Here is a 72089-nt window from a genome sequence, read left to right as displayed (position 1 = left end):
TACTACAGATATTTGTTATACTCTTCTATTTTTATGAGATTGCAGAACATAAACATTTTGTTAAATAAATGAAGAAATATATCACAATTAAAACCAGCACATATACAATTATGATTTTTTTTAAAAAAAACAGCAGTAACACACCACAACAAATTTAGAATCAACTGATACTAACTTTCAGAAAAAGTTTGCTAAAAAATGAGTTTTCAGAAGGTGCTGAAATATTATCAGTATCAATACCTTTCATAACTCAGAGGTAGTTAGTCCCATAGAGAGGGTGCCACAAAAGACAGGCCCTCTCTTGCTGACCTCATTGTCTAATCCAGGTGATATGGAAGAGGGTGCTCCCTTAGAGAATCTGGTCCCAAAATAGGACTTTGTAAATCAGTTCAAGAGACTTGCACCTACCTAGGTAGTATATCCCTAGGCAATGCGACTCCTCACACACATTGTCATCACATGTAAGGTGCTTTAATTACATTCTAGCTACAGCTTTTTGCATTCAATGTATATTCCGAAGCAGCCTCAAATGTCACCCCAGATAGAGTGCACAGGCTTCTACTTTGAACTGGTTAAGTATTTGTTGCTCTGTTTATCTCTTCTGTGGATTTGAAATGCTACAGAATAGTAATAAAGAAATCTATGTGTAAAAGGCAGCTCCCTGCATTCTGTTATGTGCAAGAAACAGACCTAAGGGACTGATCTATGTCTGGATTTGTTTATCTTTTTTTAAAAAAAAGGAATCCAGAGAAGGCAGTAAACAGAAAACTCGATGGTATCCCAGTACACAGCTTTTTCCAATTCCTCATAGTATGGTTCATCGTTGCTTTGTGTTTACAGTCATGCTAGTGTTTAAACCACACAACAGTCTTCCAGGCCAAACCAATTTGGAACGCATTAAAACTTTGATTATGTTTTCTGAGGCATGGAATTAAATATTAATTGGTAAGAGTCAAACTACAAAACTTCTTCCCACCATGACCATTGTCAACACTGCTTGTTAGATTTCCTTCTGCTTCCTATTTTTAGTGTAGTCTATCATGCAAATAATCTGGCCTTACAATTTGTAGCTATTGTGTCTCGTCTCGTCTTGTCAACTGATGCAAGAGTGTGGTGTCAACATGACAAACTACGGTAGATTGCAACAATTATGAAGTCAAACCTTATCAATCTTTTAGGCTGAATATTCCCAGCTTGCATCTCAACTAATATCACTTCTTTTGTTTGTGGTGGGCCATGATTTCAATTTCTTGCCCAGCAGGCTGTCATTAGCCCACATTGATGTCCAAAGTACCCTGAGATGAATGATACTACTCTCAGGTAGTTTAACCATCTTGAATCATGCTGACAGGAGTTGGAGTTGAACAACATATTGAATGCCATGGAGTCCCCATTGCTCTAGAAAGCTATTACACACACACAAACACACATAAACAGAGCCTGCTGGATCAAGCCAGCAGCCCATCTAGTTCAGCATCCTAGTCTCACAATGGCCAACTAGATGCCTGGACCCGAGCCCAGCACTCTCCCATCCTGTGCCTTTGAGAAACTGGTGTTCAGAAGCATACTGCCTTTGACAGTGGAGGTAGAATACAGCTACTGTGGTTAGCAGCCACTCATAGTCTTATCCTACATCAATTTGTCTAATCCTCTTGTGGGAGCAAATTCCATGCACTGTGGTAAGAAGTACTATCTTTTGACTGTCTTGAATCTTCCAACATTCAGCATCATTGGATGCCCAAGAACCCTAGTGTTATAAAAGAGGGAGTGAAACTTTTCTCTATACAGTGGTACCTTGGGTTACATATGCTTCAGGTTACAGACGCTTCAGGTTGCAGACTCCGCTAACCCAGAAATATTACCTCGGGTTAAGAACTTTGCTTCAGGATGAGAACAGAAATCGTGCTCCGGCGACGTGGCAGCAGTGGGAGGCCCCATTAGCTGAAGTAGTGCTTCAGGTTAAGAACAGTTTCAGGTTAAGAACGGACCTCCGGAACAAATTAAGTACTTAACCTGAGGTACCACTGTACATTTTCTCCATGCCAGACATAATTTTATAAACTTCTATCATGTCACCTCTCACGTGCCTTTTCCCTAAACTAAAAATGCTGCAAATATTGATCCATCTTCTGTAACATTTTGCTTGCCTTTTCCCAACTCTACAATATCCTTTTTGAGGTGAGGTGACCAGAATAGTCTTCAGTATTCCAAGTGTGGTTACACCATCGAAACAGTTAACAATAGCTCTGTTCAGTCATTTGGTACCAATGAGTACTGAATGTGTAATAGGGCTTCTGGATGGTGTAGCTTGCTACTTCCTAGACATCAATATGCCATTCCCTGATGTGCAATGGTGTCAATTTGAAGGGAGCCTAGGTATAAAGAGAACTGCCTTCTATTGAGTGAGACACTTGGGTCCACCTAGCTCAGCAGCAACTCCCCAGGGTTTCAGGCAGGGCCTACCTGGAGATGGCAGGGATTAAACCTGGGATCTTATGCATGCAATACAGTTATTCTATCTCAGAGCTACAACCCTTGCCAAACAAATGTTGTAAGTACATATGGATGTACATGCATTGGGTTCCCTGCACAGGGACATAAACTTGAATCGAAGAGGCCTGATGGCATGTTATATGGACATTTTCCCCATTTATGTGTCGTAGAAGTGAGGTTTCTGCTCTTTGAATGGACAGTCTATCCCTGTGTGGCATTTCAGCTTGTTGACAGACAATTTGTTATACTTAAAATCTCATCCCTATAGAACTCTGCCCTTTGATAGCCTAACAGCCATTGCCTAGGGTGAACTTCATTCTGGTGAAAGGCAGGTTTCTTGTCATGCTGTTACTTGTAGCAATAAGCACTCTTTAGATTTTAACTTCTTTGTTTTTGCCCCTAACATTAATGTAACCAGGGCCACCCGGGGAAATCGTAAAGAAGGTATAATTAACATTTCAAAATAATGTCTTGGTAATATTATATATTTATGTTTAATAAACTATGGAAGTTTAAACAATTTTGTAATAAATACACATTACCGTGTTTCACATTACAGGGCAGAGACGCTAGGCTATAACTATGCAAAGGGGCTTTGTTTTTGTTCCTCTTTAAGCAGTCTTGCCAGCTAGGTTGTTGCTAATCCCACTGGAGACTGAGAGCGGCTTCTGACATTCTGAACACGAGACATTGACGTTCTGTGATGTCTCTTCTGCAACCGACTGGTGATCTCGCTTGTTATGTCTGGAAATGATCTCTACAAGAAAATTGCAGAGGCCAAAGTCATGTCTATAGCTCACATACCTCAATGCGCAAAACCTTCAGACATCACATACAAGCCTTGGCCCTGGAATGGAGAAATGAGTGTGGAGGTGGTTAGCAGAATTTGCATTGTAACATCCAAAGTAGTACTGAGAACTGAGAAACAGAGATCTGTACTCACTAAATACATAATCTGGTACCACGCTGGTATGTATTCTACTGCAATGGGTCATGTTTGAGGCTGCTTTGAAGGCTCAAACTTTGATTTTTTTTAAAAAAATAAAAAATATAGCTGCTAGATTGCTGATAGTTACCTACAATTGCCTGAAATATACTTCATCACTTTTGAAACAGCCTACCTGGGTTAACGTAAGTTTCTAAGCATGACTCAGTGTTGGTTTTAATTAGTCCTCTGCCAAAACCTATCCTCTAATTTCTCAAAAGTGTTGCTTCCCTGTGAAAGAGGCTTTTTTTTTTTTTTAACTCATGCTCAAAATGCTTTAGAATTTCCTGAGAATGTCTTTAGGATTTGGGGGATGAAAGGTTGAACTTACTTTACTGTTGCAAGGTGGCTATGGATGGTGTGTGTTTTTTCCTCTCTCTTTCAGTTTAGCATTTGTGCAGCACTCTGCAGCCTCCCTGGTTGCTTGCACTTCCTAATCTGAAAAAGTCGCATGGGAGGAGTTACCCCATAGATTTCAAGCATGGGAAAGCTGGGCAGGCCAGCTACCTTATGCTTGAGATCAGTGCACTGGCTGATGCTGTTTTTATGGGAAGTCCATTCTCTTTAACCTTCAAAGAAAAACTTTCTACACTCATTTCTTTAAAAGTAAGAAAGTTTCACTTAAAAGAAAAATAACAACAATCGGCATCTGAAAATGACGTGGATTTTTTTTTTTTTTTAAGTAAAGGCATGCAGCCAGGAAGGCTGCAGAGTGCAGATCACTAGAGAGATTATTTGCAGAATGAAAGAAAGAATGCTTATCTTGGCCACTTTGAAAGCAAGGCAGGCACAAGAAAGCTCTGCACCACCCATGAGAATTTTACCAAAAAATTTCCTCTCCCATCGATAATTTCCAGTGGTAAAGAAACAAACAAAAGTGGGAGAATTTTTCAGCAAAGTACTAATTTTAACCTATAAAGCTCAGGTTTTTCAGGGATCATTTGTGTATTCACAGGTCTGAACATGCACTGACATCATCTGAATAAATCCCATTTAAGATGTTCTCATCTGCAAAGGTTAAGCAGGTGGTGATGAAAGATCAGGCCTTCTTGGTAGTTGGGCCATGACTCTAGACTGCTATTCTTTAGTAGTAGTAGTAGTATTTATTAAATTTGTATTCACAAAATGTTTAGGGGTATGTGTACCCCTGTGTCCCCCCCAGAAAACGCATTGATTGATTGGATGAATTAGTGAAATAAAAAAGAACAACTTTGACCTATCTTTTCGCATTCAAAGCTGCCCATATTCGTCTTCTCTGTCTTATTTATAGTAATTGGTGAATGTATCACATTTGAACAATGTTATATTATCGTCAGTTTTCCAAATCAAAACAGTGTTACTTTAACTAGAAAACCAGTAACATTTGAGAGGACTGCTACATTCTAGCTGTCTGAAGATGGAATCCCTAGTCAGATTTCTTCCTTCACTACCCTGAAACCAGATGGGACTGAGGGCAACTGTTTCACCTCTCCAGGAGTTCATTAAATTAAACCAAATCATTCTAGGGTTTCTATGTCCTGTCTAGAGAGTAAGAGAATTAGAGCCAGAGCTATTCAAAGGATAGGCAGACTAATGAATGCTTGAAAACTCTCCAGATTTCTTGAGAAGAAATATGACTAATTTGTTTCCCTGGGCAAAGAGCCACCATTTTGACAGGAACTTGCCACTTGAGGCAGGTACACTTATCCAGTAGGTGGACAAATTTTGCTTGAAAACTAATTGCACACCGTGAAAAAATGCATATAGGGGCAAATAGGGATAAACCATAAAGAAATAGTCGGGCTTTTATTTATAGATAATAAGCATTCACAATTGCTATATTTGAAAACAGAAAATTTCCAAAACACTCTGATGGATAAGAGTGGAACAAGGCGAGTACAAATTTCCTCCTGCTTTTATATCACTTCTGGGTTGTTTTTGTTGTTGGTGGTGGTTGCTTTTAATGTTTATTTTACAAAGTTGTAAACCACTTAGAGGGGGTTTTCTTTTCTTTTTACAACCAAGTGGTGTATAATTGTCGTTAAATAAATGAATGAATTTTATTTGGCCGTAACAAAAGCTCACAAGGATTCAAAGCCTTCTTATCTTGAAATTTGACAGCCTGGTGTTGTCTTGCAGTTTGATATACAACGTAGCCCCAAATGAAGATGTAAAAGAGGGGTGGGGAAATGTTTTTCAGCCTTAGGGCCACATTGCCTCACGGGGCCAAATGCCAATGAAGCAACTCTGGTAAAGCTTAGAGGTTTGTAAGCAAACATCACTCCAGGCAAACAAGAAGCATTATCAGTTGAAGAATTAATTTCGGCCAGGCAGAAGTATTCCAAATGGGCATGGAGCAGGGTCTGCCATGGCTGGCTGGAAAGATCCAAAGGGCTACATTTGGCCCTCACCCTGGATGCAAAGCAACTTGAAAACCTAAAACCTACATATTATGAAATGGCTTAAACTGGCTACCTTTATTTATAGAGGAAAACAGCAATATGCCCCCCCCCCCCAATTTCTGGATCAAGAATGTTTTTCTGATCAGCTTGGTGTACATTGAAAGAGAACTATATGAAAATGATGTATCATTGGGACTTGACTTCTATGAGCAGTGCTTTTTTTTCTGGGGGTATGCAGGGGTACATAGCCCTGAACGTTTTGTGAATCTAAGTTTGGCCTCATTGAGGGTCAGTATTTCAATATGAGTAGGAAAATGAGAGTACCCCCAAACATTTTTTTTAAGAAAAAAAGCACTGCCTAAAAGATTAGCAAAAATGTAAAGAAACACTCCCAATTTATGCTGGAAGTGTAAAGAAAAAGAAAGTACGTACTACCACATGTGGTGGACATGCAAAATAACGAAAGAATTCTGGGAAATGATATATAATGAATTGGGGAAAAAATGTTTACTATAACTTTTGTCAAAAAACCCAGAAGCTTTCTTATTAGGAATAATTGGAGATGAAATACCAAAGAACTTGAAAAGACTGCTTATGTATGCGTCAACAGCTGCAAGAAAGCTTTTTTGCCCAGAGATGGAAAGAAGAGAAAGCCCAACCAAAGAAGAATGGATAACCAAGATGATGGACTATGCCAAAATGGCAAAAAACGACTGTGAAGATCAGATACCAGTATGATAAGAAATTCAGTAAAGAGTGGGGAAATTTCATAGAGCACCTTAAATATCACTGTAGATATTAAAAACGTTAGCAGGATTGTTATAATGTAATAAAGCTAAAGTTAAAAATGGCTATAAAATGAATTTGAAAAATGGAATTAGATGCAGCAGAAAGAACAGATAAATATTGTAAACCAGGGGGTGGGGGTGGGGGAAAGTCCAGGGATTCGAGTAATCTCAGATGTGTAAAAAAATGAAAATGATTTAAATGCATAGAACACTGTTAAAAATTAAAAATGATTTTTTTTACAGAATGCTTTTCAGATCAGGTCCCATGTGGCTGCTTTTCCTTCAAAGTATAAGCATCCAATTTAAGCACAGTTTTTGGTTTTTTAAAAAGAATAAACAATATCCCAACTGAACAAAATCCTGACTGAATTTTAGAGAAAATCTCACTCACAGTCTTGAGAAACACCTCAATAGCTTGCAGCCAGCACTCATAATATTTTGGAAGTGGTTATGACACCTTTATAACATTTCTTTACAATAAAAAATGCATACAGTTTTGCAATCAAAGCATGCCAAAAGGGAATCACCTGGCTTGGCTGCCTTAAAGCGTAAGCCACAACTTCAATTTGCTTTTATTAAACCACCTCTTTTGCAGTCTATTATGGTAACATTTATAGATCCAAGTCTTGCACGTGACTTTGTAGAGTATGTAAGATCCAGAAAACAGGTTTCACAATCCACATTCCATCACATCCACAAGCACCAGTGGCCATCTTGTTTCTACAATGCAAAAAGGGAAATCAGCATCCATTGTCTTTCAGTAACTGTGATAGCAAGAGATTTTATTAATTTATTTAGAACACATGTATCCTGCTTTATAACCCAAAGAAGTTTTCAAAGCAAGTGACAGAAGATTTGTATGGTTCAGTCACATTAAAGTGTACTATCAGGAAATGAAATAACAGATTCCCTGCCTTTCTTCTTGGTCTTCCATGGTTTCACTCTTCAGCTACTGTCTGTGAGGCAGCTTTCCTATGAAAGAGAAGTATTACACCATTATGATTTACCTACCTTCCTTCCTTCCTTTCTTTCTTTCTTTCTTTCTTTCTTTCTTTCTTTCTTTCTTTCTTTCTAAAACATGCTTTCCAGTCACTGTCATGAACCATGTTTAATCATTTGTGTGTGGATTTTTAAAATTAAATAATTTATTTAAATAATAATAATAATAACCAAAGTCATAAAATGATGTGTACCATAAGTGTTACAGTGGACATGCACTGAGCTGTGATAACTTTATGCCTCTGTCCACTTCATTCCCACCCACCCCAACCTTTTTAAAAAAGATTACAGTAGAGTCCTACAGGCAGCTCCACCTCTGGCAATTGAGGTTACATTTCTGTTCTGGAAAAAGACAGACTTTCTGCAGTTTGAAAAAGGAAAGACAGAAGATGTCACATGGATCTCAATTTGTTTTATGAGCGTGGCACGGCCCAATTGCAATGTGAGGTCTCTTGAATCATGAGGGTGCCCAGCCCCAGCTCTGTTTTAAACAGTTTCATTCATCTTTTTGCAAAACCATCAAACAAGCTCCTTAAGAACACCCTTCTCTCTGGCTGAGTAATAGTCCCGAGAGAAGCAGTGTTATTTCATTCCGGAAAGAAGCCCCAACGTCCCTACAAATACAATAGAAAAGGGCTAATTGTATCCTCCCTGAAACATCTGCAAAAATGCCTTTCTTGAGGCAAAAAGAGAGAGACTGATAAGATTTTAGTAGCAGGAGGGGAAGAAGTTGAAGCAAAGGTTTGTTCTGCAGCTTCCATGCCAGCTGGCACCACATCAAGGCCAAAACATTACTCGGTGTAGTACTCTTTAATCACCTTGCACCATAGTTGCTGTAACCGTTTGTCCTGAAAGGCAATCACCTCCTTAGTCAGGACTCTATTAGGGGAAACCAACAAAATCACGTCTTTGCACATGGCGTTGGAAACTGTGCGGAATATCCTGCTGTATAAGAAGCACAAGGCATTACCATTCACTCAACCCAGATTCCTCTGGAGGTCTATTTGCACCGCATTTTCAATTGCACCTCAGCAAGGAGGTTCAGCTTTACTGCTTTGAATGAGTAAAAGTGAAGAAAAGCGCTTTTGTAGGGAGCTGACATATAGTAGACAGAAATCCCCGGTTTAGGGGATTAGGTTAAACACTCTAGCAAGCCCACATGGCTCACAGAGACTCCATCATGCATCTAGAACAAAAGCCTGGCTTTATGAGGTGCGTATAGAAGTGACCCCACAGTATTCTCCCTTCTCTTCAGAGACACTACATGTTCCCAGCCATCTTCTGTGGTATTGATCCGGGAACAGTGGGAAACGGCCATTCAGGCATGCTTTGGGGAAAAGAAACAAGTCTTATGCAGTAAATCTAATGGCATGTCTACATATCAACTCTAACCCCCTTCAGATTAATCTCATACTGTCCCAAACCTGTGACAGAACTTAGTGCAGAAGCCAAAGTGAGTTGACAGCTTGCGAGAGCTGCCCTCTGGGCCACAGGTGATAGAGGTGGATCAAAATCTAGACATTGCTAACATTTTAGGATAGGTTAATGTTCCAGGTCTTATGGGATGATTATAACTCAGCAGCAACTATATCTCTGGATAGCTCACTGGTTCCATACTGAGAGCCTGTTAGCTAGGGACAGAAACCAGAGGGATAAACCTGTTAACTTTAAAAAGGAGTGCTTGTTTGCCCTGTACTCATAATTATAGTACTGCTTGGACAGTAGACCTAAGGAAAGGGACTGAGGGGGTGGGAGAAAAGTTGAGTAATGTAGAATGTGGTTTCCAATTGGAAGGATTCCCCAGATATTTGTCTCACACCAGCAGGAAGTCAGTGGGTCTATGAGTGACCTGGGAAAAAAGGAGGCACAGGAAAATTTTCTCAGGAAAACATCCAGCCTGAATGAACACAGACAAAGGACAGTAATACATTTCAGAAACAATATGTTTCAAGGCTCGGTTTGGTATTTGTCCTTACTGTGTCCAGCACCATTCATACAGACTGGCCTGAAGGAAAATAATTCCTGATTAAATTAGCAGTCAGACAGTTTTTTGTACATGCGTGGGTAGCCAATACTTGGTACAGCTCTGCTTCCAACAATATGTTTAGGAAATTAATTGAATGGAAATGGCACAGTGTTACTGTTTTTAAGTTGGCAGGACATTTAATTCATCCATTCATTTGACTAAACCCATTTTTTATAAAGAAATCGAGGACAGATATCTGAAGATGCACAAGGGAAGTGAATTGTAGCTGTGGACCTCAAAACATAATGTTTATCTTTTATCTTTAACCATGGTGAATTATGAACATGTGAGCATGCTTGTACTCAATAGCAAAAGTTGTGACAGTTTTTCCTTCTCCCTCAGTTCTGTTGTGCTTCCAGGAACTAAGCCATGGTTTGGTTTAATATTGCATTGAACCCAGGCTCATGGTTTGTAGCCCTTAGAGCAGTAAACTAAGGACAAAACTAAGCTATGGCCTATAATATGTCTTGAGTGAGAGAACCCATGAGCCTGGTTTCAGGCATAACACAAAGCCAAATCATCTTAGCTCTGAGTAGGAAAGCAGCCACAAGACTGGGGAGGAGTGAAATGGCCACAATTTTTGCTGGAAGAACCTGCACATTCCCACATTCACACTTAGCCATGATTTGGTTTAGCATTGTATGTGAACCAGGCCATGGCTTCATAGAAGAATTGTGTTCCGTATCAGATCAAATGTAATCATATGCAGTTCCACAAAGCTTTTTTTTTTTTTTTAATAGGGGAAAAAAATCTGGTAGAAATGTCCTGTCTTTTTATAAATAACCCATGCTAAATTATATGTTAGAAAATCTTGCCATACTCTAAAGATTAGTCCACACTGTTTTATTCTTGATGAATCTGTTGTTTTAGACTTCAGATGTGTTGATAAATTAATTTTAAATGTGTTTTATGTTTGTTTCATTTTTTTAATTAACATGGATGCAGCTCTGAGGGCTTTTATGGTGGAAATTTGGCTTCTAAATAACAAACGACTTCCAAGTGAAATCCAGAAATCTCACTTCAGACATTAAAGTGGAAACAGGAGTCAAGGAAACATGAATCAGTGTTCCTTTCCCCCCTTTGTTTAAGGAGAATGGGTCTTGACTTCACCTATTATGGGAAATGGGATCAGGCTGGACAGGTGATGTTTCCAGATTGCCCATTTAATGAGCAGAATGATTCAGTTGCCTAGACATCCTGCCTCAGAAACTGGTCCTAGACAGCTTAAACACACCCTTCCTTAAAGCATAGCTAAGGCCTCTCAACCATGCGCTCAGTGTTATCCTTTCAAGAAATGGAAGAGAGCAAAAAAAAGCCACTTACCTCATCCAAGTGATACTCTATGAGTGCCAATTTGTATCAGCCTCTCAGCAACAGTGTAAAGTTCAAAAACTGGAAAGAGCTTTCTCCTCCTCCTCCTTCTTTTAAACAACTATCCAATATAATAGAGGAATCTCAAAAAAGGTAGGATCTTCAAGGCTTGCTATTGCAATACGCCCTTGTATGTATCTTGCCCTGAGCTTCCTATGTTACCATTGCAGGTAGTCATACCACAAAAAGTTGTGGTAAATGGTTTCAGGGATGGTGAAGGATAGCGGGATGGTGTGGTTAGTTCAGATACTAGAATCCCACAAACACACAGAGAGATCATGGTTGGTGCCAAAGGAAAGCCTTTTCTAGGCCTAAGGACCACATTCCATTCAGATCAACCTTCTGAGGTCCACATGCTAGTGTAGGATGGGGCCAAAAGCAAAAGTGGGAAGATCAACAAATGTAAATTTTACCTTTGTACAGTACAATAGTTTCTACTCAGTTATGCAAGAAGCATAAAGGGCCCATTCCAGTCAGGCAAAAATGCTTGACGCTGGGCTCGGGAGGGCTGTGGGCCTAAGATGACTTCTAGAGACTGAATAGTGAAACCCGACGGGCATTTGGCCCCTGGGCTTGAAATTTCCCTTTCCTGTCATACAACATGAAACAGTTAATGATTTGGACTGAAATGAATGGAAGAATTGGTTTTCTTTGAATTTTTCATTCTGAAACTGGGACACACACCAGTTTTACATATATTGCTAAAACATTTCCATTACAGCCTGAAAAAAAAAATTAGCTGTCTGGATTTTCCTTCTAAAAGTATGGTGTAGATTTAAGCTTAGACATTTGTGAGCTGCTATGACCATGCGGGAACCTAGAAAGGGTTCTTAATACATTTCTTATTAGACAGCTACAGTTTTATAAGTATCATTACCCTACGGCTGGAATCAATACTGGGCAAAAATCTGTACACATTGTATTTCACGTATATGTGGCTTGGCTCTGCCACAAAAAAAAGTGAGCTCAGACCTATTGAACCCAGACATATGTGGCTTTTCCTTTTGCACATTATGCATATGGAGGGATATGCATTGCCAGCATTTAAAAGGAAAGTGTTGTTGTTTTTCCTCAACCAGCAGCAAATGGAAAGTACAGAACACTTGCATTTGCCGTTCAAATAGTTTACACGTGTCTAGTGTTTTTGCTCTGCTCGAGGTCTTGATTTAATTAAAAGCTACATTTGGTGGTGTGAAGAGAAAATTGTATTGCCTCAGGAAACAGAAAGAATAATAATAGTAAACTTTTCATGGATTCAGACTCTGAGAGGTAGAAATGCAAGGTGGTCTGAAAATAAATTATGTAGACTAGATATGCAATGTATGTTTTGCACCAACAGAAATATTTTGGGTTTGGTGATTCTTGACTGATAACACAGTTTTTCTTGTTATAAGTTTGCATTTTTATTGCAATTCTCATGCAGAGTTATGATAGAACTGCAGCACACAATGTCTTCAGAAATATCAGTCAATATAACTGCAGTTATGAGCATTTGGGCACTTCCACAAGGCCATTTATCACTGCATCAGCACAGTGACATCCTTACCAAAGTGTTGCCACTTATTATTTGCCCAAATAATCCAGATTTCCCATTTCCACGGAAAAGCCAATAAAGAAAGAAAGAAACCTGTGGAAATGGTGAATCTAGATTAAATTTAGGGCAGGAGGTGAAATATGGAATGCAATTTGATGAGGGTGATACCATGTGGATTCTGACCTGAGAAAAACTGGCATACAGCATATGAGTTGCATTGAGCCCAGAGTAAACTGCTCTGTAAAAGCACCTTATGACAAGACAGAGAATATTAGAAATCCTATTTTCATATTTTGCTGCTCCTCTGCACCCCCTTCCCATTCAGGTAAGCTACAGTGCCACCAGTTTTGGGAAGGCAGCTCAGTAGCTCTGCCCCGCCATCCCAGCTGCTACAGAATCTATACATGCTAGTGAACTTGGTCACACACCACCATTTTATTTGCTCATTTGTGAACATGGATGTGTCAATAATGAGCAAAATTTTGACTTGTGTATGTGGTGATTGACTGGAGGGGGGGGTACGTTTGTTGCAAGTACAGTCCACGGTACTTTTTGAAGGCTCAGGGGGCCAGAACCCTGCTTGAGATAAGAAGATCTGGATCTGGTCTGTTCTTACATGGAAAGCCATCTGAGAATGACATGTTTACCACTTTGGGTTCCATGTTGGAAGAAAGATTGGGTGGGTGGGTGGGTGGGTTATTGCAAAGGAAGGAAGAAAGTGGTCAGCAAGGAAGAGAGTAAACCACTAGTGGCTGACCTGCTCACCTGACCTCTGGTTGGTCACATCACTGCTGCTTACTGGGAGGGTGAAGGGAGATGTTTTGATGAGGTCAGCACAATGCAAACACACCAGCAAGAGCATTGGATTTTCTCAGCCAGTGTGTTTGCACCATGCCAACCTCACTGCCTCTCCCTTCACTGTATATCTTCTTGTGAGCAGTGACACGACCATCCATAGGTTAGGTAAGCAGAATCACCTGACCATGTCATCTACTACTAGAGTAAGCATATGGACCAACCCAGAGTCTTTCATTCCTAGGAGTTTTGTTGGGACAGTAAGGAAACTACTATTTGTCTGACCTGTGCTCAAATGGTAACATGATTAATTACTTCTGTTGGACCATCTGGCCCCACTGGCTCTTTCCCTGATGTAAATGATCTATGAAATTGTTTTAGAAAAAAATATTAATACTCTGCATCTGACAATAGCAGAATATCCTTCTGATGAATAGCAGAATGTACCATATAGCTGTTTGAAGTGAGACTCCATGGTTCCATGTGAATAAAACCACTTTCCCCCAACTGTTTTCCCACATAATTTCGGTAATTCAGTTAGATACAATCTTATCATTTCCTCAAAGTGTCTAAACAATGCCTGCATCATGCAGACTCCAGCATTTTAACACACATTGCATATATATTGCATTACCTAAAACCTATTGTTGAGCATTTTGGCAATACTACTCCAGTGTGTTTTCTGGGCTTGATATCACTGCATCTGGTTAGTGTCTAAGCCAAGCAATCTTCATACCCTTGAGACCAGTTGTTATTACTGCAATAGTAAAGCAGAGTATGATTTCCTATGTCAGGAAAAAAATCTTAATACCTTTTGTTACCATATGTGTTTAATCGTGAGTAGAACAAAGTGCGTTTGTGGAATCATGGCTGTACTTTGAAGACTCAGAGGTAGTGTAAAAAATTTTCCAAGACCATCTGTGTTCCTTGTGTAAGCTCCAGTTTGCTGTTGAATCCGTTTCTCTTCACCAATACTCTTCCATGAAATAGATTGACAACACAATTTACTACTCAGCTAAAATACTTGGAGTTAAGAATGTAGAGTTTCACCAATGTCAATGGGACCGAACGGTAATTCACATGGGATCCGATCCCAAATTTTTGAAAGACAGTTTATGACATAGCCTAGCAAACTTGCCACAGTGGCACAGCAGTTGAGTTACAGTGCTTTCAGTTTGTACCATGGGTCTGTAAGATAAATATCTCACTCATCCATAACAAGGGCTGGCAGGGAACAATATCATTAACTGACAACAACAGCGAGCCCAGCCATAACTATTGGGGAAAGGGAGGAGCAATCACGAACCCAACTGAGAATCAGAATTTCATGTGAGAGGATTGTGTCCTCAGTTCATTCTGTCTACTGCACTTATCCCTCCTCATCTGGTAATGTCAGAAAGATGAAATTACATGCCCCAAATCTCTCTCCCTCCCCCCCCCATATTTTCCCAGGTCTTAGAATGCTCTGGAGACAGTCCACAAATAAATGGCTTACAAGAAATGGGTTAGGAGGGGGGAAAGGAAAAGAAGCAAATTCAGGTACTGTAGAGAAAAGGAGACATATGGTCCAAAGTGATGGAAGGAGCCTGGCTGACTCACTTTTCCTTCTGATGCAGTCAGGTGGAATGGCTGTGGGTGGGGAACAGTCAAATGACATCTTGTTTATTAGATGAATTTATATCGCCACCCCATAATATAATTTCTCTGGGCATCTCACAAAACAGAAAGAATTAAAACATAATATAAAGCAATAAAATGATTAAGAACCAAAAACACAGGTGATATATTAATCTTGCAAAATATGACAATGTTAATGAGAGTACATGAGGCTACAATCCAAGCCCCCTTTGCACCAAAGGGGCCCTGTGCCAAGCCCCAACAGCCTCCACTGGCCTCTGCTTGCAGGAAGCTTCAAAACAGGAAGAACTGGGGTAGGGAGAGATTAAGCTGGCTTTGGGAGCCATCGGTATCTTAGCTGCCTCCACTGCTGTCACTTGATGGCGTCAGGTATGAGCTAGGTGCAATTGCTGCACCAGCTCCATGCTGGCACAGCAGTTTGCTTCCACCCACTTCCCACCCTGGCCAGGATGGGCAATGGGTTGGCAGGTGCAGCAGTGGTTCAACCTTGCCCTGCCACCATTTGGCTGTCTTTGGATTGTCTCATTAATATACTGTGTTTTTCGCTTCATAAGGCACACCTGACCATAAGGTTGCACCTACTTTTTTTTTGGGGGGGGGGGATTCAAGAAAAAAAGAATGCGGCTCTTGGGGGCTTTTGAGGGAGGTGGGGGAAGTGAGAGAGCCTCACTCTGTCCCTTCCCCCACCTCCCACAAAAGCCAGGGATAGCCGCACGAAGCCTCCCCAGGGCAGCGGGATGAAGGCTCCCCGCTGCCCTGCGGAGGCTTCGCGGGCTAACCCAGAGCTGCTCAACCCAAAGAGCAGGTCGGAGAGCAACAGAAAGGCTGCACGCAGCCTTCCCGCTGCTCCATGGGGCTAGCGGTGGGGGAAGCGCAGTTTCCCCCCACCAGCAGCCCCAAAGAGCAGGTCGGGGAGCAGCGGAAAGGCTCCCCATGCTTGTCAGGGCTGGCGAGGGAAGCCTGGGTCCGCCCCCCCCAGCCCCAGGGACCACACATTCGCTCCATAAGATGCACAGACATTTCCCCTTAGAGGAAAAAAGTGTGTTTTATGGAGCGAAAAATACGGTATTACTTATAAGACTAATCATGATTGTTATGGTAATCTGCATGGTATAGTAGTCCAGATGTCACAGGCTGGCAAAAAGACAGATGATGATGATGATGATGATGATACTTTATTTATACCCCACACATCTGGCTGCATTTCCCTAGCCACTCTGGGCGGCTTCCAGCAAAATATTATACAATAATTCATCAAATATTAAAAACTTCCCCAAACAGGGCAGCCTTCAGATCACTTCCAAATGTGTAATTTGACATTGAAAGTAGCAAATGTACCCTGCAAATTAGTCACTAGGGGAGTGGGGGGATACAAGTAAAAGCTTGAAGATTTCATAGCCTCTTCTTTCTTCTGCTTCTGCTTGTCAGCCCTGAGATTGCTTGGCGATTTAATTTAATACTAACTTGTAGCAGAAAACAAGCTGAGATCTTGAAAAGAAGTGCCAAGTACCTAATGTTTCCTTAAGCTGAAGGATTAGGCTTTCCCGATTGTCTAAAGATAACATGACACCTTTCAGAACACCACAGTGATTAAAATAACTTTATACACTTCACTGGGCATTTCCCCTGCTTCTTAACAATGGGAGCAATCTCAAAATCACTATACTGTAAAAAATAAAAACAAAAAACTTTGGAACCCCAAAAGTGTTATGTACACACATAAGAATGGTCAGAGCTCTACTACTATTGTTTTCATCACCATAGTTCAGTTTACTTTACAGATATGCAAGGGTTCATGAAGAGAGCCATTGAGAGGTGTGGCCTAGAGATAGGAAATATGGCTCCAATTCAAGGGTCATGGATAGAAAGTCCTAAGCTTTATCTGTACTCCATTCTGTACTCTCTGGGGGAACAGGAGAACCTACAGAGCAATGCCTGGAGGGGGAAGGAGAGGGATGATCATTCCATCTGGCAAGCAGAACTGGAACAATTGTATTATCACAAAGCTGAATTCCACCCATATATGCCAATTACTCAGCACTGAGTGAAATTGATTTTAAAGAAATAAAATGACTATCTGAATAAGAGGGGAAGCCCAGCCACATTGAACTCAAAATGGTCAAATGAAACTGAGAGCTATTTCTGGGAGGGATGATAAATTGTGTGGCGAGTCCGCTCCCCCCAAGTGAAATGAAGACACAGGACACATTATTTAAGGTTAATGGGCATAAAAAGGCCACAACTTTATTGATTACAGGAATTGGAAGGTATTGGCCTTAGGCATTGGCTCCTATCGACTACCCGGCATGGGGACCGGGAAGGGTTATCCACCAGCCATGGGAGTCCTGTTGAAGTACGCCAACTAGGATCCCACGGGTGTCACCGCTCGAGGGCATGCCGGAGGTCCTCACCTCCCTAGGTTTCGGACAGGGCAACGCCCCCCGGAGTCCTCTACCAGACTACACTTTTCATTGGGGGGAAGGTGATGGTGCTTCCTTCCCCCCTTCATTTGCATAACAATTAACCCCTGCCAATGCCTAACCGCCAACACCGAAGAAGTTGTGACATTTGCTACGAGGTAGGCGAAAAAACCAAAAGGCTGGAATTGCGCCAAGTTGGAAAAATTCCTACCAGGCCCCTTGCGGCGACCAACCAAAGTCCATAGCAAGGTCAAAGCTAGCTAAGCCTAAAGGGTGGATGGGATGGGAAAACCGAGCAGCTGGAATGGGGAAAAAGAGGGCGGTCCCCAGGCGCGCCAGCCTTAAATGGGCTAGGCCATGCCTCCCCTGCCCGCCGATTGGGGGGCCGGGTCGCGGACACGCCCGGGGATTCCCTCTTCTTGCGGGGGCTAAAAGCAGCCCCCGTGTGTGTGGGAGGGGGTGGCCCGCAACCCCCCCTCCTCTCAAGTTCGGAAGTGGCTTTCTTGGAAGAAGGGCTTAGTAAGGCTTACACAATAACCTAACGCAATAGGTGTCAGCTATGGTGAAGACAGAGATACCTCCAGTCACAGGTTCTTAAATAACACCGGGCAGCATTTGTCCTTGGGTATTTAAAGTTTCTCAACAATGAATATATACATATATATAGCCTTCCATGAACAGTATTCTTGTCATCAGCTGCTTGCTTGTCTTACCTCCCAGTCTGTTTTTTGATCCCCTTTAAATATACTGCTGGTAACTCCTGTCTGGGTTTGTCGGCTAATGTTTTTATAATCAAGCATCCTGAATAGATTGAATTCCAGACATCCTGTAAGTGTGGGGGAATCCAAAAGCAGTTCACCAAAATAGAGCTACTGTGAAGCCTCCAGTTTGATTTGTTGTTCACGTATAATAAAGAGATGGAGGTGCCAGGAGAACATATTTCTTCTTTCTTTTTATTTTGTTTGATAAAGAATTAAATAAGGCCAATGGAGTAATTCATCCCAGATGGAAGATTTTCCAAATTTAAGTTAATTACTGAATGTGGCAGTCCTAAATATGGGCACTTAAACACAGGCATGATGATATTTTGTTATCTCATTCAACTTCATGTTAATTTCCTGTCCTAAATTACATTGTACGGAATGAAGGCCCATCCAGGTTGTTAGTCTTTTCTGCATCATGACACAATAATTGTGTGTTGGTGGCTGATATTTACTGCACACTCGTAATTTCACTTTATTAGTTGTTATGCAATGCTTCCCCAGTGCTCTTGCATTATTGAGATCTGGAAGGATGCTCTTGCACTATAGCATGATGAAAGTGGGACAAAAATAATAATAAACCAGGACATTTGTAGTATAAAAAGTTGGAGGATTTCAGCCTGGGTATCAGACATACATGGACTGGAAGCCAATTAGTATGCCTGCCACCTTTGGCAGGATCATGTAGAAGGACCCCAAGACATCATGATCATGAATAATCTTGAATGCACAATGAAAAAGAGAGCTTGAACATGGTGCCTTTTGCAAGGCATAATGTTCTACCTCCTGAGCTAGGGTTCTTCCAAAACTTGTGTGCTAGCTGAGACCAATTTAGGTTAGGCTATAAACAAGTTATTTTCAGAAAAGGCAAGAAACTTTCTGCGATTGTAACACATAAAATATGCTAGTTAACCATCTGGCTAGGTATCCCACTTCTCCTGCCTCAAATACTGGCAGATCATTCAGCATCTCTGCAACTTTTCACATTTACAAGGTATAATATTCACTGAGTCTCACATGCAAGAAACGGAGACACGATGAGTCTGGCCAAATTGTCAGTCCCTTGCATTGTAAGGGAAGAAGCACTGAATCTTTATGTTAATTGTCAGCTGCTTCATTCCTGAAACCAGACGCTGTAAATCTATCATCTAATTGACTGCTCTGATTAAAAGTTCTCTAGACAAAGCCAGTAGGTATTCATTTTGAGTCGGTTAGTCTCCTCTTTTAATCTTAACATCTGAGAAAGTAGCACATTAAAAAACAACACTTATTACAATGCCTAAACTTCTTAGAAGTCAGGTTGACCAGTGTGAAAGTTCTTCTTCTTACAGGATTAACCTTAGCATTGTAAGCATGTTTCTGACATTATACTAAAAATATGCATTTGTATCATATGAACTGTTTTATAATTCTGAAGCAGCACAGAACTTTAGAGAGGTGTATCATTTAGGAAGGGTAAGGGTTAAATGGCTGGGGTGGAGATGCTGTACCAGCTTCTCGGCAGGTGAGCTGCTGCTTACTGGCAGTGGGAGAGGTTAGGAGGTGGGGAGGTCAGTACAGTACAAACATACCGGCAAAGTCAATCCTGTGTCCCACTTCAGGGAAAGGAGCACTCCTGCTTTCCATGTTTCATGGAATTGGTTTTGGAAGCCACAGTCTTCTATATATACAACAATTTATATACCAATTTTCCAAACATACTGGACTAATATTCAATAAATAACATGATACCCCATGAGCGCCTTCTTGTATGCATATAATGTACTGGCATTATATCATGGCCTACATGCTCTTCTAATGCAAAGTGGTTTGGTCTGATGGGGGAAAACTGAGCCACTGTCTATCCAAAGGAGTAATAACCAACCTGTCCAGTAAAAGTGTGGAGCCAGTTTGATTTTTTATTGGGAGGGGGGTGGCGGAAGGGGAGGAAGACAATGTATGCTAAGAAACCTAAAAGGAGTTTCAGTGTGGCGGGAGGAATGGATTGAGCCTGCACCTTCTGCAGTTAAAGCTATGGCTCTTTCATAGTCCCCCCTATAAAAATATGCATGAGATCCCAATATGGAAACAGCTAGGGCACCTCACTGGTTTGAAGTGAGCATCTCCTAAAAGTGAGCTCTTAATTGTGAAGAGGTATGAAGTAGGGTTGCCATATTTCAAAAACTGAAAATCTGCACACAAAACATTTTTTGGCAGAGTTGTTTGTTGAGTTTCTTTTGCAAAATCTCAAAGGAACTATTTTTAAGGAAATTCCGTACGTCTGGAGAAAATGACATATGAGTCCATTCTTAAGAAGCATGAACAAAATGACATATGATTCCATTCTGCTTCTTGCTGTCCTACTATGTTTTGTATCACCCTCAACTTCTCTGAGTTCGGATTTCGGATGTTCTAAATAATTTCAATAAAATTAATTAAACTAAGATTTATGGGGGCTGGCAGAAGCTGCCCTGAGTATTGCTGGTGCCGCTTTGGGATTAATACGCTGCTTCCATACCCCGCTAATATCCACCCTCAACTCTCTAATAAATAGAAAGAGCATTACAAAAAGACAAAGAAACTCTTCTTGAATGATCCTGATCCTCTGAGGCAATTCCATCCCATCCTTGGGTAAGTAGAAGCCTGAGTCATGAAACATGGCATTTATGCACATCAGTTTATATTAAGAATGTTGATGCTATCGGGGTTCCGACTTATCTCCTGCCTTTATTTGTTTTGGAGTGTCCTATGCAATTCTTTCCAGCTGAAACCACACAAGAAGGAGAACTGTATCTGCACCTTGTTTTCGCAAGCAGACTTATCAGGACCATTTCATTCTCCCCATACTCACCCAAAGTTTCTAATTCACGAAACTAAAAACGATAGAAATTTGAGAAGTGACATGATGATGTTTTCCTAGATTACCACTGTATGAACAGATTTTTATTATAATATAGAGCTCCCAAATGAACTATAGTATACATAAAATGAGCAAAATGGAGGCAGGTCATCTAAAATAACATAACATAACATAATGTAACATAGGGTTCAGATGAAGAGAAAGATGTCAGGATCAAATTAATAAAAGTCGGATTTCTTTTATTTTCTCATGAACAGCTATTTCACTGAATATTCCCCTTTGCACTATAGACTCAGTGCATTTATTAAAGATAATCCCCTTGAACTGCAAACACAGGCATTGTGGCACCAAAAGGGTAAAAGAGGGGCAGAAATATATCCTGTACATTTTATTAAATTACAAAACCAGGTGAAGAATGAGTAGTTTAATAATAATAATAATAATAATAATAATAATAATAATAATAATAATATTTTTTTGCTATCACCGGTGGGGGACTGAATTCGCTTCCAAATAGATCACAAGCAAATGGAGTTTTTATCCCTTTAACCTTTCCAAGTAAACATCTGTCTACCCTCCGTTATATAAAACCACCACATAATTTGGCATGGTATCCTCATAAGCTTCTTAACAAAGATCCAGGTCTGGGATAATAGGGCAATTATTTCTGCTAGGTCAGAAGTGTTTTTGAAGCTTGCTGTGTGTCTGCCTGCACTTGGGCAGATCTAACTACTGTTATCATGCTCTCACTTTCATTAATTAGAACAAAACCCCTTGCAATTATTTTAAACCGGTGAGGTGCCCGTCATTTTGATGGGCTGTATATGTAAACCTCTCTGTGTTAAGTGAGTGAGAGGTAGGATGGGAACAGAGGGTCTTTGTACAGAAACATTGTACCCCACCATTGCTAGGGGAGGACAAGCCACATGTTTCAGAGATGGTAAGCAGATTTGCCACCATTATCGTGTTGTCGCTAAGCAAGGCCCTTCCTTCTTCCATATTAGCGATTAATAGTCATTCACTTATACTGGAGAAAGGAAGGGATAGATAACTGGATATGTGATAAATCTGTCCTTACCATACCTGTCAACTGCCCTGGAAAAACTGGGACATCCTGTTTTTCAAGCTACAGCATGGCAGCCATTTGGGGTGCCTTGCTTTCTTATGGCTTTGGGCCAAGATTTCACCCCGAAAAAAGCATTTTTAGGGGGTCTGCAAACTTGTGCAACTCCCAAAACGTGCATTTTGGGGCACTGTGCCTGAAAAGGTGCTTTTTCTGGGTCTGCGATCTCACAATTAAGTGACTCTCACAGAATTCCTGATCTAGAAGATGGTGTCCTGTTGGAAGGTATGTCCTACTTACTCCTGCTGGGGGGAAAACCATTTGCAGCATGTTGTGACCTCAATGGGCATAGTCATGCCTAACTGTAACCATGTATGGATTTTCTCTGGGGCCAAATAATTAGCAACAATAGTTTGAGTTATTACTGTCCTGAACTGACTTTTGGACAAAGATTCCTCCATTAAATACAAGGAACCTTTGGGTGCAGCCTACTGTCTCTTCGTATTAGAGTAGCTAGAACTGAAATAGTTTTTGATATTTTCAGTATTCACATCCATTGGAAATAAGAATTTGCTGGGTTACATCCAACTAAGGTTTACTCAGAAGCCATTGAAATTAATAGGTTGAAGTTCATCATGTCCATTAATTTCAATGGGTCTACTCTAAGTAAGACCAGAATTAGCAGACCCATTCAGACTGTCAACTGAAACAACCTACATCGATTCTGATCACACTGTAGATGTGATCCACTGGTTGATGATGGCCAAGATCTGTAACATTTGCAACATTCATAACAAAATAAACAGAAGAACAGAAGCCTGAACAGTTACAGGATTTCAGCAGAAAGTTACAGGACATGCACTGATCACAAACAAAGCAGTATGTCAGCTACAAAACCTTTGCAAGGACAAACAGTGTTAAAAATAGGAATTTGCATACCAATTTGCAAAAAAGAGGATTTTTGCATATTCCCTGATACCATCATAATTCTAATTCTTCATTAATGCACAATAAAAAGGACATGGGCGGGGGGATCACTACTCCAGAACCATGGGCTCTGATATTGTAGTAGAAGACCACAAAGCAAAGGTAAAGGGGTAATCTGTCTTAATGGCTATTTACAGCTTCTTCTAAGTGAAACATTTCAATATGCTGACATGGTTGCAAATCTGAGAAGTGACAGGGTGTTAGTCAGATAGAGTATAATTTTAGTAAATGGTAATAATAACAGGCATCAAACTAGTGTCTGGGTGGGGAAAGGATAATTATGTGATATATACCATACAGTGTGCTTCCCTAATTGCTACTTTGGGGTCAAAGAGGCCAGCAAAGGTTCTTGTCATTTGCAGAGCTAAACAACTCTGAACTATAATCATACTTAGCACTCTAGACTTGACGCTCTCAATATCAAAGTGTCTCGCGAGCTGCGGCTTCCGACATAAAGTGAGCTTAATGAGAAGAAGTACGGGATATTTATTTACATAACCGTTCACCCAAATGCCATAACAAAAGTCAGACCTTGGAAAAGAAGCTCCGGCGGTTCTTGGACTGTTGTCATGCCATTTCCTCCTGTCTTTATGATTCTTCATCAAAGGAAACAGTGAGGGTGTTCCTGCGGTTATAATCACTGGCCCTCCGCTGAGAGATGGTTGGAGGGTAACGTCAGCAGACTTTGAAAGCGGTCACGAGGAATGCGAAAAATCAGCAGCTATTTGTGTTTGTCACGCTGGGGATTATTTGAAGAAGAATTCTCACCTCTGCTTTTCCTGGGACTTCATGCTCAGAGAAGGTGCAGTCCATTGTTTTCAAATCAAGAATAGACATGGTCACACATGCATTATATTGGCTGGAGGGTTTGATTATATCTTTTGGCATCACAACTTCAGATGGGAATGTCTCATGATACATAAATGTCAGTGGCATCAGTGGGCCCCTCCAGATGTCCTTTTTATTGTAATCCATGGTGATTTGGACTCATATTCAATCCCATTTTCCATAGCTGCAAGGTTTTGAGGTGGACATACTGCTTCCTTTCCAATCAATGCATGTCCTATATCTTCCTGCTGTGGTTTTCATACCACAGATCTTCCAAAGAATGATGCACGTGTGTGTGTGTGTGTGTTGTCCCACTTTTCCTGCACTATAGCACAAGACAGCCACTCTAGAGGACAATAATATGATGACACTGGGGACACATTGCATAACAATTAAGAAAGACAAATTCATAGATGGATACTTGAATAGAAATCTATTTTCATGAGTCCCATGAAGATGTTGTGGAGTGGATGGTCAGATCCAGAAGAAGAATGGGAGGTGCTTGGGTAGTTAGAACTAGGACAACCCTGGGGAAGGTCCTGATTGGGATGGCATAGGTCTAATCAGGACTCCAAGAGGTGTCTAAGCTTGGGGAGTGGGCTGGTCATTTAGGGACTGGATCCAGGGAGGGACCAAGAAGGCTGGCAGACGAATGTTCTGCCCTCTAGCACCAGACATCTCCTGTTGTGGAACCTCCCGCAGAACCACCTCCTGTCAGGGAGAAGCCTCCTCCTTCTGGAGAGGCAACTGAGAGTACATCAGATGCTGACACTGCCTCTGTCTCCAAGGCCACGAAGAAACCAGCACAGGAGTGAACAAACCTTGCAACCAACTCAAATGAGTGCCTGCTTGTTTGCCCAGTGTTAAGAGCTATGCCTGCCATGCTCTTCAAAAAGAAGGTGCAAGAGGAGGGTGTTGCTTGTTGGATTATTAGCCTCTGCCTGTGCTTAAATATGTGTCCATACCTCTTATGTACCTGGTGAACCTTGCCTATGCCTTGTCTATGTACCAATCCAATTTATGCATTTAAGCCTTGGGCAGAAACAGAGCTGGGAGTTTGAGTTCTTTGTCCAGCAGTCCCAAGGTAATGCACTATTATTGCATCAAAGACATGTTGCAAAACACACACACACATTCTGAGTAGACTTTTTGAAATCAACGGGCAAAACTAAGAAGTCCATTGGTTTCAAAAAGGCTACTCTGTGACGTAGCTGGTTACAATCCATATTTTGAATGCTTTCATTGGAAAGTGACAGATCTTTTACTACAAGCGATGCACCAAGCATTTTCTTATGCAAGGCTCAGCTCTTCCACCTCCTTGCCAAAAGATTCTGATCTTAAATAAATTCATTTGTCAGCAGAAATAAACTGTAATGTGGGTTTCCATTCATTCCAGTGAAATTTGTAGTAATTAGCTTCCTATTCACTTCTGGCACTAAACACCCCCCCCCACACACACATTAAATTTACTATCACCATGAGGAATGGTGTAAAATACACATTGCCCCTTCAGCTTCAAAGCAGTGCATGCTTTTTTATTGGAGAAAACCTCTCTCATTAAATGCAAACAAGCAGTGGTCATACACTTAAATCTAGGCAATGATAGCCGTTGGAGGTGCACTCTGGTCAAATCCACACCACATATTTAAAGTAGTACCATACCACTTTAAACAGTCATGACTCCCCTCACAGAATCCTGAGAAGTGTTGTTTGTTAAGGGTGCTGGGAATAGAAGAGCCATACCCCTCCCCACAAAGCTATGATTTCCAGAGTTCACTGAGAAGAAGGATTGTTAAATTGTAACTCTAAGTGGAATGGGGCTTGAAGTGGTGTAACAGCATCTTAAATTCATGGTACAGGTGTGGCCTTAGACTTTGAAGAATGGCTTCTGCTTGGCTGAGAGGCAGAAGAACTGTCTGCACTGCCACAATATTATATCAGATAGCGGAGACACAGATTACATTTAACAAGATTGATTCTAGCATTCACAGCCAAAAAATTATGTATATTTTTTAGTTCAAAATCTGATGTGTGGGTGGGGGAGAGAAGCTGGACAAAACTTCATGGTAAAGTGGGAGCTGGAGTTGCGAAATTGGAGCTTCATCCCTGTCAGGACAATGCTAGGTCATCATTTATCATTTAGGCCTGGGGCTATGGGGGAAAGTACATGCTAACTATTAGCTGGTGGCACCAGGAGGAACTTCAAGAACCACCAGCAGTGAGTTCTTCTCCTCCTGAAGGAATTTTGTCATTTCCTGAAAAATCAGCTAAAACGGCATCTTCATTTTTGCCACATGGATGGGGTGGCAAATTTGGGATTGAGCACTTTTGCATTTTTCTTTACAAAATCTGTCTCTCTGTGTCTCTCCGTCTCTCTGTTTAAAAATCACAGTGCGTGCATTTGTGCTTACACATACATATATGAATTTAATCAGCTTGCATTGACTTCTATTCAACCAGCTCCTTAAATGAATTTAGGACTGCAGCCTTCATTTTGATGTCCTTGTGCTCCTACAGAGTCACTGAAGCACAGCTCAGGATTTTGTACTTTATCAAGTCAATGTTATGACCATGTAACAACAAGAGCATAATAGGGAGCAGACCAGAGATAAGAATGCAGCTAATCCGAAGGCTGTTCCACAAAAGCTCATATGACTTGAAAGAACCATAAGCCTACTCACTGTGATGTCTAAAGCATGTTGCAGTGTTGCATATTGCACCTGTTCTAATAGCATTCACTGTAAGACTTAGCCCTGGATTGTTGCTGATCTCCACCCTCCTGTGGGATTTCAGAGAAGGCAGAGGAACCACCGCGTTCTTGCTCTTGTCCCAACGATTCACTCTAGGGAAAAGAATACTTTGGTGACTAATTAGGGCAGCATCCAGTCTGTTTCATGCAGCAACACAAAACAGACGAAACATTGGAAAATCTCGCCTAAAAATATTGAGGTTCAAAGCAAAAATGTATCATGAGTCCTTGCCTACAATTACAATGATTAAATTAACAAGAACACATGGAAGGAAAAACAGAATGTGATCCAAAAAGATGGATTAAATAACCATGTGTCCTTCACAGCAATTTGTTTTGGGGATTTTTCCGCAATTCACATCCAGTTTTCTCCCCAGATTTTGGTTTTTTATTATGACTATTATAAATATATACAAGCCATATAAAACTTATGGACACTAATAATAAGTGATCCATCTAATAGTCTATGAATAGACTAAGATTACTAATTCTACTACACAGTTCACATAATGAAATACTTTGCATGGCATTTTTTATACATTCATGTCTATGTTAAATTTCAGGCCACACCCATAGGCCCTTGCCCATGGGTGTGGCATGGGTGGGTGTGCCATGCATGCTCTTCCAGCACATCCATCACCTAGCAACAGAAGAGGGGAGAAAAATGTATCCATGTTGCTAGGCAGTCCATGAGGATGGGTAAGGGAGGACATGTGTACATTGAGAACATTGTGGTGAACCCTCTTAATTATGACTCATTTCACTCTGTTTTTTATCAACGACGAGGATAAAAAGAGAAAAACTGTTTGCAAATGTGTCAGTGACATTTGGTAAGATGCTGTTACAGCATCCCATTGCCCTCTCTGCACTTTCCCACGAATGTGGACTCTCATAGACATGCCGCTGTCCATAAAGAGGGGAAAGTATTATTCATGGCAGAAGCACATCTGGGGTGAAAAGGCAATGATGGCTGGTAGTTATTTCCAAGCTTCATCCTATAACATAAACCTGGCTCAGATTGTAAGCCAGAAAACATGATCTGTCAGAGGAACGAGGTTGATTTTGGACTCTCCCATTTCCTCCACATATTGTTCTTTCAAACAGAATGAAACAATTAACAAATCTGTGGATCATCTGACTGACCTACTTGCCTAGGCAGCTTAAAACGTGAGTTGGCAGTTCCTGGAATACAGCAGCAACAGCCACAGGCCTCTGTTCCATTGGCTGCATCACAGAGCTCCTTTTCATCATGAAGTTTCTGCCACTGTCTTTAATGAGTTGCTGATTTGCATGTTGCACTGCTCATATGAACAGACCACATGTGTGTGCTGAAAAAGATGAGGAGAAAAGCACAACTTATTACAAATTGGAGCTAAGAGATTGCTTACCACTGCGGGTGAACCTGGACGGCAGATTCAGTATAACAGCTGCATGGAGTTTGCGTGAAAGCACTTAAAAGTGTAGGATTTCAACATGGTTCATGTCAATTTGAAAGGCTTTTAGCCTATGTAATGGTCCACAAGCAGACAGTGTCTGCACTCCAGCATGATGTGAGTTGACAGAGATTGTTGTCCCAACATTGCGTGCCTATGTGTCGGTCACTGGACCACAACTAATAACTTTTTTATTTAAAAAAAATCAGCCACATTGGGGCCTTCACACAGCTAAGTATTTTTTGGGAAGCAACTACCACTGATATTAATTTTTTTGTAATCTTTATTCTTAGATCTTATTATGATATATGTGCCAATTGCTCAATTTTGTAGTGTACTTCTTAATCTATTGTTTATGGCCACTTTTGTAATTATGTAAATCTTCTCCTGTTGTAAGCCATCTTGAGCATGGTTTTAACTATCAAAATAATGGTGATGATATAGCCCCTGTCACTTGTAGGTCCTTTTGCATTTTCTTCATTGGGATAAATCTGGCCAATCACGTAAGTTGATAGTTGAAACAGTTCACAGCAGACTTGCGCTTCAATGATTCTACATAAGAGGAGGCTACCGATTACAACCCCTCCTTCCACATCAAAGCAGGATCTAGCATATTCCAGCACCACAAGGGCTTGCTGCTTGGACAAGATGTCTGTGAACTATAAGAGCTGGATGTCCAGCTGATGATTATCTATTTATTTTCAGAGCTCCAGTTGGGTATACTCAATGTAACTGTGCATGGAGGAAAAGAATCCTTTAATTAAAACACCTTATTTGCATCACTAGTCAAATCTTTCTCCTGAGATGTTTCTTTTTCCTGGTATAAAATGTAAAGAGCATCAATATGTCCATCTGTCATAGAAGCTTCAGCAGATATCCTTGCATTGCAGGGAGTTAGGCTAGTTGGCCCTTGGGGTCCCTTCCAACTTTACAATTCTGTGGTTCTGTCTAAACCAAATAGGTCTTTAACAGAGATGGTTTTCCCTTGAAAGGATTCTTGTAAATTTAAAGAGTCTTCTTCTTCTTCTTCTTCTTCTTCTTCTTCTTCTTCTTCTTCTTCTTCTTCTTCTTCTTCTTCTTCTTCTGTTTATACCCCACCCATCTGGCTGGGTTTCCCCAGCCACTCTAGGCGGCTTCCAGCAAAATATAAAAAATAATAAAATGTCAGACATTAAAAACTTCCCTGAACCAGGGCTGCCTTCAGATGTTTTCTAAAAGTTGTGTGATTCTTTATCTCCCTGATATCTGATGGGAAGGTGTTCCAAAGGGAGGACGCCACTGCTGAGAAGGCCTTCTGCTGGATCCCTGTAACTTTACTTCTCAAAGTGAGGCAATTGCCAGAAGACCCTCAGAAGTGGACCTCAATGCCTGGGATGAATGATGGAGGTGGAGATGCTTCTTCAGGTATACTGGGCTGAGGCCATTTAGGGCTTTAAAGGTCAGTACCAACACTTTGAATTGTGCTTGGAAACATGCTGGGGGCCAGTGAAGATCCTTTAGGACTGCTGTTATATGGTCTTGGTGGCCACTCCCAGTGGCTAGTCTAGCTGCTGCATCTTGGATTAGTTGTAGTTTCCGAATCACCTTCAAAGGTAGCCCCACATAGAGTGCATTGCAGTAATCCAAGTAGGAGATAACCAGAGCATATACCACTCTGGCAAGACATTCTGCGGACAGGTAGGGTCTCAGCCTGTGTACCAAATGGAGTTGGTAGACAGCTGCCCTGGACACAGAATTGACCTGAGCCTCCATGGACAGCTGTAAGTCCAAAATGACTCCCAGGCTGCACACCTGCTCCTTCAGGGGCACAGTTTCCCCATTCAGGACCAGGGAGTCCCCCACACCCACCCGCCCTCTGTCCCCCAAGAAAAGTATTGAGTCTTGTCAGGGTTCAACCTGATTAATAAACCAATAAACCAATAAGTTAATAAAACAAACAACTGTTGTTCATGTTTTGTCTTCGAGATATCTCAGAGCTCCACTGCACAATTCCAACGTAAGAACAGTTCTATGTCAGAACAAGCACACAAGCCACAATTGTCAGTTCAGTTGTAGTGAAGTGGGTCCTCATACCATGGCTAACTTTGTGAAGCTTGATTCCAAGTTGTCAATTCCAGCACATGGAGTGGGGGATAATCTCCTTTTGGGTAGATTCCATGAAACCCATGCAAAGCATGCTTGAGTGTATGATCTTTAAAATGTGTAAAGATGTCAGACTATCACACAGAGAGCATAAGTGTGCACTGAGTGGATTGATGAGAACCCAAATGACAGCTTTAAAAGTCATTCCCCAACTATTTCTGTAGCCTTTGAAAGAGGGTGGTTTTCTTTTGAAATCTTCACTTGTGTACTCACATTCAGTTGAGAGAGAGATATTTCCCACACAGTTATATCCTCCTCTTTCAAGCTCAGACTCTTTATTCTATAGAAATCAATGCAAATTAAAACCAGCTGATTACATGTATAGGGACATGTAAATGTGGCACAGACAAATATAGAAAGGAACAATATTAAAACAAAAAAGAGGCTCATTTCATCTCATTGGAAATCTACTCACACAGAATGATCTGCCTATCTCTGGGGATGCAGGCAATGCATAAAGCTATTTTCCGACCCACTGCATGCCTCAATATAGCTGCCACATTTCCAGGGTCAATGCGCATGGAACTGGCAGCATATTTTAAAGCTGTGGAGGCAAGCAAATTTCTGCCAACATACACTCCTTGTAACTGTGGGCAGACTAGGCCAGGGATTGCCTCCTCCAAGTGGCTGTGCCCCCAGGAATGCTTGGGATCTACAGAGGGATCTTTAATTAAGCTGAATCTATGGTCGGCTCAAGATCCATAATCAGTCATTACCATAACAATCATATCACATACCCGCCAACATTTCTCCATTGTAAATAGGAACTTCCCAAGGGAAAGCAGGACAAATAAGAAACTGGGATGGCTTCTGTAAATCCAGGACTGTTCCTGGAAAATAGGGACACTTGGAGGGGCTGATATCACATATTTTAAGATAATGTTTATAGAGACACCATGAATGGGAGTCCTCTGCACTTGTGTTTGGGACATAAGAAAGCTAGTTCTATGACACACTAGACTGAATAGCTTGTTAAGGAACTGACAGGCTACTGATCGTGGTAGCTCTAAAGGGTTTCCAAACAATTCTCAGCACTCTTAACAAACTACAGTTCCCAGGATTCTTTGGGGAAAGCCTTGACTGTTAACGTGGTACAGGAGTGCTGTAAATGTATGGTGTGGATGAGGCCACAGTTTTATGGTGTCTGGCATAACTGTAGTTTCTCCCTGGAGAAGGAGAAAGCTAAGCTTGTTTGTCAAACAATGGCGGGGTCAGGGAGAGAACAGAGGCCAGTAGGTGCCCTCTGGGCCGTACTGCAGAGTTTTGCTTTCGACTTGCTAGCTATTGTTATTGCCTAGTTTATTTAAAAACAACAAGAAGCATCTAGTTTTCACCAAGGAAGCACAATAAATCAGATTTCCATCTGTAATATAGTGGAATTGGTTAGCCTGCTTTCATGGGCGTGTATGCGATTATGAGTTTATGCTCTGTGGGTTTTATGTAACTGGTTTTATTGTGTATTGAATTTTAATTTTTTTATTGTCCACCACTCTGGGATTATTTTTAATGAAGACAAACAAACAGAATCTGGCTGACTTCAGTCTGACAGTTTAGCAATACCACATGACATATGCCTAGTTTCACTAAAAAGGAAGGAAACCTTGGAAGGTACTCTGAATACCTTGGGGTTCTGCAGTTTCTCCTCTCTGCTTGCTGCCTGCCCTCAAAAGCCCTTTCATGGTCAATATGCAAAGCACAATTGCCCTTTTGCCATCAGTGTTCCAATGGTGGAGAGGAAAACAAACAAACCCACCAAACTCTGAACCCAGGAACTAGACTACTCCTTTTCCCTCCTGCTGTCCTCTCACAAACACCTTCTGACCTGGTTGGGGCATGAGGGCCCGAGTTCAGGGTTTGGTGGTCCTGCTGCCATAGACTTTCCCTCACTGTTAATTTCTAGAAACACTGAGAAGGAAGTGAACCCCCTAAAATGACATCATTACTGATTGACACAGCTAGGACCCTCTGCAGGATGCCTTGGCTCCAACTCTCCAAGCTCCTCCCATTATTTCTCAGGATCTGACCATCCACTCTAGGATACCTCCCCAGGGCGCATGGCAGTAACTTATGCAGAATAAGATAGCAAAAGGTGAAAGCTTTATATGATCTGAACAGAAACCACACCAGAGCTTCCAAAAGAATTTTTTAAGTTGTTTATGTATGCTTTTTGAATTATGATGCTAGAGGAGACTCTTGAGAGTCCCATGGACTGCAAGAAGATAAAACCTATCCATTCTTAAGGAAGTCAGTCCTGAGTGCTCACTGGAAGGACAGATCCTGAAGCTGAGGCTCCAATACTTTGGCCACCTCATGAAAAGAGAAGAGAAGAGAAGAGAAGAGAAGAGAAGAGAAGAGAAGAGAAGACTCCCGTGAAGACCCTGATGTTGGGAAAGATTGAGGGCACAAGGAGAAGGGGACGACAGAGGCGAGATAGTTGGACAAGCTACCAACATGAATTTGACCAAACTGTGGGAGGCAGTGGAAGACAGAAGTGCCTGGTGTGCTCTGGTCCATGGGGTCACAAAGAGTTGGACATGACTAAACGACTAAACAACAACAACAAAAATGTATGCTAAGGTGGCAGCAATAATAGTTTATGTGCAAAAATGGAAAGAAGAATTCCCAATGAAGAGGAGGAGTTTGGATTTGATATCCCGCTTTATCACTACCTGAAGGAGTCTCAAAGCGGTTAACATTCTCCTTTCCCTTCCTCCCCCACAGCAAACACTCTGTGAGGTGAGTGGGGCTGAGAGACTTCAGAGAAGTGTGACTAGCCCAAGGTCACCCAGCAGCTGCATGTGGAGGAGCGGAGACAGAAACCCGGTTCACCAGATTGCGAGTCTACCGCTCTTAACCACTACACCACACTGGCTTATGAAGATTGGCTTATGAAGATGACAGAATATTATAATAATAAAAATAATTGTGTGTGTGTGTGTGTGTGTGTGTGCTGCCCATCTGGCTGGATTTCCCCAGCCACTCTGGGAGGCTTACAGCATATATAAAAACACAAGAAACATCAAACATCAAAAAGCAGAATATCCTATACAAGCAACGAACAAGCCAATAAACCAATAGAAACCAGTAATAAAAATAACAGCAACAATAACAACAATAAAAACAATAAACAGTTTACAGTTATACCCAAATTAAAATAACTGCCAACTAAACATTTAACCAACACCAACCCAACAAAAACAAAACAGATGAGAGGGCTAGACTGTGAAAATTAAAGAACAGAATGAAGAAAAAATTCTTGAATGGAAATATTTCATGGAACATTTGCAAAAAAAAACCCACCTATGGCTATGCTATTATAATATTATGGTTATGTTAAAACGTATGCAGAATTTGAAATATAGAAGCAGGTGAGAATTGCAGTTTAATCACTGATAATTAACACATATAATTGGTAAAATATAAGTAGCATAGGAGCTTTATAAGGTAAGAAAATAACATCATGGAAGGATGGATGGGAAGTCAATGGATATGAGAGATGTATTCTGAAGGTTGTTTAAAAGAATTTGTAAAATTTGAAATTTAAGAAAAAGGTTATATTTAAGAAAGTAAAATACGATAGCAAGACAAATAATGTAGAATTGGCAGAAACCAAACTGCGGCAGAAGAGGAAAAGTGATTATAGTATTTTTTTATTATTATTATTATTATTATTATTATTATTATTATTATTATTATTACCCCACCCATCTGGCTGGGCTTCCAACAAAATATTAAAATACTGTAATACAAGTGATTAATACAAGTCAGAACAGAAACAGCATTCTTACATCCCTATGTGTCAGGCCTTTAATACAGTATCTGCCATTGGGTGAAGTGCTTAAAATGTATGGCATTATCAGTGAAATGCTCTTGCTTTTTTATAAAGAGCCCTGTTGTAAAAACAGTGGGTGGTGGGTGGGAATCATTACCAGCTGATTTTGTAGATGCTATCAAGCTAGCTCAATGTATGACTAATAACTTACTCAAGAAAAATGCCTGTAAACTAGACATGAAGGATTATTTGCTAAAGTTGCTTAGCTAAGTTACTATGAATACATCAGAGACTAACATGGTCTCTTTTTAGATATGTCCCCAATGGAATATGTTATGAATTATTTGCTGATTTGTAATCACAAGCACATATGTAGGATAAGTTGTTTGGATGGCACACAAAAGGAGAAAAATGTATAAGCTATTAACTTAAGTGTCATCTGTTCAAAGCCAAAAATGAAAAACAGGCTTAGATGGCATTAGTCTTAAATAAGAACCTTATGAAATGCAAGAAGCTCCAAGCAAATTTCATAGAAGGGTACATAACGTGGCCAACCACCATTGCTTATAAATCCAATATTTTTTTCTAAATCTCAAGGTATTTCACATAACCTCCCCCCACCCCGCAAGTATGAATGCTCAGATTGTGTACATGATAAGAAACATTTAGGCATCTGTTATGTGTTCTTCGACTGAGATGATGATAAATGGATAATTTGCATATGAATGTGGGGAATGAAAACAATTTGTGGCCATAATGTGCACCATGCCTTCAGTGCTCTAATCAGGCCAGAGAAGAATGCTTGGGTTTTCATCGTTTACTAAACGTGATTTAGAAACAGTCATTTGAATTTAAGCAAACTGTAGATTCTTGGAACTGGTATAAGATTAAACCAAATTTTGTTAACCATAAATGCAGATTCCATATTTTGGAAATGCAATCCTTTGCCTGTAGGTATCTCCCATCTCTTCAGAGTGATTCTCAGTTTTCCCCCAAACAACATTCCTGCTTGGGTTTTCTTTCCTTGAGAGAATCAAAGGACAGTAGATGACTGTGTTCCCTCCCACAGTTTCCACTAACTGATATTCAGAAACATAGTGCCTCCGACAGCAAATGCAGAACATAACCACCATGGTGAGTAGCCACTGACAGCTTTATCCTCAGGAATTTCTCTAATCTTCTTTTAAAGCCGTCCATGTTGGTGATCAACACTATAACTTTTGGGAACGAATTCCATAGTTTAACATGTTGGGGAGGAACTTCTGTAGAGTGGAACCTTTTCTATGGGCCTAGGCTTCTCCCATGATGTGTGATTTACATCCCAAGGGGGAGCAGCCTATGAACATAGAACAGGCTCACCTCAACAGAGGCTCCTCCATAATGCATAGACAGCAGGGAGGCAGTGTTGATGAAGATGAAATGGTGGGCTCAGGGCCAGATAATGTGGCCCTAGTCTCTTGCTCGCACCATTGATAATTGAGTAGGGAATGATTGAACAAGGGGAGAGAGAGAGAGAGAGAGAGAGAAATGAGAGAGGAGTATTTCTAGCTGGAATAAGCTGAAATTGAGAATTTGCTTCTGTTGAATTCTGGCAAACTGGGATGGAGCCAAGGGGCATGGAGAATGAGAAACAAGTTGCTCCCTGGAAAATTGATGTAGGCTGTGCTGTCTGCATATATATGAATGCCTGTTGACCTCCACATATGCTGGGTTTGTAAATAAAGAAAATATCACAAAGATGTTGTAAGTCTTTACTGCTCTAATCCCAAGGAAGCTAAAAGCTGTCATGCTGCTTCTGGAACTTCTCACCATTTGGGGAAGTGGGGAGTGCATGATAGTATATCAGCAATTTTTGGGGGTAAGCAGCATGAAGACTGTGATCCTTGTGGTTCTGTTTTCAGATTTATGTGTTTATATGATGCAGCCATCTTGCTGAAGCTGATCAGGTCTGGAACTGCTCAGTTGCTGGACAGGAGACCGAGTGGGAACTGCATATATCTTAAGGTTACCAGATTGTTTTTCAAATAATCCGGGGACACTTTTTTTTAAAAAAAGAGAGAAAAAGTTATTTTAAAAAAGTTATTTAAAATAAATAAATAAATAAATAAATAAATAAATAAATAAGAAGTAATATATTCTCTTCTGTGGTCTCCTCTGTCACGTGGCCTTCCTCTGGGCCCCAGCTTGCTCTCTTGGAGTGCTAACTGCTGTGGAGTAGGCTCGGGTCGGGCCTGGGCCTGGCCACATATCCTTGCCCTCCTGGTGCTCTCCTACCTCTCCTCTTCAGCAACAGCATGGCAAGGTCAGGGCTTCCCTCTTTTTTCTCCTTCCTCTTTCTCTCTCTTCCTTCTCCGGACCATAGGGCGCACCTAGTTTTTAGGGGGGGGGGGAAATAAAGAACAGAACAGGTCCGGGAGCAGTGGCAAGCACTGTGGATAGCTGCCCGAAGCCCAGGGAGCACAGCGCTGTGCTTCCCAGGCTTCGGGCTGCAGGCTGCTATCCGCAAGCCTTCAGAGCCCGGCGGGAACTCCCACCGCGCTCCGAAGGCTTGCGGATAGCTTCCTGAAGCCTGGAGAGCAAGAGGGGCCAGTGAGCACCAACCCCTCTCGCTCTCCAGGCTTCAGCGAAAGCCTGCATTCGCTCCATAGGATGCACACACATTTCCCCTTCATTTTTGGAGGGGGAAATGTGTGTCCTATAGAGTGAAAAATACGGTATCTGGTTTAGCATGAACACATTGCAGAGAAGCTAAATATTCCAGGGAAGAAGTTGACAAAGATTAACCTTTAGTATTCTCTGAAGCTTCCTTTTCAAAAACTGATTCATATATGATTTCTCCTCTCCATGATGTTCCAGGCTGTTTGATTTAGTAACTGCATTGCCACTTGTTGGTTGAAAAAGAAAAGAAATGAACGGGATGGGCTCTGACATCTTCAAGGACTACATATGGTGGCGCTTTCACCATAAATGAAGTCATCCCAATGGGGAAAAGTGTTCCTGCTCAACATGCTCTCTCAAGCACACTCTAAGATACTTATGTCAATGCAACATGTGCAGAGAAATAGTTCCACAAGCATAGTTTTTAAGGGTCTAAACCAACCTTCCTTTACCTGGTGCCCTCCAAATATTTCGGACTACAACTCCAGGAACATAGGAAGCTGTCATATGCTGAATCAGACATTTGGTCTACCTAGCTCAATATTGTCCACATTGACTGCCAGCAGCTCTCCAGAGTTTCAGGCAGGAAATCTTCTCCAGTTCTGGATCCATCTTCACATAAAGCAGATGCTGTACCACTGAGCTACAGTACTTCCCTTAGTCCCACCATCCCTGACCATTTGTCATGCTGGATGTGGATTATAGTCCAAACATCTGGAGGACACCAGGTTCAGGACGGCTGATTTAAATATTATTGAGGGAAACATAATCCTAGAAAGCTCTACAGACTTTTTCACTATCACAGCTATGAAGAAAGGAGTGATTGGGATAGTGTACAATCTCAGGATGGAAAAATCTTGGCTAATGTGCCACACAGACATCTGGAAGTTGCTGCCTTTGACAAACATGGACCTTGTTCCAGCATCAATATGTGTTCAAGGATTTGCTTGATTTGCATTACTCATAATTATTAAAAACACTACTAATTTAACAGTTAAAACAAAACACCTGAGGATTCATATTCTGACAACTATGAATAACTTCCTCAAGTGAGTTGTTTTACAGGGTCTTTTTTTGGGGGGGGGTTCCTCTCTCTATTGTCTTCACATAGACTTGCCTTCCTCCGCCAGCTGCAATCCCCTGCTTTCCTCCAATAAAAGCCTAATGTCTCCAACATTTTGAAGGGCATGCACCATTAGTCAAAGTTGCACTTGTTCTACAGATGTTGAGAGAATGAGGGGACTTGAGAGTCAGGTATGTTTGCAACTTGTTGAAACCAAGACAGTGAGAGAAAATGAGGGAGATTTGCCTTACAGAATGCAAATGTGAACATTATTGTTATTAGTAGTGGTATTTTAGTAGGATAGAAATCTTACTATATCTCCATATATTTTAAAAAAGGAATGGCTTCACAGCTTCCATTCCAGTTGTGTTGCAATGAATACATTAGGAAGAGGATCAAATTCTAGAAGGGAGAGATGAGAGAACCTCCCTTGTTTTGATTATGAGCATTCAGGAAAGTGCTTTCCATTTCTGTTTGGTTCTGCTGGCTCATCTATGCTCCTCATCATATTGGCCTCCAGAAATTTTAATGCCCAGGCCTAGTTATGGTGGAAAGCCACTTGGGAATTCAATCTCCCACTCCCACAGTAAAGTACATGTGAGTGAGGGATGACTTCGGTTTTGGTCTGTGTGGGGGATATGATAACATGTTTGCAAGTAATCATAGAGAGAATTGACCCAAATGGAGAAGTTTCTCATGAAACAAAATGCTCATTGTTGATTATCTGTTTGTATAAATTAATAGAAATCTGTGTGAATTTCAGTGAAAAGGCTAATGTTACAGAACTTCTGTGTAGGTGTATTCAAAGCTTTGTAGTTCATGTAAGCCCTTTTTCTCAGTCAGTGTACAAGTTGTGGAGAGAGAGAGAGAGAGAGAGAGAGAGAGGGAGGGAGGGAGAGAGACTGTGATGGTAGCAGGTTGTAGAGCAGGGGTGGTGAACCAAATGCAGCTCACCAAGCATCTCTATCTGGCCCTCAAGACTCCCTCCACATCACACCCACTTCCCAGCAATGCTCTGCCTCCCCAGGTTGTGCTCTCAGCAGTCCTACTTCACATCCTCAAGTGTTTTTGCTTGACTGGGACATGTCCCTGAACTCTGACCATGCCTTTTGCTTGCCTAGATGGAGAACAAGAGAGTTGTGGGCAAAAACTAGCCTACTGCACAAAGGTAAAATTTACCTTTGTTGCTGTGCTCACGTCTGCCTCTGGCCCCTCCTACCACTTGGATTTGGCCCCCCAGAAGGGAAACAGGACAGAACCATTTCCAGGTCAGGAGAACAGCCCCCTCCACATTACTTTAGCAGTGGGTGTTGTCTAAACAAGTAACTGAGGAAGGCTTGGATTGAGCTGTAGTGCTAGTTCTATACTGAACATTTCTCCTGCATTTTTTCAATCCTCCTCCTTCACTTGATGAAAAAAGAATTTGCATCAAAGGGGAGTACATAGTCAATCCTTTTCAGAGACACACCCTACAGTTTCACATAGGAGCCTCTCTGAGCCCTGTCTGGAAATGAACCTGGGACCTTTGTCATGTGCTCTAACTAGTGATGTGCCAAAATTTGCCCTCAAAATTCTCAAAAGCTTCCTCCCCCTGTGAAAGAGGCTTTCATTAAAAAAAAAATATGCTCAGAGCATTGTAGAATTTCTTTAGAATTCCAGTGGGTGCAGAGTTTACCATCACAAGGTAGCCAAGGGCGGCATAAGCATATTTCTTTCCAGTAAACACATTTGCAGCACTCTGCAGCCTCCTTGGCTTCCTGATCTGAAAACATCTCATAGACAGACTTAAGCCATGAAGTCTTCCCCTGGTTTTAATGGGAGTGCATGCACCTGGGGAGGCTGCAGAGTGTACACCATGGGAAAGATGATTTATAGAAAGAAAAAACTCCACTAGAACTCCGCTAAATCACATCAGTGCATGAAGAAACCGGCACCTCACCTATGAGAATTTCACACATTTTCCCTCTCCCCTTTGATAGTTTTCAAATGTAATTTCTTTTCTCATTAATTGATAGGGAATGCTTTTTCAAAATGCTGGATATATGTTTTAGCACCACATTAGTATAGAACACACCTTAAACAAGTCATTACTGCTGTTTATTAATCAAGGAAACACTTGAATTAACAAACCACTGCAGGGAATATTCTTGCTTAACTGAAAGCAACTATGATGTCATTCCTTGACAATGTAAATCCATGATGTCATTGATCCCCCCCACATTTTTTGTGCTTGCCCTATTCCCTTAGCATTTGCTGAATGAAGCAGTTGGTGTAGCCTCCAACATGAATCCCAGTGCTGAAGACTGATTTATACCAGAACCCCATGTGCAGGCTGTGTTGTGCTTTCTCTCCAGAATTTTGTCACATCCTGTTTTGCATACCTTGTATAAATGTATTTTCCACACAGGGAGGATATGGTTTGTTTTGATCATCATCTGAACAGCAGAGCCAAGCCAACTGAAGAAAAACAGATTGAATGTCTTTGTCCACTGCATTTGATTGATTAGGCATATCTGTACATAAGTAAATTCAAACATGAAGTACTCCGATAAGCAGATTTTTAGATTCAAGGTCCTTTGCCTGTCTGAGAAATTTGAAAATAAATTTTAAACAAAATTTCACAGTCCAGGTCTGATTCTATTGAAGTCTGAGAATGGGACTTATTTTATCTATCTCAACAGTTTCTACCCCAAGTTAGGACATAGGAATGCAGTTTCAGATATGTCAGTGAAACTTTAGCAGTCTGAAATTCATTTTCTTGCTTTGTTGACATTGTATGTCATTTAGCAAAATTGCATCCAGAAAAAGAGGATTTTTCATAACAGCATTTTCCATTAGGAAAAATATTTATTGAAGATTTCCTTTCCCAGCTCTTGCCATGATTTTGTCATAGACTTGCAAGAAACAGTGCAGTGAAAACAGTAGTTGTCTGGAAAATGAACTGTCACAGTTCCGTTTTCTTTCCAGAGTCCCTTTCTTAGGAAAAGTAATTACTGGAGGTTTTCTCCAGTGTACCATTTATTTTATGCTAAGCCCCGCCTGCAAAATCTGAATCTATTATGTTAGGGCTACACTCAGACAGCACTTTATTCCATTTTCCAGACGTTTCCTTGCCTGATAATTTCCACATTTTATATAATCTCTAAGAGAATGTAAACACTACTTATGAAAAAACAGCAGAATCTAGCAGAAGTTTAGCACCCATTCCTGTGTTATTTGCTTCCAGAAAGAAATCCATTTGCAACCCAGTTAACCCAGACAATTACAGGGGTTTTGCATTGTAATTTCATGTGACAAAATTGGGAGCAGTATTCTGGTATGCAGATCTTTCCTGCCACTTAAAAGTTAGTGTGACGTGGCATTATATCAGTCCAAAAGTCACAGTTCCATAAAATACCAGGTAAAGCAGGTAAATGCAATGTAAAAGGAAGTTAAAAGCCAGGATAAACATTCTAGCATTATGACTGGGAAAACTAACACAATAATCCCCACATCTGAAAATACTCTAGTTCTTCTCCTAATTTGAGGACCCATTCTTATGATTCACATTCTGACATTCAAACTTATTCTACTAGTTGCTATCTAATACAAACAAAGTAGTAGTAAGGAGGAGGTCAAATTGTTTATCTCTTTGTCTCTGAACAGGTAACATAAAAATAGAGTATTGTTATGGCTGCTGGTTGACTGTTCCTTTGTTTAGGAGTTCATAACCTAGAATGGATGGCCAATATTTTCTTAGTGGGAGTTGATAGAAGATACTTGGTTATCTCACTACCTTGCTCAAGCATTTATTGATTAGATCAATGAAGGTACTGTTGGACTGCACACCACTACAACCTTCGTATGTTGAGTGGGAAGGTCCGAGGTGGATTGTAAGACCATCCAGCTGAATGTGCTGGCAGTTTTCTGTGACTGTGAAGCCTGATTGCGGAGACTTTGGGGGCTCTCTGTTTCAGATATTTCCATATCCTTTATGCTCTACTGCATTTTTTATCTGGAAGGGTATAATAACATAACCTCGTTTCTGGGTTTGTTTGTTTTTCCCCAATCAAGTCAAAAGGCAATATTTGGTGTGGAATGAAGAAAATTACTTCTTGCTCATGCCTATTAATTGATAGAGTATTTTAAATGTAACACGAGCCAAGCCAAATAAGTCAGAAACGTAAAACCGCCTAGCCAAAGTCCTATGATATTCAGTATATAAAGTATTACTAAATGGAAATTTGAGGCCTATTAGTGCAACCAAAATCTGAACACCTGTCAAATTAGCTTTCATAGTTATATTTAATGTAGCATTCTGGATGACTGTTCCATAATCCTGTTAAAATTTAGCTGAAGTTATTCCAGTCCTTCTGTCTAATAAAAGTTACTTGTTTAGCCCAGAAAACTGACATGTGTTCAGATTTCAGTTGTACGTGTGTGTGTGTGTGTGTCAGAATGACCTCAGAACAGGGACAGATGAATCTGATAATTGATGTCTTTCACTTTCTCCCTTTTTTATTTTACATACAACCTGACTCTTTTCTGTGTCCTTCACTATGTTATACTTGTGATTACCAAGAAGACGAGAGAGAAAAACTCATAATGGTGGTGGCAGCATATGTCTTTCATTACCTCATTACCTCATAAGATGCTGCAACCACACTTGAGCAAATCAAGTTCCCTTGAACGCAGTAACCAGACTCATGTGTGTGCAAAATGTATGGGTTGTTGGGTATGTATATCACTTGTGTGCATGCCATTTAATATTAACACAAATGTGCACCAATCAGGCAGGGAAGGAGATGGCTAGACAGGAGTGTAGGGCAGGTATGGATGATCTCATTTCCACGCCATGCTTCAATGATACTCAAGTGTTATATTTGGGCAAGCTATATACCTGGCTGAAGGAGGTTGTGGATTGCAGCCTTGTTGCATAATTGACAATAGTAATTGTGATCCTATGACTTGCATTCTCTCCTACATGATGTCAGTTAAGGCTTTACAGATGGTAAGTCATGAGAGGCCTCAAGCAATAGGGAGAAAATGAATGGTGTACCGTAATCAGAAATTGATGCTTCCTTGTGGAACTTGATGAGATGCAGGTTTTAAGCTTCAGTCAATATTGCTGTCATGCTGTTTGGAGGCAGCTGTAATTGATTAATCTGTATCAAAATGTCACATGATCAGCAAGTGGCTCTGATCTAATTGAAACAAAATATTTTTCCCCCATTAGGAACTTAAAAGAGAATCATTTAATGAAAATAGCCAAGAGCACTGATCTACTCAACTTTCCATATGTTCCACCTACGGCTTAGCATTCTGAAAATAGATTAATTGAACACAGTCAAACATTTTACTAAAATGGTGGAAATCAAACTAGAATCAAATAGAATGGTGGAAATCAAACTAGAATCAAATAGAATCACAAGGGTAATTTGATAGAGGTATCAGATATTGCTTCATGTACTGCCTAACACCATGTCCATATGATTTGTTTTCTGCACTGGTGTATCAGCTTTTGTACTTTTTGGTTGCATGTGTGAGTTTTGGTCATCCAAACAAAAGCATAAAACAATGAAAAAGAACTTCTAATATTGCCACATCCATAATGGACAAACATCACTGTGCCTATGATAGACAGGTAATTATGATATGAAGCAACAGACACAAGGATGAAGGATAGCCAGAATGGGAAGAAAGAGACAATGGGTAGGGATGAAGTGGGTTTAACCTTCAAATTTACTTTGTGAGTTGCTTTCTATTATTAGATATGAAGACTTCTGCTTATGAATCCCTACACACATACAACCCAAGTTCCATGCTTGGCTTTAATAAACATGTCCTTTAGGACTTTTATGAGGTATTAGCAAATGTCCGCCATTGTGATAGATAGTGGGGTTCTCTCACCAAAGGGTATTTGCTCCCAACTCAGATCTTTGCATCTCTCTCTCTCTCTCTCTCTCTCTCTCTCTCTCTCTCTCACACACACACACACACACTGCACCAGAAGAACATCTACGGATCAAAAGGACATACATTGCAGAAATCCTTGGGTAGAGCAACTCTCCCAGAGTGTCCCTGTAATCTTAGACTAGGGGCTCAGTCAGCTTGTCCCACCACTTTCTCCTGGGAAAATCCCATCTTTATAGCTGAATTGGAGCAGGCATCAATTGGGTTTTCCATAGGAAGACTTAGTTTTCCTGGAGAAAGCAGTGTGGCAAACAAAAAAGTGCACAGACCCATGCATAAGAAGCATGGGGCAAGCTGAAAGCAGCTGGCACCTGTGCTTTCTAGTGCATCTGAATGGGACACATCTGTGGACAACCTAAGGAAGTACCATCCACCTTGGGCCTGCCCATAAAAAGCAAGTCTAGAGTGAGAGACCAAGGTGATGTCTGCTGCTTCTAGGAACTCTTCTCATGAAACTTTTGTGGGTGAGATGAAAGTTTGTTGGACCCTGGGTGAGAAGCCAGAGGCTGAGAGGGAGGGTGTATCAGTCAGAAGGAAAATGAATCAATATTGATTTGCAAATATATTAGCAACTTTGTATTAATGTAACACTTTTATATGTAATACTATATTTTGTAATATTTTCTTTAAGTTGTCTGTTGTTGCTTCAGTTTTCTGCACACTGCTTAGAGATATTTCAAATGTATTTAGTGGTGTAGAAATCAAACAATCACTCAATCAATTCAATGTTTTGCTTTTTCACATTGAACTGAATGGAACATGCTTTTGTTTGCAGATGTACCAATCGGCTTGATAAGGTTGGTGGTGCCTGCCTTATACCATGCCTAAGCAGAACACCTCCCTCCAGAGCCACAAGGTTACATACATGTTTCTGAAAGACAGAACACACACATGCAGATGTGGGATGCCTTGGCTTGGAAGTTTTTCAGTAAAAAGGTAAAGGATCCCTGGACGATTAAGTCCAGTCAAAGGCAACTATGGGATGTGGCGCTCATCTTGCTTCAGGTCGAGGGAGCCGACATTTGTCTACAGACAGCTTTCTGGGTCATGTGGCCAGCATGACTAAACTGCTTCTGGTGCCATGGGACACCATGACAATTGCCAGAGAGCATGGAAACTCTGTTTACTTTCCCACCGCAGTGGTACCTATTATTCTACTTGTGCTGGTATGCTTTTGAACTGCTAGGTTGGCAGGAGCTGGGACAGAATGGGAGCTCACCCCATTGCATGGATTCGAACCACCAACCTTCTGATCGGCAAGCCCGAGAGGCTCAGTGGGTTAGATCACAGCGCCACCTACATCCCTAGGTTTTTAAGGAGTAAAGCAATGGGTGGGGAAACCGGAAAGCATCTCTCCTCTGCTGCTTTTCCTCTTCCAATCACCCCTCCCAACACTGCTTTTCAGAAAAGGCATGTACTGTTCAGCTGTCCCTTGCACATATTCATGTGTAATGTGCAAGTTGAGCCCTTAATACTTATACTCTTTTCGGCAAATGGGATGAACTTGATTGTTTGCATCAGGAAATAAAGCTTTCTGAAATCTCCTCCCTGGAAACCTTTCATCTTGGACTTTGCAATATAGTTCTCTGGAAGAGAGTGATGGGCTATCATGTTTGCCAAAAGCTGAACTATTTCCAGCATGCCAGAGAATGGAGATTTTCCATTCTTGGACAATATCTCACTTTCTAGGGTGTGGTATAAATGCAGGGGGGGTTGAAAAGCCATAAATGATGCCGTAGTTTCCACAAGTGAAGTTAAATCTAAGAATAAATGTGCCTAGTCTAGCAGAGCAGACTTCCCAGAAGATGTTACATCAGTAGGACACAAAGGACTCCAGAGCAGTCTCACTAAAATCAATATGACTGCAAAGCAAGTAATTTGAGGGGAATGACAACATTCTTGATGCTTTTCTTTTGTAGGTATTAGTTGTGCACCTAATAGAATTTTGATCACATTACAGAGAACATTAGAGGGAAATGAAAGAATAGCTTAATGCATTCTATTTGGGTAGCCACTGCTATGGCAACAATCCCATTATGGATGAACAAAAACTGGTGCATTAGCCATAGAAGCAAAAAGGAAATTGGTGCCTGTTTCAGAAAAGTTCTCATGGTACAAAAACAGCCACCAAAAAGAGCTATCACTTCATGTGTTGAATTTTCACATTAAAGCTAGTAAATTAAGCATTCATTTAACAAAAATAAATACATCATTTTTCAAGCATGTATAAATAAGATACACACCAATTGTTGTTTCCGGACCCCTCTCTCTCATTGGCATGTTCACCTATGTAGTCAGAACTGGAACTATCACATGGCCCATCCTCTGTATTTACCTTGTGCTGGAGTGCTGATCTCTGTCATGAAGTATGCTTAAAGCCCCGAATTTTGACACACAATACCCAATTTTCAGACATTTCCAGTAGATGTGATGTCTTATGCCACATGTGTATTGATTCTTAGCTTTCTAGATAATTTAAAACTGTTTTCAATTAAATTATATACTATAAACCAAAACAGAACAGAGGAATCTACCGTAACATACAAATTCTCATGGTTGGTTCGTAGTCAGATGAGACTAACATAAGGGGACCAGTAACAAAAAGTATTATTGTGATGCCCAGATTTCACGCATTGGTAGAGTTAAAGAGTTATGCACAGCTTTTGTAGTGGTGTAAGTAATAAAGTCCCATCATATGGCATAAAGATGTTCCAGGTTTGCCAATCCATCTGAGACTTCCCAAGTATGCATTATTATTTTCTGAAAATGACAAACATTTTTGTACCACAATGATAGCTGTAAACTTTGCAATGTCTTTCACTTTTGCACAAGAGAAATGCTAGCTGCTGCCAAAAGCCAGCTAAAAGTTCTTTTGAATGTATAGTCATTTGCTTCCTTGCCCCATATATTTACAAACAATAACCGTGGATTCATCTAAATTGTAATCTTGAGAATCTTAAAAAAATTGTGGTGTGTTTTGGACCAAAATATGTACACATTCCCATCATAAATGAAAGTACAGTATGTTCCCCATTCCTCATAAGCTTTGTAGTTCATGTTATAAAAGACCTTAATTATTATGGAATACTGTTCTTGACTCCTGGCTTTGAGCATGAGGTGTACATATGTCTTGTTTCAGACTTCTCTAGCAATCATCTTGGTCAATCCAAAGATCTTTATCAAGAATACTGATGTTGAAAGTCCCTGTTCCTGATTGAGCTTGAAGAGAGCTGTGGGTGTCCTGACCACCGATGGATCAACACAGATCACCAGACTAGAAGTCTAAAGAGAAGACACCACTACACATCTAAGGGGAGGACAATGTAGTTTAAAAGGCTCTCAGGAAGATTGCTTTTGCAGACAGAATCTGAATGGGTCCAAAATTGTTTGAGCTGTGTATTAATGGCACTTCATTGTAAACCATTGTAATGGTCCTCCTTGCTAGCACCCAGGGAAAAGGAACCCATTATGCCCAAGGTGGGTTTCATGATTTGTTTCATTCCAAACAAATGATGATCTGTAGCCAATGTTTGTTCTTGGCTAACAGGCTGTGGTTTGTTTTACTCAAACAAATCTACTTTCTGGTTATATCACTAAGCCAGGGATTGTGGATTGTTTCTCCTGTGCGCTAGCAGGGAGGGGGAAAGTGGCAAAGATCAGCAAAGTTCCTGGCAAGCCATTTGCTATAGTGACTGCAAAGTCAATGCTTCCTTGCTTAAGAATCTCCTTGCAAAGAGCTCTTCTCAAGCTTGAGGTCCCAGCATCCAGCCAGCATCCAGTCTCATGATTCCCATCCATCCATCCATCTGCCCATTTATCTATTAATTTCTAAACTACATCTTTTAAGTTTTGAACCTGAAGTCAGTTCCTTCCTGATTTCTCAGAATCTCATTTAGTGGCTCTGGGTTGAAACATGACTGAACTATGCAAAGTTCTACTCATACTCAGCAGAGGGTCTACAGAGCAAAACAAAACCCAGTTAGAGCCATTTCTGCACTTAGGGAGTCTATTTTGACTACCCTGGCATATGCCTTAATAGATGCACAGGTTTCACTGGAACTAAATAACATTTCAGCACACATAGGAAAGATGACTTGACATATGCTGGATATCACTCAATTAATCGTTGACATGAACTTCATGTAACTAAAAAGTGATGAGACAAAACGCCTTTTGTCTCATCTCAAAGCAACGCCAACAAATATAGCAGACGTGAATGCCTGCCTCAAACTTAAACATCAGACAAGAACTTCACCCTACCTAAGACTTCAGGCATCAGGCTTTTCCTTCATCAGCTGTATTGTTCGTTCCACATTATTTTAAGCTTGTTGTATTTAGGGCTGGCTCTTTCTGATATGATCTTATTCCTTGGGGCAGTCTATGTCAACATGCAAACAGGAAGGCAAAGCCCAGGGTTTCTGAGATATGATGTGGGTGATCTTTCTCTTCATGTTTTGACATATCCATGTGGAAATCCTGAAAGGGGCCAGGTGTGCATTGCTTTTACTTTGATCTGCTACAAATGTGTGTGCGTGTGCATGCGCCATGGTCTGCAGAAGCCTGAATTCTGCATTGCCACACCCACGTACCTGTCTCCACAGCAGATGGGGAGTTAGAGCATCACCGTGGCATCAACTCATGTGATGTACTCTTTATTATCAAACTGTTAACACTGGAAATAAATGAAGATTCACTGGAAGTGGGGATTCTGAACGTGTTTTAAAGATAGCAGCCTCATATTCCCATTCACTGCAAATGTTGAAAGAATAATAATCAAACCCATTTATTGCTAAAGGAAATTGCCCATTGTAGCTTCATCCTAGAGAATTTATCTGATCCTTCCTTCTTGGATTAATGGGCAGTCTGCATCTTAGTTATCCACTGGTGTTTGCTCCGATGCAGACCTAATGCTGAAAAACAGCATATCCAAGTACAATTTAAAACAATACTTACTGATTTACGTAAAATAAAAATGCATCTTTAAAAAAGAACTTAAATGTGAATTTCTATGCAGATTTTTAAAAACAAAAACCCAATGCATAAACAGGATGGAATGGGCTGATTTGTGGACCCATACAAAATGGCCTAGCCTTGTTATAGATTGATTCAGCCATTCCTGTCGCACTCTTTATAGAGTTTATCAGCAACCGAAGAATGATCTCAGCCGTGCAAAGCTTATTGTCGAAACAGAAATGGAGAAAGATACGGTATAGTATGAGAATTGTGAGCAATACACATCTAAAGCATCTTGATATTATTATAACATTCCATCACTCTTATTCTTTTCATATTTCTGTTTGTCTGTCAACTCAGGAGTCTCCCTCTGGAAAAAGAAAACAGCTGGGGGTCTGACATATATTTGGAATGTATTTTGTTTTAAAGAAAAGTGAACCAACTTTAACACTCACGTGTTCAGTAGCCCCGTAAGAAACACCTCTCCTGGGAGAACTTGGGTTACATGCATGTTCAGCCCACAGTGCTATCTGATTATTCCCAGCTGCTAGATTTGTGTCAGACGATTTCTAAACACTGGGTAGTCCATTTGGCCTTACAGTAGGCTTTAAGTATTCAGATTCCTATATGACAGAAATTAAACAGATCTGGTCTCAAGACTATTGTTAATAACACTTAGCCAATAAATCTGATATCGAGCTATGTAATTCTTTTCAAAGACAACGCCACTGAACTCTTTACCTTTCTGATGCAGATGACAAAATGATGCCAGATTAAAAGCAATTTTACATTAAAAATATACGTCCCCAGCAACCAAAGCATTTGAAAAAGGCATTTCATACATAAGACTAAGTGTATCTACATAAAAGTGTACTATGGGAGGTATATCTTCATATATATGCCACTCATTCTTTAGATGCTAAATCTAGAACATATCTAGCACAGGGTGGTTCCAGATGACCTGTTTACTGAGCATTCATCTTGATTTGTTTCCAGGCAGAAACGACAATGCTGGCTATTTAAGGAGAATTTATTTGTATTTGTTTATGGGGAGGTTAGATGACGGTCATATATGCAGTATACATACATATGAATTCACATTAAACAATCATGGTCGTTGTCCCCCCCCCCCAAGAATCCTGGGAACTGTAGTTTATTAAGGGTTCTGAAAGTTGGTAGGAGACCCCTGTTCCCCTCACAGAGCTACAGTGCCAAGAGTTCCCTGGGTTGATCGGTAAACCACTCTAGGAATTTTAGGTCTGAGAAGGGAACAATGGTTTCCTCACAACACAGGAAGCTGCCTTATACTGAGACCATAGGACCATCTAGGTCAGTATTGTTGACATGGATTGGTAGCAGCTCTCCATTTGTATATCAACCAATTACATCTTCATGGATAGATTACGTGAACATTCTCCATGAGAAGGTTGCGTGACCATGGGGAATGTGCACAAGGGCCGGTAGTTATGCATATTAACCACTCCACTTACATTATGCTTAACTTATACATATGGAGAAAAGTGATGGAAGAGGTAGGTAAGAATGAATCTATCTGAGACAGATACCAAGTATTAAACATGGTACGTTGGAAGCAGTCACGGTTGGCTTCACCATACTCCTAAAATGAACAGAAAGAAACATTTTTATTTATACATAAATTAATCTAGTTTGGTAAAACCATTCTCTTTCATTTATTTTTCCCATTCTAGTTTTAGTCTTAAATCTAAAGAAAAAGCACTAGTCCCACAATTATTTCATCCTTGTTAATGCAAACTGTGGCAAACTTTGAAGCAAAGTATGTGTATGTGTAGTGTAGATTTGAGCAACGACACTTGCAAGACTATTTAAAACATGGCACCTTTGGAAGTGGAAATGGTAGTCATATATTGGAGATACTGACATATAGTTTTTGAAAGGCCATTCCTTCTGAAGTAAGTATGAAAGAAATGGAAAACTTATGGTCCAAAGCAACATCCCCAAAAGAACAATGAAACCTGCAAGGCCCAAAATTGGGAAACAACGTGGAAATTATGACTGTTTTATGAACTTTTATAGTAACTGGAATCTTTCAGGTATGTCTGAAAGATTTTACTGGGTGTTCTTTATTGGGGAACAAATGAGAGAAATATAACTACAATGTATAGGTGTCTGTATGAATCCTTTTTGTTTCCACCATTTTTCTTTGCAAAATTCCCAATAACCACGTCAGAAATCATATGCGTAAACTACAGTGAGCTCAAGCCAGGGAAAGTGAGCTAGCACTGACATCTTATTGACATTATTGAGTCCGAACTATTTTAAACGAATAAAAGAATAAAGTAAGTTGCACTTGTTTAAATGGGTCTAAATATCTCTGGATTAGAAGCTACCCTAGTAATCTGTCAGAGCCCATAGATTTGTGATGTGGAATACAACAACTAGGTGCACATGGAATAATCTGACTTCAGCACTGTGTGGATGTGTTTTTAATCCCCATAACCAGGAGCCACACATGGTATATACTCATAACAGCACTACACACTATGTTTTTGGTAAAGATATACACTAAAGATGTAAAAGGATGAGTCAGTCCTCCATTTTAAAATAAGGAATATGTGAATCTCAGAGCTCTTACAGAGCATGAATATGTGAATGGCCAAACTAGAAAATGAAACTTCAGTTGTGTATATATAATGTTAACAGTTGCCTTTCTTTCTTTTAAAAATGCAAGTAGAATTTGCTGGGGGATCATTATCATGAATGCTAGAAGTGGGGAAGGCGTTTTAACCCTTCCCTTCCCGTCCCTTATGTTGCCCCTTTAAAAGGAATTCCCTTTTGTTGCTAAACTAGAATATCCTTGCAATGAAAAGACCAAATTAAGGAGTGAGCTTTGCAAGGACCACAGCAGGAGAGGAAAGTGTAGAACTCCCCCCCCACAAACACTTACAGTGATCTCTACAATTACCACCCACACCCAAAGCTGAAATCATTTGCATCTTGCACACATTAAGTGCAAATTTGCATTAACTTCCTACCTCATTTGGCCCTCTGATACTTTTAAGTAGAAACATCAGTGATTGAACCTGGATATTTATGCAATCAAACCATATGGCCATTGCTCGACTGATGGGATCCTCCTCAACAAAAGACAATGGACCAAGTAAAAATGCTTTGGGATTTATACATGCCTCATACACTCTTTGTTGCCCATGTCCAAATTACAGATTATGATGGCCTAGAAATCCAAAACCAAAGGATATACGTGTTTTTCTTGCAATGAGCTTTGTTTTAATAAATACTTTTCGACCTGAGTCAGTTCGTGGTTTGCACCATTCTTCAATAAGCATATCAAATTGGTTGTTTTTATTTTTATTTTGGTCTTGGTCTGCTTGAATATAAATGTTACTTAAAGAGGCATTTTGGATGCTTGTTTGCAGCTAATATGCATACCATGCACTAGGTATGTCATAGCGAGAGTATGATATAAAACCGTGTGAGACCTCCTCTTGTCTATGCAAGCTAGCTGAAGTTGGTAGCTACTCAGCTTTGCAAAGCAAAGTGGCAGCACAGCTGAGCAAACACAGCAGAGAAGTGATGAAATAATCAGAAGTTGGACAAAACTATTTGTGTTGATAGGCAAAGGGGAGGGAACCCATAAGGGGGTAAGACTCCTATTGCAGGAAAGTCTGATTCTTAACATATCTGTTAGCCAAATGTTTCCTACAATCTGGAACAACTTTTGCTCCCCAACGCATTCCCTTTGGCTTCTCCGAATGGTGACTCAGAGTTTGTGAAAGAATAAAATGTAGCATATGCTGAGGTTGCAGCCTTGGAAACTGTGGCACCTATTAAGGCACTGTGATGAAAGTGAAGTGCATCAAAACTGGGAATAAAATAGAATTGGAAGCTGATAGGTTTAGACAAAGGGCCAGAAGCAGAACTTGAAGGAGAATAGAGAAAGCTTGGAGCACTTCAAACAAGGACATAGAAAAGGTGGAGAACCTCAGGATTGCAGCCTCCGGCCCTCTCTGTTTGGCCCTCAGGAGTTTCCACTAGCCATGCCCAACACAGGCCTTGCTTTATGCCACAAGTCCTCTTGTCTAGCTGCAATATGCCCTAGACCCTGATAATGCCTTTAGGTTGACTGGAGGGAGAATAGAGAAGGGTAAAGGGTAAAGGGACCCCTGACCATTAGGTCCAGTCGTGGACGACTCTGGGGTTGCGGCACTCATCTCGCTTTATTGGCCGAGGGAGCCAGTGTACAGCTTCTGGGTCATGTGGCCAGCATGACTAAGCCACTTCTGGCGAACCAGAGCAGCACACAGAAACGCCGTTTACCTTCCTGCCGGAGTGGTACCTATTTATCTACTTGCACTTTGACGTGCTTTTGAACTGCTAGGTTGGCAGGAGCAGGGACTGCCTACTTTATGATCGGCAAGTCCTAGGCTCTGTGGTTTAATCCACAGAGCCACCCGCGTCCCTGAGAAGTATATATTTATTATTATTATTATTATTATTATTATTATTTTATATGTCACTTTGCAGGAAAACTCTCACCTGCTATCTATATTCCTGGGATAATTATTTCCCTGGCCACAACTAGGCTGTGCACAAAGAGGACACAAAAAGTGTTCAACTAAATTTGGATCCCGAAACTTAAGCGCAGCCATTTGTACTTGGGGTACTTCATGGCAAAACTGTTGGTGCAGCCCAAATGCTACACTCTTCCTATGCCACTTAGAGGGAGGGAGGCAAGGAAGGAGGGAGGGAGAGACTTGCTGCACCATTCAGACCCCAAATCTTTCTGTCACAGGACCACAGGAAGCTGCCTTATACTGAATCTGACCTCTGGCCCATCTAGCTCAGTACTGTCTGCACGGACTGGCAGCAGCTCTCAAGGGTTTCAGTTGGGAACCCTAACTAGAAATGGCAGAGTTGACCCTGGAACATTCTGCAGGCAAAGCAGATGCTCTTCTGCTGAACCAGCCCTCTCACCCACTTTCACCGTTGGTATTTGCAGCTGGTCACTCCAGCCTGCTGAAGAGGGTTGCTAGTGCCAGTTAAGTTGCTTTCTTTGGCAGGGAGCAAAGTGTAGCATCTCTGTTCCAGTAGCCAGATAAAGGGATGCTGGCACAATATAGAATGTTTACACAGCAATCGCTAAGGTAGAATTGCAGCTTTAGGCTGGCTAGCACACAGTTCCATGAGATGGCAAGGCTTTATCATTGGTCATTATCTTCTTACATTTGTATGTGGGACCATGCCATGGGGTTTAGATTATATGAAGAGCAAAACAGCTTCTGCTATGTATAGAAACTGAAGGTCCCCCCCCCCCTTTAAAGAGTTTAGTTCACTCCATATGCTTGAGCACAAAGAGCACAATTCAGCCAAAGGTAAGCACTGATTTCCATGAGAGACATAAACACACCTGGAAACGTTCACTTGGACAATCTAAAAATATAATGTGCCGTGATAAATATTTAGCTTTCAAGCTGATTCAGTTCACAGTTTGGACACTTCTCCAATGAGCACATCAGATGTAGTTAATAAAACAATAGCCAGTACTTTTTCTTTCTTTCTTTTCTTTTTGGTCTATTTCTATATAATCTAATAGGCAAGTTTGGAAGGTTGTCCCTATGTAATTAATTCCTTCGGCTTTCTTTTTTAAGTGTGTGTGGGGATTTACAATCAATATATACATAATGCATGTGCAGCCACATTTGCATAAGTAAGCAATTTAGTTTAAACTTTATTGTTTTTAATATGTTGGCGGGAGGGCTTCCCACTCAACATGTGCTCCCAGAAGTCGTTCCGAAATCCATTGTCTTCACAGTTCATGGCTATGGCTGAAGCTTTAAATTGAACCATTATGGGATGAATGGAGAAGAAAAGAAAACTGAATGGAGATCCTTTCCACACTTTTTTTTTGGGGGGGGGGAGGACTACATAAAAGACAGATTACGGTAATATATTCCCCAGGGGACGAATTTTGCTTGATTAGGTGTGTGGTGGCCTCTAGTGGTTCATCTTTGTAGAGAAACTCAATACAGCTACTGTCAGCTGGCCTGAGAATTTAAAAATATAATGAACAAGATCAACAGTAAAATCCTATGTACCCTGAAGTAGGCTTTGTGGAACTCAGGGGGACTTATTCAAAGTAAACATGCATAGCATATGGCTTCAAGGGTAACAGAAGAATCGGGATGTAAGAAGACATCATTTCCCATTCTGCCTTGTATTTGTTGCAAACTGCAGCGTTTCTGTTCCACTGCAATTCATCTTCTGCTGAAATTTGCATTATTCGTCTCACTGCTGTGGCAAGGCTACACAACTTATGTAACTGAAATATGCTTGGAGTTGAGTGTGGATTTCATGCTCTTTATTCAGCTCATAGTAGCAAGGAATGAAAGTTTCCCCACAATATCTGCTTTATATACATTACATTATTTATACAATGGGCCACACGTGATTGGCTAATTCCGGGATTCTCCTGTAGGCCAATCAGGTTGCGGATTCACTTCCGAGCTGGATTGGGGGGCTTCTGAAGACCAATCAGACTGCTGCATCCTGGATCCTATTGTTCTAGGACCAATCCAACTGCTGCATTTTGGATTCTATTCAACTCAGTACATAACAGTAACTTACTCCCAAGCAGGTGGGAAGTACTCAGTGGCGTATTATTACTGCACTGAAAGCAACTGCAATAGTGAATACGGATCACATTCGCTGGCTTAAGAACAAAATAATATAAGAAGAGCCTTCAGGATCAGGCCGATGACCTACCTATCTAGCCCAGCTTCCTGTTCTCAAAGTGACCTATCAGATGCCTATGGGAAACCAGCAAGTGGGACATGAGCACAAAAGCTCTCTCCCTTCCTGTGGTTTCCAGGAACTGGTATTCAGAAGCATTACAGCCTCCAACTGTGAAGGCAGAGTACAGCAGCCTTCAACAGCTCTTCCCTCTATGGAGTTTCATCCTGGACATGGGATGAATAAGCAAACAATAGGAATCCCCACTCCTATTTCTGTTTTCATAGGAATTCGCCAACATCCCTACAGGCTAGACAACTACCACTATGCTTTTCTGAAAGCGGAACCAAGAATTGTCAGAAAGACTGCCAAAAAGTTTCATTGCTAGGATGTACAAGTTTGGCAAAATATTTATAGCATTCCTTTGAAAACCACCAGTAGCACTTTCATAACATGATGGCTAACTTAGAAGTGACACTGAGATTTTGAAGTTCAGAAATCAGAGCTGAAACTGGAGGTTCCTCTTTAAGGTGAAACCTTGGTTGGAATGTAGAGGTACATGAGGATCAATCTTCGTTTTCAGAAGAATAAAATCACTTCACTTTCAGAGTATGTAAGAAACGCTATCCGAATGGAGGAAACAAGAGCATCCATAGGCACAATACTTCAGAGATAGCCTACACTCTTCCCCATATTCCTCCTGCTTATGAAAAAAGCAAGTGTAAGGGAAATTGAACACTGTTTGTTTTTTAAAACAACAACAGCAGCAGCAGCAGCAGCTACTTGTCCCTGGCTCTTGCCTTTCATGCCTGCTTGTCAGTAGAATTTGGTCCATTAGATTGGTCCATTAGAATGGGTCACTTTCCCCAACCCCGTATCCCATGACAGCACAAATTATTGGGTATCTAAGGAAAGTGGGACTTAGGACATCCCTTGAGTGAAGTTAGTAAGATGGCAGGAATCTTATGCTCAGAAGTGATCCACAACAATGAGAAATCCCAGAGACAAAAGTGCTCAGATGTAAATGAAACATCATAAATTAAAGAAATTGTTTTAGTTCTATATAAAACCATTCAGCTTACAGTATTTTCAACACGCTTATAAATCCAAGTTTGAAATTAATGATGCAAAAATAAAGTGTCCAGACAAGTGAGTGGGAAAAATGTTTCTGCTCCAAGGTCCAACGTATAATTAAAAATTACTCCATTAAGCTATATTTAGAAGCATATTAAAAACTGTTTCTGGCATCTTTGAATGGAAATTTCATTACTTTCAATGTAATGATCTTAGACAAAAAAAGCAATGCTTACACAAATGAGTTGAAGAGTGTACGTAGTTACACTGAAAAACTGCATTGCATATCTACGTATAACTGTTAACAGTTCCTGCTACAACAGTATACTTTCCAACTTTTTTCAAAACAACTTTTCATGTCAGAAAAACGCATGAATAATTTAAGGTAAACTATTCTTCCAAGTGTCATGACAGTGTGTTAAAAATGTATGCTTTATTTAGATTCTTAATGTTATCTAAGTTGGAAGTTATTGGGTGATATCCAACTAACTCATATTTAGAGTAGACTCATTGAGATCCAATGCACTTAAGACACTTAAGTCTATTGATGTCAGTGGGTCTATGTGGAAAATGCTGTGGTGCTGTGGTCTAAACCACAGAGCCTAGGGCTTGCCAATCAGAAGGTCGGCGGTTCGAATCCCCATGACGGGGTGAGCTCCCGTTGCTCGAGCCCTGCTCTTGCCAACCTAGCAGTTTGAAAGCACGTCAAAGTGCAAGTAGATAAATAGGTACCCTTCTGGCAGGAAGGTAAACAGCGTTTCTGTGCGCTGCTCTGGTTCGCCAGAAGCGGCTTAGTCATGCTGGCCACATGATCTGGAAGCTGTACGCCGGCTCCCTTGGCCAGTAAAGCGAGATGAGCGCTGCAACCCCAGAGTCGTCCGCGACTGGACCTAACGGTCAGGGATCCCTTTACTTTTTATGTGGAAAATGACAAACCGAAGGATTTCACCCAGCATTTTCTTTCTATAGTTGTTTGACCAAATCATCAAATGATGTTTTATCCTACATATTAGCCCCCCAAATGGTGCTACCTTAGAGAAGACAAAACAGCTGCTACACACACCTTTCCCACCTCTAATATTCCTTTTGACTCAGAGCCATGTTTTTGCACCATGGCAATATTAGAGTCCGTGGAGACAGTGGTGATTTGCAGCCCAATGGTTGAGCTGAAAACAATTCTGCAATTTCAGAAGATCCATTTACTGGATCCAACAGGTGCATTTGTAGCTTTGCCACCCTCCCTGTCCCTCCTGTCTCTCTCCCCCCCCCCTGACTCCTAAGGAACACCACTTTCTCCTCAACGACTGCTTCATTTCCTTCCCTCCAAGTATCCCAGATTGGTTCCCTTTGCTTCATACCCTTTCATCTACTCTGCTTTTTGTTTCTCCCATAGTACTGAAAGAGGATGCTCGTCCTCTTTGTGTGCTTTTCAAGGCTCAGATCAGCAGCTCAGATGCTGGATGGGCTGAGACTTCAGAAGCCCATAGAGCTGAACAGGAAGTGGGAAAGAGTGTCACTCTTCCAAATTCCTCCTTCAGCTCTATGCACTTTTCCAGAGCGGGGGAGGGTAATCCCCCTTACCTCCTCATGATGAAAGGATCAGTAGTGGAGGGAGCTGCTAAGAGGCTGTACAGGTGCCAGAGGGCATCCCATTGCAGCCATGGGCACCATGATGGAAATATCATCAATAGGAAGCTGGAACATATATAATCTCCTCTCACAACCCCATCTTTCAAGTGTAATTTCATGGACCCTCAATTAGCTAATTGTGGTGCATACTGCACTGCACGTAACTATGAAAAAGTGTTTCCATTATAACTAGTGAAATATCAGCACTCTTCAACAACAAAACCAAAGTTATTTTAGGCGAAAAGGCAACCAGATTGGAATTAACATTAGATGCATGATAAACCACAAATAAGTTTGGTTCAATGGAAGTTTTCCGCAGAGGATTAAGTCAATGTGATTCTTAGGCTGCATATTGGAACTGCTTTATCCTTCCTTTGAACCAAATAACTACTCAAAGGAAGAACTTATTTTCAAAGTGAAGCCAAGGGAATTCTATTTCAAAGAAAGGAACGAGCAAAGCAGAGGGCCATGCACGCATATATAACTTCAATACGATACTATGTTCACATCCAAATCTGCCAGTATGGAAAATATACCAGGAAGCTGGTAAATCACTTAAGGCAAAGGAAACTGTGAATTAATTTCAAGATGCTTTGTGGGAAAGTTACTTGAACAAGTTTGAACTCAGATGAGATAACAGGCAAACCTCTGCAACAGGGTGGGTTGCTGGTGACCCTCCAGATGGAGCTGGGTTAAAACAGTGATGGGGGAGAAATTGGATTCAGATTGCATTTAAAGGTGAACTTGCAAAAATTGCACTTTCCAAAGCAAGGTGCAAACCAAAACACAGCTGTCCTTTGAAATTTGCACTTCTCCAAATTTTGCAATGCAAAAATGTATGACTAGGGCAAAGGGCGCCTAAGAATGCATATATCACTAAAAGTGCCATGAAATCCATTAGAAGGGATGTGCAAAATGGCATACAAAAATGTGTTTATTAGGAGAAAGGGCACCTTCCATGAGGCTTTAAATATATATATATATACACACACACTGTAATAATTTACAAATAGCTGCAGAAGTATAGAGAACTGAATTTAGGACAGGAAAGGTGTCAAACTGAGAGAAGTGGAACTGACGGATCCATCCACCTTTAGCCCAAAGTTTCCATCATCCCTGACCATTGACCATGTTGGCTGAGGCTGATGGGAGTTAGAGTCCAACAGATGCTGGAGAACTTGCTTTACAAGGAGGCCTGCTGGAAGAGCAAATCTCTTTTTCAAATGCTACCTAATAACCTCCCTGCCACATTGTCACACTAATTAAATTATGCTTTTGCATGTGTGCCTTGCTGTTTCTACATTTCTGCCTATTCCAATGAGTCAGGAATGATGCTTGGAAGGGGAACAGCTCACAATTCAGCCAACTCATTGCTCATGTTTATGGGAAATAGGCTGTATTCATTACTGGTGAAACCCCTTTGAAACATGTAGGGTGTGGTTTGTCAAGGACTGGGCAAGGCTGAACTGGGCAAGGCTGGCTGGAATGCACTATTTTAGCTTCACATGAAAACCCATTTTCTTCTTCTTGAGCGTAGGAGTCACTGTAAATCTGCATATACGCTAAAGGTAGAAAAAGCTGTAGCTTGGCACTTGGTGAAGTTGTAGACTAGACTAGTAATGGGTGAGAAACCTGGGCAAAGTGGGGTTTTTAGCTTATTTCAAGTCCAAATCATATACCTAGGAAACCTGAAATTCCTGTCCCCTTACCAATAGTCTAGCCACCAGGTCCCCCAAACCCTTTCCCCTTGCTTTTAAACTCTACTTAATGGCTGGGCTGGCAGGAATAATGGCAAGGGTGGCATTCCACCTGAAAGAAAAGAAGATGTCTCTTCTTCCCTCCCTAGCACCAGGACATTAGGACACAGGACATTAGGACTACATTTCCCAAGGGCCACTGGGACTCTTTATGCTGGCACATTGCCATGTAGCAAACAGAGTAAAAAGGTAAGGAGGGAGACATACCACCTTTCTTTTCCCTGCAGCTCGAGCAGCACTGCTTTTTCAGCTACCCATGGCATAGTTAGCAAGTAGGGTTTAAAGAGAGGAAGGTTAGGGAATGAGGGGGATTGGATTGGGAAGGGCCAACTTAGAATTCTTCTCCAGCACAGATTTTAACCTGAGCCAGAGAAGAAATCATGGCCCTGATGCTCACCTCCTCATTGTAACAAGCACTACAATACCCCAAACCCCAAAGTTATGTGTATGACCAGTATCCCTTGCTTAAGTATCCCAAACTCATCTTTTGAAGTTGCAGGAATTTTGAAGTTGCAGGAATTCTGACCCTAGACAACCCATGATGGGGAGGAGAAGGAGGGAGGGGGATTCCTTTTGTCTCTCCCATGTTGTCTAGGCTACTGCCACTGGTTCTGCTCTACTAAGAAAGTATCGGAGGATAACAGAGGTATATTTGACTGCTAAGAGGTGGTCAAGAAGGCCTTGTGGGTAGTAGGCGGGCAGTAAAGGTAGGTTGGCAACAGAGAACTTTCTCTCCTACTCAGATTCCCAGTTCTTGGGGGATATTCAGGGGTTGGAAAAATCACATCTGGTTTGGAGTTGTGTCTCTCTGTGTTTAGATCTGAGCCAGACAAATGCTTACATCATCCCCTCTGCACAACTCCTGCATTTCAAATTCTTCCAGCTCATTCTATGCCAGCAGTCTTGAAAGGACATGCCATTGGTGGTGCCACACCAAAGTGACATACAATGTTTCTTTCCTATGACTCATTCTAGCTGGACAAAACCATGTTGTTCAATGAGTTGCTTAGGGAATTCTAGTATGACCTAGAATCTGATTCAACATTTCTGTTACCTACATTTTCAATTTTCCAAGGATAGCTCTTTTTTCCCCACTGGGGAGGACCAATGCAGTTGAGAGGATGGAGGGAGAAAACAAGGCAATTTATCAGCCAGCACATTTATATTTGGAATTTAAGTTTTTTGCTTTTCCTATCTTTTAGGACTAATGATAATCCCTCCACTGCAAAATGGGTATAAGCATAAAACAAAATTTAAAAAGGAGGGCCAAATCTGAGACCACTTTTATCAGCTCAGGCACGTAAACGCTTGGCTTGTGGGATGGTTGATACACCAGTGAAATCCCTAAGCTGATATGATTGCTTAATATTAGATGCAAACACACCTAGAGAGAGAGATCCTGGCTAGAGAGATAAGATTCCAGCACCAGGCACCACTAGTTGGTACTGCACCGAGAAATGATGTAGAATTCAGAAGATGAGCATTAAGTCTACCCAGCTCACATACTCAGCTCATAGTGAGACAAGCCAGGTTGACTCATATATCCTAGCCTCTTCGATAAGGACTGGCACTGAACAGCAGCCTTGCATTGCTGCAGATCAAGTTGACAGAGTAGCTCCATGTCACCTTAGCTGGGGGAAGGGCCATTAAGGGAGACAGATATCTGAGACACGCCCCCCCCATCTCATTAACTGGTAAGCCAATCTCCCACCAACCATGCCCAAAATGACTTGAACTAGGGGGGCCCCCACTTAGGTAATTCTGATTAATATTGCTCAGGTAGAGGACCAGATAAAATTTGATATTCAGGAAAGTGCATTCATAATGGTGATACACTTGCAACAAAAGCAATACCCCATCCATCCCAGGATTGTTGTTCTTTTAACCTTAACTCATTATACATAATGTCAAGTTTTCATTAAGACCCCCAATGCGAGGGGCAATTGCCAGTTTGCCAGTGATTAAATGCTAATGGATATGGTCTTTCCTTGTATATTTCCTCCTTATTCCAGAGAGGGTCACTGATAAACTAAAGCCCTGCAGCAGCGTCTTTTCCAGATACTAATAAATTTCATTTACCATTTAATTGCAGTCCAGGAAGTTTATGCTGCTCGGATTTCAGATCAAACCGGCTTGTTTCATCTTTTTTTCCACCAGCAGCTGTAGATGCTCCACTTGCTTTTCAACACCCTTTCAATAGATAACCCATCGCGTGTATTTACTACACAAACCAAGAATCTTAGTTCCAGTTCCAAGAACAGGGATGGAGAGGATACATACCATTCATTTATAAAGGCTTATAGCCTGGCTTCAGACATGCCTTTTGAAGTTCCAAATGCTTTTTTTTTAATTCTCCTGGCTGGATTTAGTTTAATCCACCAGTCTACTGGCCTGAGAGTCAGGCGCCCCCTCCCTAACCAACAGTATAATTTAAAAGCAGGACACATGCATATATGCTTAATAGAGTTCACATATTGTGTTAGGCGTTGGTTCCATAACTCAGGATCCCCTCTGGGCCAAAAGAAAATAACACCCAATTCTCTAGATGGTGCATCCTGCCAGAATAGTTGTAGCTGTAACTGTGGACATGCCAGTTCACACTAACCCTCTCCCATACAAGCTTCATTCAGATAAAGGCTTGAGAGATCGGTGGCACACTGAGGTAATTTTAGACTCTCTGGACCAATGACACAGGCAGAGGCAACAGCAACTGAAAAAGGTGAGACAGTTTTGTGCAACCCTTTGCCTACTGAAATCCACCAATTTCAAGACAACAGTTCCCCTAAAAAAAACCCCACATTTTGACTCAGTCTTAATACATATTTGTGCCACATGTCATACTGAAATCCTCCGGATGTTGAGGGAAAAGCATGGCTTGATAAATCATCATTGAAGTGCTTAAGAGCACTTCTTGATTGACAGGTCTTCAGCATAACAAGAAGTATTTTGTTATTACTCTAATAGGAGGAATAAGTGCTTTCTGGCTCAGGGATCAAGGACATGTATTCTTCCAGATATCTTTGGAATCGAGGTCCCATTAATTCCAGCCAGCATGGGCAATGATAAGAAATGGAGTCAGTCTGGAGGGCCATAGGTTCTGAACCTTAATCCTGGGAGAATTGCTTCGTTAGATCCAGGAGACTGTTATCTGAGTGCCACTTTATTTGTTTTCATATTGAATATGCATATTGATAAATCAGCACCATCTCACTTGAACCCATTTTCCCCTCTGGATTCAGTGCCAAAGCTCATCACTAACCACAACACCCAAAGCATAAGGAGAACATTCCTTACAGCAGAAATCCTTTCTGAGGTCATATTTTAATCAGATTCATGCTCCTTACTCCACTCTGTGGGTGCATTCCAATGTTCAGAAAGGAAATAAATCACATCTAGCATCTTATATTAAAATCAAACCACAAATATCATCAGAAAGTACCCAGCATTTGATGTTGGTGGGAATATTCTCTCACACAAAAAATGCTTGGAAATAGAAATATCAATGTGACATATCAATGTCACCCATCTGATAATAAAAAATAACAAACGGTTACATCTCTCTATGCGGACTTACCAAGACTTTTAATATTTGCTGTTAAAACCAAGGAGGAACATAGATGATGTGGTTTTCATGGAGTGCGTAGTAGTCTGCCTCCGGAAGTGCATAATTCATTTTCACACAGATAAGTATAAAATGCTTAAATAATCAAGACACTGTTTATTGTTAAAATATTAAAATATTTGCACAGTGCAATCCTATTATGAATTAAGTCCTATTGAATTCAAATGGGCTTACTTCCAGGCTCAAGATCATAAAGTGCAGTTTGTGGCTGCCTGGGGATTTCAAACAGTAACCTTGGGGCCTACGTTCAAAATTTCCATTCACAATGGAATATGGGAAGAAATGTCCAATACTTTGGTACCTTGGGTTAAGTACTTAATTTGTTCCGGAGGTCCATTCTTAACCTGAAACTGTTCTTAACCTGAAGCACCGCTTTAGCTAATGGGGCCTCCCGCTGCTGCCGTCCCGCAGCCGTGCGATTTCTGTTCTCATCCTGAAGCAAAATTCTTAACCCAAGTTACTATTTCTGGGTTAGCGGAGTCTGTAACCTGAAGCATATGTAACCTGAAGCGTATGTAACCCAAGGTACCACTGTATATGTGCTCTTTTGCAGAACACTCTAGTTAACAATCATTCCAAACATCATAATGTTGTTTTCTCATATTAGCATGGACAAGCAGTAGCTCAAGATCAGGCAGTTCTTAAATTTCACCACAGAGAGGCTTTTGCAAGTTGACAAAGTCATTTTTCAGGCTTCACGCAGGATTATTGGGGCCAAATATTATTCAGGTGACCTAGCAGTACCAGCATCATGCTCTGAATTTTTGCTTTAGCCTTCTGTACTCCGAAAGAAAATGAAAGGCTCTGGGATAGGGATGGGAAATCTTTGTTTGTACATATGTTATTGGAATTCAACTCCTATCAGTCTCAGCCAGCATAGTCAATAGCCGGGGATAATGGGAAATTTGTCAAACGGCATCTGGAGGGCCAGAGGTTCCTCATCGCTGTTGTAACAGAATAAAGCCTTCTTCAAAGTCCCTGTAAAAAGTGATTGCAGGGTGGTGAAGATTTGGCCAAAAATGGATAGCTGTCCTTTCCGGCACTGATAACAAATGGATGAAGCAGAGAAGAACGAGATCAGAGAGGTGTTGATATCTTGGCTTTTTGTCTCTGAAACAAGTAACTGGGAACCACAAATGAGGAGAATGCATGAGCTCAGGCCATGCTTGTGAACTTCCCAAAGGCTGTGAGAAAAGCATACTAGATTAAATACGCCTTTGACCTGATCCAACAGGGCTTTTCTTATGTTCTCATGCTCCATATAGCTGCATGTGTACTTTCCAGGAACAGGTTTCCAATTTTATGTAAAAGTAGGTTAAAAGATGAGGTAATGTGGGACATCACTTCATCATGTGAAGGTAAGACTCAAGAGCAAGGATCTGAGAGAGCAGAACTGACCTTTACATAATTTTCATGGAATGTCTTTCCAACAGTTTGCTTGAAATATCATTCGGAAGAAAATACTAAAGCCAAAAACAGAGGAAAGGTGCATAAAGGAGTTCAAGAAACTCCAGCAAGTCTGTAGGAGTATGCTGTTTGCTAGCTGTTCCAGAGATGACGCCATAAGCTCAGTCTTATGAACTGGTTATCACCGTGCAAGAAAAATGGCCATCTGAATGACATGTTAGCTTTGTGGGATATGCCTACAAGTTTTGATTCAACGTCCAAAGCATCACTTCTTGTCCAAATGCAATGAATGGAGACAAAGAAAGGGGTGGCATCCAAATAAGAGCTACATTACACAAATACAAAATAGAATCTCAGTCAAAGGCCTCCCTATATGACACACGACTGCAGAAATTTTCCAGTGACTCTCAGTCAGTTATGACTTTATGTGCTGGATTACAACCCATGCAAATCTATAAAGGTGGCACTTGTCAACTAGGAATCTGAGAGCATGTTTACACTAAAAAAATAAAAAATCTTGAGAAATGTAGTTCATTGTGAGGGCCCTAAGAAAACAAGAGTTCCCAGAATTCCTTGGGGAAACACATGACTGTTAAAGTAATTCAAAAGGTTTTCGCTCATAACACACCCATATGTTGGCTGTAACAATGGATGAGTGGTATGGATGCGTAGAGTGCCCTTTTACATTTTTTACAAACACACATTGATTCCCCTGTTCCAGGTTCAACAGCAGTTTAGCTTCCTACAATGAATCACCAAGTTGACCTCCCTGTTTTCAAACCCAGCTATGCTGCCAGACAAAACTTCTGCTCTCACCAGGCGGTAGGTGAAGGATAGTTTTCCCTGAATGCCTCTGTTTGGGCCTGGTAAGTGTCCAGTGAAAGCAATGGAGCAGTGTATACTATAAAGGTCTGGATATTTCTTGCCAGGAGTCTGACCCAAATGGCTTCTGCAGACATCAGAGGACTAACAAAGAACAGAAATGCAACCTTGGAGTTAACAAATATTTCAAACACAACTATGGTCTTCATTCTTGGCAATGCTGGGATGTGTTTGTGTCTAGCATCTTAAATATATAAGTAAATTTTGTCATAAACTGTATGTCAAACCCCAAAGATATCCCAAAAGTGTATGCAAGAGGATTGCAACATTGATTCCTGTTGCATTTTTCATAACTCCACAGCACAGAAACATTAACTTTCAGTTAATCAGTTTTGCAGCAAATATAGTGTGGGATCCAAAACTAGGACATAGATCTTGATTTCTTTACCCGCCCTTTGAATCAGACCCAGACAACTCTGGAGCCAAAATTACCATGCAAACTACTACACTAAGTCCTTAAGTTTCTGAAACTAAGTGCTGCTCTGATCACTAAATGCAAATTGGAATGCTAGCTTCATCAGTTAGAATCACCACTTACTGTGAAAAAAGCAGACAAGTTAAAGGGCGTAAAAAGGGCAACTAATCCACACTCAAGACTAAACAGTGCATTAGGCAGGAAATTAATGATTTCCTGGTGTTTCCGTTTTAAATTGCCCTTTCCCAGATTGTTGTTTGCACCATTATATATGCCTTCCCCAGTGAGGCAAACAGCAGCTTTGTGGAATTGTAGGAGGTATAGATTGGGTAAATAGTACAGCTGGATAATGCTAGCCCCAATTTCTGCTTCTAAGAAACAATAAAAATCTGGGGAGATCCAGTCACATTTTCCCAGATAATGTGCTTTTTGGTTCTAAGTGACCAAGTGTATTCTATGCATACTGAGACAGATGTAAATGTTCCACACACACATACATGAGAGAGAGAGAGAGGGGGGGGGGATCACAAATTTAGAGAGTGAGCTGCAATATTCAAGTGCTCAAAAGTGGGGGAAGCCTTTTTGCTGTTGTGTAAAAAATTACACACATTGCTGTTTCAACAAAGAAGTACAAAAATATAAACTTTTTTTAAAAAATTCCCCTTAAGATACTACTGCAAATAGTAAACCATTTCACATCTCTTTTGTTAACAAATCATTTTAGTTCCATATATTTAGCACAACAATCTATGCAGTTACATATAATTTAGTAAGTATGCAGTTTACAACATAAATATCTCCCATCTTTCGAGGAATGTGCTCTAGTATTGCAAATAGTAATAAAGGTTTCCCAGTGCTGTACATATTTAATATTCTTTGGTTGACCTTCTTTATCTTATATAATGAGGAGGTTTTGCCATTAATGGTGTCCTCATACAACTTTGAACCCCATTCAACATTTGCTGGAATGACTGAATGTTCTGAGCACTCTTTGAGTGTTGCCTCTATATCCTTCGTGCTGTTATACCCACCTACACATTTGAGATTTTCCACTAAGGCACACATTAAACGGTTCAGCAGATGCAATGTTATTTTGGTCAGTCAACTCAACAATGTACTTCTGTTGCTCTTCTGTATTTTATATTTTCAGTGTTCCAAGTGACTTCCCACTCCATCGAAACTTCGCATCATGCATCTTTTAGCATAAGGAAGCTGGACAGACATCACCAGCGGTAGGACTTGGATCCAAAGATTGTCTTTAATTAAAACCTTCATGTGACAAACAAAAGGGAAAACAAAAGAGTAGGCTTTTCCACCGAGCCAAATGGAATCTATTCAATGTGCTTTATAACTCAGGCACCCTTTTTAAACACAGCGCCATGTGTGTGAAGGGGAACTCTTGTCTCTCGCCTGTCTTAGATTAGCATGGGACTGGAGCCATTACAGTGGTCTGCTTTCTGCAAGCTTGAAGCTGAAATTTACACAATGCAGAGAACTGGCCCAGCTCCTCAGCCACTTTAGACTTGCATCTTGCGCTACATAAAAGCCAATGTTCCACACGTCGTTCTTTTAAAAGCCACCATTGTTCTCATCCATAACAGAGCAATTCAGCCTTTGCTTTAAAGGCGAGAACTCAACCAAGCTACTGCTTACAGATTCCAGATCTTCTCCGATTGCACACACAGAATAACGTTTTGTTACACTGTGCTTTTGTCATGGGTTTGGTTATTATTATGTGAAGCCAAGGTTCATTTTTCATATATTTTAAGAAACAAGACATTGTCAGTTGAAACCTTTAACAATTTCAAGGCTCTGGGTTAGCATTAAATATAGCAACTGACTGAGGGAGAGCTCCCTCTGCGCTTTGGAGGCTTTGCGTTGCTATTGCTGAAGCCAAGGAGCCTGCATTCACTCTATAGGATGCACACACATTTCCCCTTAATTTTTGGAGGGGAAAAGGTGCGTCCTATAGAGCGAAAAATACGGTAATAATAATAACAATAACAACAACAACAACAACAACAACAACAACAATAATAGCAGCCACAGTTCACCTGAAGCCATTGTACAAACATTGCATAAAAGGGCTGTTTCCTCAGCATTTGCTTTTTCTTCTATGGAGGTATAGCAACAGCACCAGAGACCCCCAGCCCACCCCAAGGGCTGCAGCTATCAAACCTAGCTGCAAATATTCAAGTCTCTCACATTTCGGAAGGGCTCATTAATAAATTGAGTCTCAAACGCTGCTAGGTTGTGCCTCTGGGCTCAGAGAAGTCTGGAATGGACTGTCAGACATTGCCTCAGGACACAAGGATGCACAGTTTGTTTTTTTTCTGCCCTTCTGGGTTTTTGCAGTACGCCTCCTAATCCCACACAGCAGTTCCCAGTGAAATGCGATCGGTCACTGGGGAGCTCTTTCATGTAGTTTATGCGTCTGAATCTCTCTCCCCCACCTCCAGCTACACATACATACAATATCAAATGCAGTGGCTAATTCAGGTTCAAAATGTCTGACAGGGGGTGGGGTCACAAGGAGAAATATACATGACTCGTTATTTCAAAACAAGAGATTATCTATTTTAATGACCATATCAAACTTTTCAAGTGGTTAAAGATAAAATAGTCTGTGGCTTGCTGCAAATATGAAATCCAGAATTTGAATTAGCATCTCCTGTATTGTTCTGGTTTATGATACAGTAGAATTTTATATTCCACATAAATAAACCTTGGATGACATTTTGACCTCTTCTATAGCTTTTATAAAGCTAAGAGCATCTTTCCCTCTATAGACACATATCTACTCTAAAAGTTTTTGTTTTAACAACCTCCACCTGGTTTACCTCACTGTCTTCCTAGAAAAATCATACATCTGAATATAATCACCAAGGAATGAGGTACCATTTCATTATAAAAGCTTGGCTAAGGACTTTTAGAAATTCTGAATTTTTAACATTCTTACTCTTCCAGCTCTGAACAGTCTTTCTCAGTGATAAGAAAGTGAGATCTGCTGATTTCCGTCATAAGTTTCTTAACTGAAAATTCTGAGACCTACATGCATGTGAGAGGGATGGCTAAACCTCCTCCCAAAAAAGAATTTAAATGAGTTCAGATATGATGTGTGGAAGCTGTCAGCATTGCTTGCGGCCAGGGCAGCCAGCATGGTGCTCTGCAGATGTTTTGCATTACAACTTGCATCAGCCTCGGTCCACATGGCCAATGGTCAGGGATGTTGATGGGGGTTGTAGTTCACAACATCTGGAGAGCAACATATTGGCCTAGTAACCTATGGTTAATATGGATCATCTGAATGAATCAAAGAGTTGTAATGCAGCAAATGTATATATGTGCAATTCTGAGTTGGGTTGAAAGGAACATTTTATGAAATGGAAACTACCAACCGAATCAAAGATGGGGTGCTATCTTATGAAATACGTTGACAAACTGGACAAGAGAGGAGTCTATCCCCCCCCCCCCCAGTTGCAATTAAAATTATTCAGCTCCCATTGCAAATCAGGTTTATTATCAAAATTTTCAGCTGTTTGCAATGAGCAAATCAAACAAAAGCAGTTGAAATAGCTCAACCCAATGGATGCTTCCAGTGGCTCCCCCAAATTCAACTGAAACTGCATGTTCACTGTTGCGATTTTCCCCTAGCAGTGGCTTGCTGATGAATGAATTGGCACAATCATTTCTGATGGGTGGGCAGTTTCCAAAGTGATGTCTTGCTACACAACACCAGGCAAATGTATGAGTCATAGAATCACAGGTGAAAGGGACCTGAGGGTCATCTGGTTCAACCCCTGCAATGTGGGAGTCTCACCTAAAGCATCCAAGATAGATAGCCATCCAAACACTGCTTGAAAACCTTCAAGGAAGGAGAGTCCACCATCTCCCAAGGGAGATTGTTCCACTGTCAAACAGCTCTTACTATGAGAAAGTTTTTCCTGGTGTTTAATCAGAATCTCCTTTCTTGTAACTTGTCACAACTCTGGTTCCACCCACCACATTTGCCAATGACCCTGCCCACTGCTGGCATGTGGTTTTAAAAAAAGATTCCCTACCCCTGTCTTAGCCCAGTGGTGGATTGGAACCTTCTGCTGTTCTATCTGCTGTGCGGTTGAATCCGACCTATTTGACAAATGGGTTCTTCAAACTTTCCTTCCCCACCTCTCCCAACATTTCGTTCAACATATGAAAAACTGGCAGGAGGGTTATTTACAACTTTAGCGGCATTCAAGATACGATTGCCTGCTGGTAGTTTAGAGATGGACAAGACACCCCCTAACTCCACAGACTGCCATAGGAAGCCTCCAGTGGTTTTGTATTCCAGATTTATGGAGTTATGGAGCAGCTTGTCCAGCTATACAACAACTCATCCATCCCTAAACTTCCAGCAGACATTTTCCTCTCTACTGCTAAAGAAATACATCTATAGGCACCCTATGAATAGAGGGTGTGTGTGTGGAATGCATGCTATATTTTTAAGATGCTTGACCTACATTTGTCATTTGGGAGCTAAGAACTAAGCACAAGCCTTTTTTAAAAAAACACACATTTAGCACTGCAAATCTCTGGCTGCTATTATGGGAACTGATCCATGGAGCAGAAGGGTGTCACATAAATCACTATCTGTTGGTGAGCACCGTATAAATTTAGGAGATAAAGGCAATTTATCGTTTAAATGATGTAACCATTAAACTATCGAACATCTGAGTTTAGCTGAGCTGTGTTTACTAATTCAGATGCCCCCTGGAGGATTCCTGAGCCTTCCCACAAAAGAACTTCAGATGTTTGGGATTACTGCTGCTGACTTTTGCCAACATCACTTACATTTCCTGTTTCTTGGAGCGTCCTAAGCGATTAATTGCTGTTCTCTATAAAGAGGCTGAAGGACTTTAATGCTTCATCTTTTACACATGCAGCAGCATCCAGAGAGAGCACGGAAATTGTCAGCATGATGAAAGAAGTGTTTCTCTTCTTTCTGAGCCAAAGCACTGCAAATTAGAACAAGCCGAAGAGGGCTATACTAACCTTTTCGCATATTTCCTTCCATGGTACCATAGTGGTTGCATAATAAAAATGACTGCACATTATTATTATTTATTATTATTATTATTACTATTATACAGTTGCAGTGGAGAATTAGAAAGAAATCTTGGTCACAGGTAATTTTATATCCTAGATAAGAGCTTGGCAGCCATAGCAGCCCAAACTGGATACTTTAGCACCCCCAAAACAGCTGCTAGATTGTTGACCAGAACATCTGACCCCATCATAAGCAGCAGCGTGACTGGCTGCTGGTTCATTTCAGAGCAGCATTCAATGTGTTGGTTTTAACTTTTGAAGACTATGTGGCCCTGGACCTTGACATCGAGGGAAGTTCCTTCTCCCCCACCAATTTTGCTCCAATGCTGAGATTAGTCTTAGAGACTTTTCTCTGGGTAGTTATATTTGGAGGTAACCAGGGAAAAGTTCAAGGCACTTGTAGAACTCTCCCCAAAGAGGCTCACTGTTCTTTTGCTTAGGCCTTTTAATTTAGTTTTGATTTATATGCTACTGATATTTTTACACTTTCCCACTGCTTTTACATTTGTTATTTAAAACATGTTTATTTTGACCTTTTCCTGCCTATTCTCAAAAGTGTTTTTTTTTTTTTTTTTTTTTTTGCTGCCTTTAACATTTCCTTGACTTCCACTTCATGATACTTTTCTCTTGCAGTTTCCCTTCTATCTCCCTACCTATTCCTTCTCCTCTGGCAAACTTTTAGTATAGATCCTTTATTTCTATTAAGAATTGAATGTACAAAGAAAAAACAGTAAACAGAAATAAATATCAAATATCAAGCCTTTTTTTAAAGTCTAGAATAGTAAATATTTCTCACATCTACATTTTCACCTGAGAGCATCTAGACATGGGGGGGATGCTATAAATAAGTCAGAAATTA

The 72089-nt window shown here is 40.9% G+C and overlaps 2 long non-coding RNA genes across 2 annotated transcripts; both read right to left on the bottom strand.

The window, feature by feature from the left end:
* Nucleotides 1–46269: 46269 nt before the first annotated feature.
* Nucleotides 46270–47677, bottom strand: LOC310676423. The gene is made up of 2 exons (XR_014510559.1): nt 47515–47677; nt 46270–46984 (listed from the first exon to the last, which is right to left on the bottom strand). It is a non-coding gene; the product is annotated as an uncharacterized lncRNA (long non-coding RNA).
* An 824-nt stretch (nt 47678–48501) lies between these two features.
* Nucleotides 48502–52647, bottom strand: LOC310676373. Its single transcript, XR_014510505.1, has 3 exons — nt 51909–52647; nt 50121–50248; nt 48502–48587 (listed from the first exon to the last, which is right to left on the bottom strand). It is a non-coding gene; the product is annotated as an uncharacterized lncRNA (long non-coding RNA).
* Between the last annotated feature and the right edge of the window lie 19442 nt (nt 52648–72089).

This window comes from Podarcis tiliguerta (assembly GCF_965153285.1).
Source record: "Podarcis tiliguerta genome assembly, chromosome: 4".
NCBI classification, from domain to species: domain Eukaryota; kingdom Metazoa; phylum Chordata; class Lepidosauria; order Squamata; family Lacertidae; genus Podarcis; species Podarcis tiliguerta.
This window is presented reverse-complemented; position numbering and strand designations above follow the sequence as displayed.